Raw genomic sequence first — 71208 nt, forward strand, 5'->3', positions numbered from 1 at the left:
CTTGCCCAAGGCCACACAGCTAGGTAATTATTAAGTGTCTGAGGCTGGATTTGAACTAAGGTATTCCTGACTCCAGGGCCAGTGTTCTGTCCACTGCACCACCTAACCTAAAGCTAACATTTCTAATACAATATTGAATAAGTGATAATGTGCGTCCTTGTTTCACCCCTGATCTTAATGGGGATACTTCTAGCTTATTCCCATTTTATATATAATGTTTGTTGATGATTTTAGATTAAAGACTGCTTATTGTTTTCAGGGACATTCCATTTATTCCTATGCTCTCAAGTGTTTTTTTTTTTATTATGAATGGGTGCTGTATTTTGTCAAAAACTTTTTCAAGGGTGGCTAGGTGGCATAGCGGATAAGAGCACCGGCCCTGGAGTCAGGAATTCAAATTTGGCCTCGACACTTAATAATTACCTAGCTGTGTGGCCTTGGGCAAGCCACTGACCCCATTGCCTTACCAAAAAAAACCTTTAAAAACCCCAAACTTTTTCAAAATCTATTGAAATACATATAATTTCTGTTGTTTGTTAATGATATAGCCAATTATGTTGATAAGATTTCCTAATGCTGAGCCAATCCTGCATTCCTGGTAGAAATACTATTTGATTGTAATGTATTATCCTAATAATTTAATCACTTTGCTCATATTTTATTTGAAATTTTTGCATCAATATTCATTAGGAGCATTGGTCTATAATTTTCTTTCTGTTTCAACTCTTCCTGGTTTAGATATCAGCACCAGATTGATGTCATAGAAGGAATTTGGCAGAACTCTATCTTCACCTATTTTTTTTCAAAGTTTATTACAGAATTGGAACTAATTGTTCCTAGGTTTGGTAAAATTCACTTGTGAATCCACCTGGCCCTCGAGATTTTTTCCTTAGGGAGTTCATTTTTGATTTATTCCTCTTCCTTTAATCTGGGCAATTTATTTTTTTTGTAAATATTCATCCATTTCACTTAGATTGTCAAATTTTAATGGCATACAGTTGGGCAAAATAGCTCTAAATTATTACTTTAATTTTCTCCTTGTTGGTGATTAATTTACCTTTTCCATTTTTTATATTGGCAATTTGGTTTTCTTTTTTAAATCAAATTTCCTAAAGGTTTATTTTTTTTAGTTTTTTTCATAAAGTCAACTCAACTTTATTAGTTCAGTAGTTTTCTATTTAATCTTTCCTTTAATTTTCCAGAATTTCTAGATTGGTATTTAATTGGGGATTTTTAATTTGTCCTTTGTCTAGCAGCTTTTTTATTTGCACTCAATTCATTGATCTCTATCTCTATTTTATTGATGCAAACATTTAGAGATATAAAATTTCTAACTACTTTGGTGGTATCCGACAAGTTTTCTTATCTTCTATCAAATAGGAATAACTCTTGGAATACTTACCCCTACAGGCTGTTGGGAAATTCAATGACAATAGGTACAAGGCATTTTATTTCCTATGAAGTATTTTTATGTTAACTTTTCTAACAGAAAGCTATTATTTATATCAAGACAGTTGGGAGCAAAGGTGGTTCTAGAGCCAGAGGGGATCTCAGATGCCACCAAGGCCAATCCCTGTTTTTACAGAGAAGGAAACTGAGGCTAAAGAAACTGTGCCAAGGGACACAGGAAGGAGACATAGGATTTTGACCCAGACCCTCTGATTCCCTAGCCAGTCAGTGCCCTTACCACCCCTACTTCTAAAGATTTCTATATACACCTTCAAAATGAGGAGATTGGTCTAGAGGGCATCTAAGGTTTAGAAGTATAATTGAAGGGGTGGCTAGGTGGCACAGTGGATAGAGCACTGGCCCTGGAATCAAGAGTACCTGAGTTCAAATCCGGCCTCAGACACTTAATAATTACCTAGCTATGTGGCCTTGGGAAAGCCACTTAACCCCATTGCCTTGCAAAAACCTAAAGAAGAAGTATAATTGATATCTAATATTATATTTTATCATACAAATACAAAGACATGATTATATTAATTTTATTGTACATTAGTGATTATGTTAACAATTTTTCCATTTTCTTAAAAAAAATCACTTTATAAAAAATAGAAAATTATTCCAAAATGACTATCAAAGGCAAGTTATAAAAGTCACTTTATTTCCCTTTTTTCTTTTAATAGTGTTGTCTGTAGGGAGGGAGAGGCTAGGCAGTGTTTTGATGAGCTAGCTTCATCGTCTTCTTCCCCTTCATGAGGACGTTTTCTACTTGTGGAAAGCTGAAAAAAAAAAATCTTTAGCTAAAAAGTTTATCTTGGGGCGGCTAGGTGGCACAGTGGACAGAGCACTGGCCCTGGAGTCAGGAATACCTGAGTTCAAATACAGCCTCAGACACTTAATAATAACCTAGCTGTGTGGCCTTGGGCAAGTTACTTAACCCCATTGCCTTGCCAAAAAAGAATAAAATAAAAAGTTTATCTTAAAATATCTGATGAACACAAAAATACTTTGCAACCCTGATATAATGGGAAAGACACAGTTTCTGGGATCAGAAGACAGAGTTCAAATCTCACCTCTAACAATTACCATCTGTGTGACTGGACAAGTCAGTTCATATTTCTAGTCCTCAGTTCTCTCCTCTGTAAAACATGGGAGATGAACCCTTTTCTCTTCTGTAAAATAACAGGACTCAGATGTCAAAGGCCCTAGAGGCCTTCCCTCTTCCTTTACAGATAGAATATCATCTAAGGGCTGACCTGGTTATCTAATATGGACTGTGTGATCCTCTTTGGGGGCCAAGAACCTCCTCCCTGGCAGAGAAAGATGTCAGTCATTCTTAAAAAGTGTTGACAATGAACTGGGAACTATAAAGCATGTTACAGACAAAATAGATTCTAGACCCTTTGAGTTCAAGGAGTCATCTTTGTTTTCTCTGAATTTTCCCTCAATCTAGGTGCAGGACTTTCCACATAGCTGATGATGATGATTATAAATTGGTGGGATGCCAATTTTAAAGTTTAGAAAGAATTACAATGTCTTATCTTGAAAACAAAAGTTCTCTTCATGTTGATTTCAAAAAATGATCTTTAAACCACTAAATGAGCAATTGTGTAAATATTTTATGCTCTTTAATATACTACTAACTCCTCAAACTCAAGTTATTTCTTTTTTGTTGTTTTTTTGGGCAGGACAAATGGGGTTAAGTGACTTGCCCAAGGCCACACAGCTAGGTAAATATTAAGTGCCTGAGGCTGGATTTGAACTCAGGTCCTCCTGAATCCAGGGCTGGTGCTCTATCTACTGTGCTACCCAGCTGCCCCAAACTCAGTTATTTCTTTAATAAAATAGCATACCTGGGCTGGGTCCAAAGGTAGATTCAGTGACTTAGTTTCCTCCATAAGTAGAGCGTGGAATTTGCTTTTCATCTCTTCATCCTACAGCATTTAAAAACAAAAACAAAACAAAAAATAAATTTATACCTCCACATGAAGAATAGAAACCTAAAAGAAACCAACTCCATAATACTGTGCTTTAAAACATAGAGAAAAAGGAGACAGGTTTCTTATAACATCAAAATCCTTCCTGAAGCTTATTCCTAACTAAGCCAAGAGGACTCTACACATAACTGGTTGTAGCCAGTTGTAGTCAGATCAGTTGTAATCAGTTGTAGCCACTACAGAAGATTTTGCTATGACAGAAAATGTCTGGAGATTCAAGAATATTCCTTAACCCAGAACACCAAGAGCTGGCAGGCTACTGGCTCTTAGTATTTCTAGGGTTAATAATCCCAATATAACATTTTAGAGAACTGCTGCTAGGCTACTAGGGACTGCTCCAATAGAGGTTGGTTAAACATGTCATCCTTTAAAACAAATTTTCTAAACTCACAATCTAGCATCATGAGATTTTCAACTGCATTCATCTTTTACAGTCTCCTACATCTCCCACACCTAGTACTATGAGCCCATGAACCTTAGGAATGGCGATAACCCCAACCCATCAGACCTGCTTCCAGCCCAAACCCTACAGCTGTCACTGAGGGAAGAAATTATTCTAGAGGAGGAGCTAGCCTACCATCACGAGGAACAACTGTTGACAACTGCCATCAACAGGAAGAATCTTGGGAGAGGCAGCATCTTCCAGACTAGTTGTATTCCCACCAGTACTGTCTTCACAGCCATGATCTGGGGAAGTAGTTCCCATGGAGAAGGGGTCAATCCCACCAGAGGCCAAGCAACTGCCAGCCACAAAGCAGGCAGGACAGCCAAGCTCAGGGAAAGTCAGGAGGTAGCTCAAACCCCCACCACCCTTGTGACCACCATCTTCCGTTGAATCTAATAGAGACAAGCCAGGACCCTGAAGGCAAAAGCCTTGGGAATACCAAGCTTCAGTTCAATGCCCACAGCCATCAACCTAGGAAATCTACCCTGGGAAGATGCAGGCTAGACTTGCTCTGAAGATCCAGGACAGAAAGGTCTTGCCCCCAAAGTCTCTGAACAGTTAAATACTTCAACAAGAGGAACTGATTTATGATTTTACCAGTGAAATGATATTAAAGAGACATCATCATCTGCTGCCCCCTCCATGGACCCTTTCTGTAGGACTTGCAATTGCAGTCTTCCAGGAACTGTCTAGAATGTACGTTCCTCAAAGGCAGGAATTGTCTGACATCTTGATTTGTATCCCCGACATTGAGGAGCATGCTTGGCACATAGTTAATGGTTAAGAAATGCCTCAATCACCTATTTTAATAACAGTGCTGGGAAGATCAGATGAAAATGAGAAAAATCAATTCTTTCACCTTTATCTAGGATGGAGGACTTTATTCCTTTCACAAAATCCTCCAAAATAGAGACAGTAAGCAACCTTCCACTCTAGGGTTTTAGCAGTTTTATGATAAAGGAATTCTTCATGTCTAACATGAACACTGAAGATGAGACAACTAACAGATTTCTTTTTGTATTTATTCCTTCATATTCAGCATGGCAGCATAAGCATCCTTCTGACCCATACTGGTTGGGCAACCCTACATGAGTTTATGTTATCTCATGGTACTCTAAGTAATTTTAAGACTGTACCAGTGGAGAAGATGCCAACTTGCACTGGAAGAGGGATTTTTCTGCACCAAGGATTTCTCTCTACCAATGAAGGCATAGGTCTGATCCCTATTCCTTATGCCAGGTACAATCATTCCCAAATAATTTCTGATACAGCTAGTTAAAATACAGACAATTCTCAATTTACTCATATTAATAGGAGATACGAAATTAGAAAATCCAAAACTAGTCCTTAGACTAGTTATTTCCAACTTCCCGAAACCAAAAACTTACATCTGCTCAATGGCAGAAATGTCATCTGATTTCAATTCCAGTTCTTTCTTCCCACATCCTGGTGCTATCAATAATACTGAGAATATATTAAGTAGACAGATCTGGAGATGGTGTAACCAGTGAAGAGGAAAAAATGAAAAGGTCTTAGATAATTATCCCTTGCACTGTATTCTACAAATTTCTCCTAGAATCATCTTCATCCTCAAGCTACAGCCTCTAAGTCAATAAACAGCAGAATAGTTCCACCTAATTATTTGAATATGCCAAATTCTTGAATCGGTAAATCTGTCTCTCATCTATTTTCCAATATAGGGCCTGGCCCATGTAAAACATTCTTCAGTAAGTATTTACTGAAAACACTCCCTTTCTTCCAGATTCTTCTTACACCATTTACAATGATCAAAGAATGGCAGAGGTAGGCGGGTCCTTAGCAGGTATCGGATTGAGTTCCATCTGAAATGTTATCCCACTACAACTCGGCCATCTAGCCTTTGCTTGCCTCTAAGGAAGAAAACCCCACTAACTCTCCAAGAACATTATTCCCTTCAGACAGCTCCAATGGGTAGCAAGGATTTTTCTGACATAGAACCTAAACTTGTCACCTTACAATCTCCCCCCATTGGTCTTGATTCTGGTCCTTGGGGCCAAATAAAAAGAAGTCTCTCATGTGACAACCTTGTAAATATTTAAACAGTTATTATATGCTCTGTCTCTTCCCACCCCATTTTACCAAGTCAGTCTTTTATCTTTTTCAGACTAAACATACTCAGTTCTTTCAAATAATCTCATATAACAAAGCTGTTCACCATAGAGGTCTATATACTCTCTAGCTGGAACCTTACTGCAACATGGTACTTAGATCTGAACATAATATTCCAAATGTGGTGTAACCAGTGTACAAAGGCATTATTGATCAACTACTGATTTCTCAAATGTCTTCTATCCTAATGCAGTTCCAAATTACATTAGCTGTTTTTGGCTGCTGTGTCACATGGCTGACCCAGAATAAGTTCACATTCCAAAACCATCAGATCTTATATAGACAAATTATGAAGTTGATTTTCTTGAACACCTGAGTGTAACTGAGTTTATCTCTCATATATCATTGCATTAGATCTAGCCTATTAAGAGCATTTTGCATTTTCAACTCTGTAAAACAACACTTAGTTTTCTGTTATCTTTCCTCTCCTTATTGCCATTTCAGCAAATTTTCTTTTTTCATTTATTTAGAAATATCACCATATCCATATCAACAAGAAAATCATCTACAATCCTGCAAGGATTTTATTAACCGACCCACAATCTTCCTCTCCAAATCCTGCCCTTCTACTGGGGGGGTCTCTATTCCAACATACACATTGATAGTCCTTCAAACATTAACTCCTTCACTCTATCTCAGTCACACATCAAAGTGGCCAAACCTTTGATCTTGAAATCACTCACAATTATTCCACCTCCATGATCCAAGCCTCAAAATTTCTCTGACCGTAATGTGCTTTCTTTTTATTGCTCATGAGGCCTCATCTCTCCTAGGGAGCACAATACCTGGGACATAGTAGGGAATAAATGTTTAACATAAAACCCCACCTTTGGGGTTTTACTCCCACTATCTTCCATCTTTCCTTGCTCAAGGCTGCTAATCAGTGCAAGGGAAGGTTATACAAACACAATGCTAACTGAATTCATTCAAAGTTACATTAGCTTTTTTCTAACAGGCCCTCTCTGATAAGGGAAAAGTCCTATCCTTCCCTCTATCCCATTACCCAAATAGCCCTTTTTTGCCCCCTAAATTTTGTTTTTCCAATCAACAAAAATCTGCCTGTTCCCTTACATACCTTCCTTTAGCAGAGTAAGCGATATCTTTGCTTTTGATTTTCCATAGCTTTCCTTTCAAAAGAGTCTTAATTTCACGGCCAGTTATCGACTGCAGTGATCATTGAGTCCAAGAATAATTACTTTCATTTCTTCTATTTACTAGTCTGCCATGATCTTAATTTTTTTGATGTTAAGCTTCAAGACAACTTTTATACTCTCCCTTTTTATACTCAAGAGGCTTCTTAATTCTTCTTCACTTTCTGCCATCTGTGTGGTATCATCTTCCTATCGGAGATTGTTGCTATTCCTCTCTGCCACTTTCACTCTAGTTTTTAATTTGTCCAATCTGGCACATCATATAATGCACTCAGCATAAAAAAGCAAATAAATAAGGTGACAATATAGTTTTGTCATATTCTTTTCCCAATCTCAAACCAATCAGTTGCTCCATATTGATCATCTTGTGATATCCATAAGTAGAGCTGTCTTTTGGGTTGTTAAAGAAAAGTGGTTGTGGTGCGGCTGGGTGGTGCAGTGGATAGAGCACCGGCCCTGGAGTCAGGAGCACCTGAGTTCAAATGTGGCCTCAGACACTTAATAATTACCTAGCTGTGTGGCCTTGGGCAAGTCACTTAACCCCATTGCCTTGCAAAAACCTAAAAAAAAAAATAAAACAGAAAAGTGGTTGCGATGACCAGTGAATTATTGGGACAAAATTCAGTCTCTGCCCTGCTGCATTTTGTATTCCAAAGTAAACTTGGTTGTTACTTCACTTATTTTTTAATTTCTTACTTTAGCATTCCAATCCCATATGATGACTGTAATAACTTTTTCTGGTGTTATTTCTTAGATGTTGTAGATATTCATAAAACTGATCAACTTTAGCTTCTTCAGCATCAGTGGCTTTTGTTTCCTGCCTCTTTATACAGAAGAGTAGTAAAGTAGGTAGAGTATGCTCAGTTCCAGTGCTTTGGCTCCCCTTCCCATTTTCTTTCCTTCATCCAGATTTAGGCTTTGCTAAGGCCTTTCTTTTCTTTTAAGCCACAACTCCCCTCTGCCCCACACATCCACCTTTTAGAGTTAAGTTTGCTTCTTCATATTGATTTTTTAAAATTTTAAATCAAATTTATTTCTTAATTCCTTAGTATTAATTCCTCCCTTTCCCTATCCTTCCTTTTATTATACTCCCTCCCTTCTCATGTGTGTCTGTGTATGTGTATGTATATGTGTTTTCTTTCCTCCTTGAACAATTCAGATAAGGGTGAGTTCAAATTGTACCTACTTGTCCTCTTTTTTCCTCTGCAGATCCTTCTATTTTTATCCCTAAATTATTTTCCCTACCCTAGTATATCTTCTCTTCCTTTCCATTCAATTTCTACTTTAAGATCATCAAAACATAACAAAATTATTCTCAAACCCTTTGTCTTATTAGATTCCCCCCCCCGACCCCTCATGATAGGGTTTATCCTCATTTTATTGCTTATGATTACTCACATTTGCTTTTTTATATTTCCCTTGACTCTTATGTTGACATTTCAAAATTTCTATGCAACTCTGGTCTTCTCAACAGGAATGTTTCATCAGTAGGATTATGCCCAGTTTTGCTTAGTAGGTGATTCTTGTAAGCTATAAGTCCATATCCTTTGCCCTTTAGAATATCATATTCCAAACTCTCCATTCCTGACAAGTGGTGGCTGCTAAATCATGTATGATCCAGACTGTGATCCCTCAAAACTTGAATTCTTTCTTTTTGGCTACTTGTAGTGTCTTAGCTTTGACTTGGAAAATTTGGATTTTAGCTATCATGTTTCTGGGAGTTTTCATTTTTTTAGTTCAGTTGTTACCATAGGATTTTATTCTTACTTTGCCATTTAGTTCTATAAAAATCAGGCAGTTTTATGATTTCTTGTAATATGATGTCTGTGTTTGTTTTTGTCATGGCTTTCAGGTAGTCCAGTGATTTTTTAAAATTTTTCTTGCCCAAGGTCACACAGCTCAGCAATTATTGTCTGTGGTCAAATTTGAACTCAGGTCCTCCTGACTCCAGGGCCAGTGCTCAATCCACTGCACCACCTAGGTGCCTTCAGCAGTGAATCTTAAATTATCTCTCCACAATCTGTTCTCCAGATCAGTTGTTTTACTATGAGATGCCTTTTTATTGGCTTCATTTTTTTTTTTTACTAATTTGACTTTAATACTTCATATTTACCCATGAAGCATTGGTTTCTATTCCATCCAATCGAATTTTCAGTCAGTTTGTTACTTTGCATATAGTTCTATATTTCTTGTGCCAAGTTGTTAAGTCTCTTTCCAATTCTTTTGTCCATATTCTTTCTCTTTTCCAATTTTTTCATCAGATCCTTCCATTTTATTTATAAAACTTCTTCTACCTTTCCCCCCTCCCTTAACTATTTCTTTTAGGAATGCTAGTCACATTTGTGTCCGAGTTGTGTTCTGTTTGGAGGCTTTGTAGATATTTTGGAATCATTCTTTTCTTCTATGCATGCATCCCCAGCATCCCTTTCACCATACTGGCTCTTTATTGGGGCAGGGTGTGTGTGTGTGTGTGTGTATTCTTTTCTTGTTTGCTCACACTTTGGACTGCTTCCTGACTGGGATTTTATTTTAAGATCAGGTTCTATACATTTCTGGAGGGACTGTCTACTTGTGTCTTCTTGAGTTCTGCTACATTCTTGAGGTAATGATGATGTGTTATTCCAGGGTGTCAACTACATTGGAGTTTGGAGACCTACAAGATTTCAGTGTTCCCAAAGTGGTGTGATACAGGGCAAAGTCTTATGGCTCTCCCCTAGTCTAAGGCCTACAAGTTACTGATCTGGGTTTGGGCCTGAGCAGCAGACCTGTGGGCTCACCCCAGAGCTTCAGTAGATTCCTGTTGGACTCAGTCACTATCAGTCAGCTGGGAAGCTCCTTTAGAGAGACAGAAGTGCAGCCTTCCACCTTGGTTTGGGATTCCTCACCTGGATATTGTGCTGCAGGCTTCTGACTGTGCTGAAAGCTGAATTAAGATGAAGTTCTGCTCCTGGGCTCTGCCCCACATAGATGCTGCTTGCTTCTGAACTGGCGGCTTGTTCAGTACACAGTCTAGGTCTAGTCATTCACCCTGGAAATTATTCTGAAGATCAGGTCCACTCCTCAGGTCTGCCAGATCTCTGACCTAGAACTAGGTAATGAGTGACAAAGTCAACACCTGTTCCTACACCCTGCCCAAGTTGAGGCTCTTCCTTGTGGGTCTCAGGACTCTTCTAGCCCCGACACATCCTCAGTCCTTTTTCAGTCTCTAGGCCAGAATACCCTGTACAACATATCCTGCCTAGACTCACATCCCCAGCATCTTCAAAACTCTGTCTCTCTATGCTGACTTGGGCTGGAAAAAAAGACAGTGTTATTTTCTTTCTCCGATTTCTGAGACCTGGTGTGTGGAGGAATTATGGGGAAAGCTCTGCTGTCTTCCTTTCTGCTTATATGCTATTAGGGTTCCAAATGCCCAATATTCTCCTCAAGGCTGAAATAATCCTTCCACCTCCTCTGGTCTTCTTAAACACCCTCTCTAGGTCTTTGTGTTCCTGCTCTCTTGGTTCTCCTTGTCTGACAGCTTCTTCTTAGTCTCCTTTGCTGAATCATCAACCACATCATGACCCATACCAGTGGGGCCTCTGTGCTCTCTATAGTCTCTTGGTCACCTTTTTAGCTCAGAGGAGTTTATCATCTTATTGAAGATGACTCCCAGATCTATACATTCAACTCCTGTCTCTTTAGAACTCCAGTTCTGGATCACCAACTACCTATTAGACATCTCCAAAGAGAAATACTACAGGTATCTCATACTCAACAGTCACAACTTTCCTTGGGCCTCAGTTTCTTCATCTGAAAAAAAAGGGGAGTTGAATTAAACAGTCTCTGAGGCTTTTTTCAACTCTTAAGTCCATGATCCCATGTCTAAATCAAAGCTCTTTATCTTTCCCCAAGACCCCCTCCTTAATTATTTTCTTATTCCTAATTTTTATGAAATTCTGGAGACCAAAAGAGGACAAACTTATAATTCTGCATGACTTTAAGGTTAAAGTAGGCTAAGACTACCAAACATAGCAGGGAGTCCTTAGGAGGAATGGAGTGGGAATAGCAGTAGCAATGGTCATCTACTACTGAAGATTTGGACCTCTAAGGACCTTCTCATCACAAACACTGTCTTCCATTTACCTAAACACAATAAAACTTCTTGGATGCACTCTGGCAGTAAATACTGTCATGCAATAGGCTATGTGACTCTAAGGAGGAGACAGACAGGATGTGAGAGTGACAAAGGCAACGTGTGGTGAAGAGCATTAGACTGATCACAGATTCAGCCTCTCCAAACTAAATATTCACATTTAACTGAAGCAGCGGCCCCAAAGCAAAATGAATACTAGAAGAATTAATGTCAAGGGATTAGAATATCTCTCTGAGAGGGAACAGTTTGTTGCTAACTTGGAGAGAAAACTGAGCCAACACAAGGTTAACAACAGTGGTGCAGAAAAGGAGTGGGCAGTTTTCAGAGACCTGATGTATATTTGCTCATCTGGGTCAGAACACTCACAAACATCAAGACTGTGGTCTCATGAAAATGATGCAGAAGGGCATCTATGTGGCACAATGGATAGAGCACCGGCCTCAAGCTCGGAGTCAGGAGTTCATGAGTTCAAATCTGGTCTCAGACACTTAACACTTACTTAGCAGTGTTTCTTTAGGCAAGTCACTTAACCCCATTACCTTGCAAAAAAAAGAAAAAGAAAAAGAAAAATTGGAGAAATACAGAATCTTCTGAATGAGAAACAAGAAATTCATTCACTTCTAAGAAGGCAGCATTTAATTCCATCAAAAGTAAAGTACTGGGGCGGCTAGGTGGCACAGTGAATAAAGCACTGGCCCCTGGAGTCATGAGTAACTGGGTTCAAATCCGGTCTCAGACACTTAATAATGACCTAGCTGTGTGGCCTTGGGCAAGCCACTTAACCCCATTTGCCTCGCAAAAAAAAGTAAAGTACAAGTAAAGCTTAGAGTGATGCTCAAAGGCTATTTATGGGCCAAAGACCTTTGCTGTATCTCAACTATTCAGGCCTGATGGAGTCACATTGATTAGTGATCCTAGAGAGAGGTTGAACACTTTCAGTCTTCTTAACAGAACACTGTGTAGAAGCCATTACAATTTAACTCACTGCTCATCTAAAAGCTGACTGAAATTTTTCCCACAGGAGCTCAAGGATGATGCCTCCATGGTCCATCTCTATAAAGGTAAAGGGAATAGATCGTCTTCTGAAAATCACAGGGGTATTGCTCTTAGTCATTGCTGGTAAGATTCTTTTTTTCTTTGGCAAGGTAAGGTTAAGTGACTTGTCCAAGGTCACACAGCTGGGTAATTATTATATTAAGTGTCTGAGGTCGAATTTGAACTCAGGTCCTCTTGACTCCAGGGCGGGTGTTCTATCCACTGTGCCACCTAGCTGCCCCTGCTGGTAAGATTCTTGCCAGAGTCCCTCAATAGGCTGATCCCTCACCTGGAAGATGGTCACCTTTCTGAGAGCCAGTATGGCCCCTCAGAAAGGGTTGAGGAACAGTCAATATGGTGTTTGCTGCCTGACAACTCCAGGAGAAATGCCAGAAGCAGAAGAGACACCTGTATACAACATCTGAAGATCTGACCCAGATCTTTAACACTGTCAGTCATGAAGGTTTATGGGAAATTATGTCAGAATTTAGTTGCCCAGAGAAGTTCATCAGTATTGTACATCAGTCTCATGATGGCATGCTTGCCCAGGTTCTGGACAGTGGATGATGTGCTTGAGATTTCCAGTCACCAATGGTGTGAATAAGGCTGCATCCTTGCTCCCAGGCTTTTTAGCTTGATGTTTTCAGCCATATTATCAATCACCTTCATTTAGGATGAACACAGCATCAAGGTCAACTATCAAAAGGTTACAAGTCAAGACCAAAATGCAGGGAGTGTTGGAGCAAATGATTGTGCACTCAATGCAGCCTCTGAAGCTTAAATGCATCAAAGTATGGATAGATTCTCTCTGACTGATCAATTCACTTTGATCTAACAATTTACACCAAGAAAGCCCAGGTGCTCCATCGGCCAGCACCACACCATCCATATATGAAGCCATCAATGGAAGCAAATGGAGACGTTCTGAGTACTGTGGACAAGTTCACTTCCTTGGCAGTGTCCTTTCCAGGGAGGTTCACGTTGACAATGAGGTTGACAGTCACATTGCCAGAGCTAGCTCAGTATTTGGGAGACTCCAAAAGAAAGTGAGCGAGAGAAGAGGTATTAGACTGACCACCAAAACTGAAGTTCTACAGAGCCATTGTGCTGATCTCATTGCTGTATGACTGTGAAACCTGGAAAGTCTACCAGTGCCATGCCAGGAGCTGAATCACTACCATTTAAATTGTTGTGGGAAGATTCTGAAGATCACCTGGCAGGAGAAGATACCAGACACTGAGGTCCTTTCTAGAGATAAACTGCCAAGTAATCAAACATTACTACAGAGAACATAACTACTATGGACTGACTGTGTTGTTAGAATGCCAAATAGACTAGCTTATGGAGAGCTCGCACAGGTGTGGAGGGTCAGAGAAAGTGATTCAAGGATATTCTCAAGATCTCTTGGGAATTTTGGAATTGAATGTACAGCATGGAAGACACTGGCACCAGAATGCCCAGCATGGCATGACGTCATCAGTGAGGGGACTGGGCTCTACGAGAAGGGCAGAATGGAAGTAACTCAAAGGAAATGTGAGATATGTAAGTTTAGAGGATCCACTCCAGGTGTTCACATGGATTATTTGTGCTTGACCTGTGGTAGAGCATTCTGATCATATTGTTCTGATCAGACACCGTCAGAAACACTGTAACTTATCTTTAAAATATTAATTTTTTAAATTATTTAAAAATATTAATTTTTAAAAAATATTAATGTTTTGCTCCTCTTTAATAAGGAAGAACAAGAACCAACCAAACCAATTTCTATTACTAGTATCACCATCCTTTCAGTCCTTCTTGTGCCTTCCCTGTCTTTTACCTCCCATATCTAATCAGTTTATGAATCTGACTGACTTTATCTCTACAACATAACTCACATTTTCCCCCTTCTCTCCACCACCCAGATTCAGGTTCCCCTTTCCTCTCTCTCACTTGGACTATTAAAGTTTCCTAATGATCTCTCTGACTCCAGCCTCTTCTCCAACCCATTCTTCACACAGTTGCCAAATTAACATTCTAAAGCAGGGGTCTGATCACATGACTTCTTAGCTCCAAAAGCTCAAATACTCTCCAGAATGGCCTAGGATAAAATACACACTCTAAGCTGGCTCCAATGTATCTTGACAGTGATAACTGATCAGTTATCACTCCTGTCAAAGTTTCCAGACCTCTACAAATGCCTTCTCACCTCTCTACTTTCTCTGAGAAAGTCTAACTTCCTTCCAAGAATACTGTAATGCTACCTCCCTTGCAGAAGAGGCTTCTCCTCACTTTATACCCCCTAGCCCCATTCCTCTGGTACTACTTCAAATTACTTTCTACAAATTTGCCAATGAGTAGATCATTTTTCCTCCCATAAGAATGCAATCTCTATGAAAACAGTAAAGAAGGTGGGGACCATTTTATTTGTGTCGTGGAACCCCCAACATCTAATTCCACACTGGATCAGATGGTGTTTCTGAACATCTACCTTAAGATACTTTAGGAGACTAGTCACCAGAGGAGCTACAGGTTGATTATATTTTCAGCCAGTTACAGACTGGTTATATTTTCAGTTTCATTAAGAACATCTGAATTACAAAAGGGCAGTGAACTACAGCAAGTAATACCTACAGTAACAAAAATTCAGATGCCTGCAATAGCCAATAATTTCCTTATTTATTTATAATAGCTTTCCTCCAGATAAATATTACAAGTACAACACTGTACTACATTTAAAATATTGTTCATATCCATACTCCTAGTCATGACCCAAACTACTAACTCATAGAGAGAGGAATCCTGCCCCAATACAATTTTCCCCTATTAGAACATAGATTGGAATCCCTCGTGACAAAGGCCCCTTTCTGTTTCCAACTCACTTATTTCCAGAGCCCTCATGTTCCAAAGCAACATAACTTGGCAAGAGTTTGTACTGGGGAGTAGGGAGGGGAGGTGGGGAGAAGAATGATACTGTTGCCAAAGCAACACCAGAAGCCATTATTTGTAAACTAAAAAAGTTTTCAGGACCGGGGAAAGTAAACAAAATTGTCAAAAGGGCAGTTCTTCAACACAACTAGGTTTCCCAAAGCCTGGGACCTATCTCCTTCCCTTCTATCTAAATCTGTTCTCTGAAAAGATGTGATCAATAAATTACAAGCTGATGTGAAATTAGGCCAATTACTTCTAAAGCAGGGGTCTGATTACCCTCCAGGTAATGTTATGCCTTTACTTGACTAAAGAAGACAACTGCTTGGTTCTCTGGATGTCAGCCTTGAGTCTTTTCTCCCTCCCATGTTCAATCAGTGGTCAAGTTCTGGCACTAGTAATGCCCCCAGATAAGTGAACGCTCCCTTTCTCTCTTTTGACCCTGATACCACCCTGGGACAGGCCCTCATCACCTCATATCCTACTGCTATTGCCTCATGTCTCTTCTCTTCAGCTGTGCAGGTCCCTTTTCAGTTCACTCTCATAATGTTCTCATTTAAATTTAGTACCCCCTTGTATCTATTTATCAATGTTCCTAATGCTATTAAACAGCTTTGAGTCTACAACTGTGCTCTCTTGAAGAGGTGGTTCAAGCTCTCCCAATCCCACAGTAAACCATAAGGCCCCATTCAACACATTCTAGGTCAGCCCTGCTAAGGATTAGGGTGGTCAAATACTAGGGTCCACCAGGAGAATGAAGATGCAGCCTATATAGTCAACTTAGAATCTCAACAGTATAGTTAACACAGTTTTAGAAAAGGAAGGTTAATTCATTCTGAAAATCTAGGGAGCAGGGCTTATATTATCAGTAAAAAAATATTTTTGGATGTTCTCAGTTGTCCCCTAATGTGACAGAATGCCCTTCTTACCATGCTGAATAACACGGCTGTCAACTGATGGTTTCATCTGAACACAACTGGGGTCACAAACTTAAGAGTTCTGATATGTTAATGATTATCAAATCAGCACAGAAATTCTGATGGGCATTTTCTCGTCACCCCAGTACCTACCTGGAGCCATGGGTGTGCCAAGGCTTCTTCTGTTGTATATCGTTTCTCTGGATCCACTACCAGCAACTTCTTAACAAGATCTAAAGCTAAAACCAAATGATATGGCAGGTTACCCAAACATCAATCAACTTACCCATTAAGTAGACTATTAAAAGGTCCAGGCATTATTACAGTGATAGGTGACAACAGAATCCACTTGGCCGAATCTCTACCTTAAAAGGAGTCTCATTTAGAACCAAGTCCCCAGTTCAGAGAGGTCCTGAAGCCCTTAGTCTAAATAATTCCAGAAAGACTGAAGCCCATCCCATTTTTGGAAACACACATACATCTCCCTCTTTGCATCTTCCATCCACTATACCTGGTTCTGGCCTCAAAACAAGGCCACATGCCCTGGGTTCCCACTAGGTCTCTTCATGATAACATTCTCACTGCAGAATCACTATAGGAAAAGGACCTTACAGACCATCTTGTTCAGGGGGTCCTAACCTTTTTTGAAGCCTGGGACCCTTCTGGCAGCCTGGAAAAGTCTGTGGATTCCTTCTCAGAATCATGGAGAAGTTTTTTGCTTGTTTTTTAAATGTATAATTGAAGGAAATGTTAAATTTTAGACTGATATTGGTAAAAAGGAAGATATACTTTGTTTTTAGATTTTTTTTTCCAAGGCAATGGGGTTAAGCGGCTTGCCCAAGGCCACACAGCTAGGTAATTAGTAAGTGTCTGAGGCCGGATTTGAACTCAGGTACTCCTGCCTGACTCCAAGGCCGGTGCTCTATCCATTGTGCCACCTAGCTGCCCCCGAAGATACACTTTTTTACCCTCTAAGTTCATGGGTCCTTTGAAATCTTTCCATGGGGGAAAATTGTATCTTCATTTTTTACCATTTTGCTTTTTAAATGTAGTTTAAACTCATGACTTCCTCCCTTACAATCAATTCAACTTTCCCATTCATCTTCTCTTACCACATTCTTCAAAACAGACTGAAGATTCTTAAGGGGCTGCCTTTTCAAACTCTCTTCTCCTTTCTTGCTTCCCTTTTTGTCATAATTAAATCCTAACTTTTCTAGACTGTACTAAAAACATTTCCACCTCTTATGGCACAGATGATTCAGTTATCACATACACTAAGACTTAGGTAAAGAATCTTTCTCTTATCCTGTAAGATCATTAGAATAGGGTTTTAAGGAGTGGCTAGGTGGCGTAGTGGATAAAGCACTGGCCCTGGAGTCAGGAGTACCTGGGTTCAAATCCGGCGTCAGACACTTACTAATTACCTAGCTGTGTGGCCTTGGGCAAGCCACCTAACCCCATTTGCCTTGCAAAAACCTAAAAACAAACAAACAAATAAATAAATATGTAGGGTTTTAAACAGGCTTAATATAGAATGGAAGCAAACTGATCTAGGGATGGCTCAAACATATTTTAATAATGTCCCATACATTTCCAATGTTGATAATCATGTTATATCCTTTAGCTATAAAAGTTTTAGCTTCCTAATTTTTGCTTCTGCTTTTTATGCTGAATTACAAAAGTTGCATTTTTTAAATGATACGAAGTCAAGTTATTCCTTACCCTTTTTTTTAAGGTTTTTGCTTTATCCACTGCGCCACCTAGCTGCCCCTACCCTTCTTTTTAAAAAAAAATTATTTAAGGCAATGGGACTTGTCCAAAGTCACACAGCTAGGTAATTATTAAATGTCTGAGACAGAATTTGAACTCATATCCTCCTGACTCCAGGGCTGGTGCTCAATCCACTGTGCCACCTAACTGGTCCCTTCCCCTTCTTATCCTCCTTGTTACAATTGTAGTCTGCTTAATCAAAGAAAAATCTGCAAAACAACCCAAAACATGAACTGTTTCATTAACCCAGCAGCTAATGCCATGTGGAACTAAAAGGTTCAAAGCAAAGAGACAGTAGCCTCAGTCTCTTCTGGTCTTTGACCCTTTCAGTAGGCCCATCCATACCATTTTCTGAGACATGATTCCAGACTTCTGGGATGAGTATGTACTTCCCACTGACGATCTGGTCCTTCAAAGGGACTTGAGTCTTTTGCTCCGAGAAAGGTGGATATCCACTAAGGCTTAGTGGGCATGGAAAGGAAAAGGAACCGTCATGTTTTCAGAATCAGACAATAAATAGCCTGCACTTTCTCAATTAAAAGTCAAAATGCTATTTGACATAAGGTCAAATTTTGTACTTAAAACACTACTAAAACACTATTTCAATAGTGTTAAATAATGGAATATGAATTAAAACAAATCTATCCACATCTAACTAGCTCCATCCAAATTCTAAGGCCCAGAAGATCATCTTACCAAACAAAGAGGATGACGCCCAGACTCCAGCAGTCTATAGCCCGAGTATAGCCAGCAGATCCCATGGAAATCACAACCTCTGGAGCCAAGTAAGTGGGTGTGCCACATAAGGTCCTCATAAGAGAGGTTTCCCCAAGAATCTTTGATTGTCCAAAATCAGTGATCTAGAATTAAGGGCAAGAAGGATACATTTTATAGGATGTAATCCTAAATCTGCCAGAAACACGAGTGTTCAATTTACATGGTTTGAAGTTTCACTTAAACCAATTGCCCTAAATCCAAGATTTTTATAATTTCAGTTGCTTATTTAATACTATGAAAAATTAGTATTTGACCTTTACTTTTATCAAGCAGATATGATCATCTGTGGGAGGAATCTCCTGACTAAGGCAAACCACAACCGTGTAGCCTCCAGGACTCACCTCTGAGGACAATCAGAGGCTAGAGGTCTTGACCAGGCTCACTAGTCAGGATGAGCCAGGCCACCAGACAGGAACCAAAAGCTTCCTGTCTCCGAGGCCTGCTCTTTATCTGACCAGGTTCTGTAAGCTCTTGGCTAGAGAAAATTATGGGGAAAACAAATAAAGGACTTGAGAAGAATGTCCTTCTAAATACATAAAGGACTTCCAAGGATATGGTTCCTAGTTCAAGGTGACTGTACATTTCAATTCTGATAAATACCAATTTAAAGAAGGTTGCCAAAAAGCTCTCTTCTATGCAGTGAAGCCCAGAAGAAAAGATTCCTTACCTTTATAAGGCAGTCCTCCTTCTGAGAAGACAGAAGCACATTCTCAGGCTTTAAGTCCCTATGTATTATACCATTTTCATGAAGATACTACAGAGATAGAAACGAACGGAGATCAACTGTGCAACCAACTCAATTTCAAAAACCATTAATCTTTCAAAACAACTTTATATAATTTCAAGGTATGTTGTTCAGAACCAAATTCTAAAAACATACAAGTTTGCCAGAGATGATTTTACTTTTAAATTTCTTTTTGTAAGACTATTTCTAGTAAAATTCTATTTATAGATTGCTTCAAAAAGCAGAACACTAAAATAACCTCATGCTAATTTATCATTATCCAGTTTTTCCCCAAGCAAGTTCAACTTCCTAAAAGAGAATGACCAGTTTCCTATTAAAAAAAATAAGTTTCCCTTCCTAAATAAGGAGAAAATAAGATGCCAAGTTTCACAAAGTCCTAAAACTTCTTTTAAGAGAAAGCAAAAATCTCAACTGCTTAATTCCCACAATCCAGGTTTAAGACAATTCATAATAAATGTGATAATCCCTTTGTCCTAGTTAAAAGCTAGACCTAGCTCTAAAAAAGGATACCGTCCTTATATTTTTGTTTTGAGACAAAAATCAGTTGTTGGGTTTTTTGGAGGTTTTTTTGCTTTTTGATGATTCTACAAGTCACTCATCTCCCAGGAAACCCAGATCCCTTACCCAAAACTCCCACTCAGGGCAGATTGTCCCTGTTGGGACTCACATGGATCAATTCCAGGAAAAGGGGAGTAAAGGTACTTTTTAAGCCAGTCTCCAAATTTGGGGAGGTATTTGGCTGCTCCCAAAAGACTTTGGAATACTGGGACAAAATGTTTAAAAGGGGAAAAAAAAAAACAAGATGAGGGAAGGCTTACTTCTTTACTGAGCCCACTTCAAAAGTAAAAAGGTTTCTTTTACTAATAAGTAGTTCCCAGTATGCTGTCAATAAATTAATAAATTAACAAACAACCTAACTGAGTCCCAAATATAAGAGATGTTATAAAGGTCTGATATTTTTTAAGTGTAGAAAGGATTAAAGTGAAGAAAACAAGGACTAGATACAAAAAAGATTTCTGAGAACAGAAACAAGACAAATTGTTTTCATAAAATTCTTTTACTCATTTCAAAGAGAAAACATCACACTTCATTGGCTGATTCTTTTAATATAATGTTATTAAAGATAAAACCACAATTGGGAAGATTCTCATCTGAATTTCTCTAGGCTATAGGAGCCAGAGTTAGAAGGATCTTTAGAAATCACTCAGTTCAGCCCCGGGTTGAAATGATGGTTTTCCCCCCTAAACCCTCACTCTTATCACGCCAGATATATGGGGTGTGTGTGTGTGTGTGTGTGTGTGTGCGCGTGCGCACTCATTTATGTATAATGGATGACCCAAGTAGAACAAAAACTGAAATGTGACCACCTAGTTTATAAAATGATGTAATAATCAGCTAGTTAGCTAAGGAAAGCTATAATAGAGATATGGTTTTACTAAATACAAAACAAGAAATATTCAGAACTGCCTCTTTTTGGTTCTAAGCATCTCTTGGATTTCTCCCTCTCTGGGAGAAACAAGCATCTCTCAAGGGCCCTGTTTTCATCTCATGAAAACACAACAGCGAAACAGAAGAGTGAATTTTTTTTTTCAGAACTGAGTACTCATCTACCTTCACAGCAAGGAGCATCTGATAAAAATATAGCTTGCAGGTAGCTTCATTCAGTCTTTTATTCGCTACAACTCGCTCAAACAACTCTCCTCCTTCCATCCTGAAAAAAGAGAATTATAGGATCTCATAGTTGGAAAGGACCTCGTTCCCTCCCAATCCTGACGCAAAAATTCCCTCAATAATGAGTCCTGAGAAGAACCAAATATCACACCAAATATTAAAATTAAATCGAAAGCCACAGCATTTTTAGACGTTCTTATTCAAAATTTCTTAACACTTTAGATAAGAACATGGAATATTAGAGCTAGTCTAATCTCATTTTCCAAATGACAAAACAGAAACCCAAAAAAGGACACGAGTAAGCCAATGCCAATAGAACCCACATCTTCCAGGTTATGATTCAAAGCCTTTTTTTAAAAATTGTGATTTCAACAAACATCAACATTCATAAATTTTTTTTTAAATTTTTTTTTTTAGGCTTTTTGCAAGGCAAATGGGGTTAAAGTGACTTGCCCAAGGCCACACTGCTAGGTCATTATTAAGTGTCTGAGGCCGGATTTGAACTCAAGTACTCCTGACTCCAGGGCTGGCACTCTATACACTGTGCCACCAAGCCGTCCCCATAAATATTTTAAGACATGGAAAAATAGGAAAGGGGACTAGGTGGGAAACTACAAGGTATTTGGGAGAAGTTTGGGGGGGAGGAAGTAATGAATTCCGAACTGTGCAACCATTTGTCCCTTTCCTCTAGCCCCCCCGCAAATTCTCTAAGCCATGCTGCCTTTCTGAAAGATGTTGGCTCTGCAGAAGTTGCCGATCTGTTCTCAGTCACTGATGTTAACCATACTTGTTCTCAAGGAGAACCATATTCTCTATTAATAGCAAAAGTTGCTCGCCCCCCAGGACCTGGAATACTTTGTTCCAACCGCTACAAGAACCCCCAAATCTCTAGAAGCAAGGCCCTAAATACTGGAAGTTGACTGAAATGAGCATGTAATGTAGATAAGAACATCTTATAGAAAGTACAAACCCACCCCAAGGGCCCTCCTGTGAGCCTTGCAAGCTGCTGCTGAGTCTAAGATTATACTTGAAGAGAAATGGAGGGAAAAAAGATTTACTCACAGTTCTAAAACAATAAAGTAATCTTCGGCATCAAAAAAATTTTTAATCTTGATGATACAAGGCTTAAAAAAAGAAGAAAAGAAGACAACCATAAGAATCACTTAATCCACAAGCATTTAGTAAGATGCAACCATTTGCCAGGTACTGATGGTGCCGTTAGGCACTAGTTTGTTCCTGAACCCATGCTCTGAGCCCTTTGGGTGTAGTGAAAACGGCCACCCCCACACCATGAAGAGGCCTCACACAGGACTCTGGACATCAAAACCAAAGACAAACTACTGCAATGGCAGAATTCCACCAGAGACAATTTGCTGGGCACACCGTGTGGTCAGCATGCCCTGATCTACAAGGCAGGGGCATCAAGCCCCAGCATCTAAGGGACAGAGCTAAGAGGCAGCATTTCCACACACCCTGAAACAAAATACTGAAGGAAAAGAGAAAATCACCAAAAAACAAAAATAAGGTACTCCAATCAGAAGTCACTTGGTCATGGATCAGTAGTAAGACATTCAAGCAAGGTAATTTAGTGTGCTAAAGAGGGCTGGCCAGGAACCTAGCAAGTTGTGGAGGGAATTCTGGGACCAGGAGGATCAATCAACAAATATTTATTAAGCACCAACTTAGGTGCCCTCAGAAATACTGTGTTCTATCAGAGGAGACAACATGTAAATATGGGTACATACAGAACCAGGGATTCCAATAAGTCCAAATGAGGAGGAAGCACATTCCAGGTCTAAACAAGACTGGGAAAGAACAGGATCCAAACAAAAATGTAGAAGTCTGTGGCTTAAGGGAACCAGTGCAACCAACAACTAGAGGATACCTTGGTTAGAGTGAGCCTGGGGGCAGGCAGCACTGAGTTCAAATTCAGCTTCAGTGCTGGATAGCTGTGGCAAGTCATTTCAACTCTGGTTGTCTCAGTTTTCTCTACATCTCTACAATGGGGAGAACAACAGTGCCAACCTCCCCAGGTTGTTGTGAGGATCAAGGGGGAAATGTTTGCTAGCCTAAGCACTGAACTTGAAAGCTAGCTGTTGCTCAAGATCCTTTCCAGCTCCAACATTCTATATTTCGTACAGAACAATGCAAGTTGTCACGATGACCCCAGATTCCTGGGGCTACATCTCCAGTAGTTTACCAATATATAAATGCTGACAGTAGTTTGTTTTTTTAATTTAAGGCATTGTGTTTGAGTGACTTATCCAAGGTCACACAGCTAGGTAATTATTCAGTGTCTGAACTCAGGTCCTCCTGACTCCAGGGCCGGTGCTCTATCCACTGTACAACCTAGCTGCCCCTGACAGTTTTAAGACAAAAAGCACCCCACACCCAGTGATTCAGAGAATGAACGGCACATGCAGACGAAATGGAAAACTATTACACTGCAAAGGTGGTGGGTAGGTGGCGCAGTGGATAGAGTACTGACCCTGGAGTTCAAATCCAGCCTCAGATACTTAATAATTACTTAGCTGTTTGGCCTTGGGCAAGACATTAACCCCATTGCCTTGCAAAAAAAAAAAAAAAAGAATGCAAGGCAAACACAACAGTAGAAACAACAGAAAAACACAAATGAGGTCAACACAGAGAGTAAGCCAAATTTGGGGTTTCTTGGCAGAGATTCTGTGCCATTTTTTTTCTCCCACCCATTTTATAGATGAGAAAACTAAAGTCAATCGGATGTAATGACTTGCCCAGGATCACTCAGCTAGGAAGTGTCTGTGGCTGGATTAGAACTCATGAAGATGACTCTTCCTGACTCCAAATCTGGTGCCACCTCACTGCCTCTATACTGATTTTACCAAGTTTCAAAACAAATTTAATCCAGACTTACTTTTTTCCCCGGGTTAAAATCCCCAAAGGTCATCCTTGTTAGATACAAAACAAAGGGGTTTCCTCCAATCCTCTCCACAAATTCTACTGACCTTGATAGAAGCCTATGCAAATAAAGTGTCAGAGGAACCTGAGAGGAAAGTTAATTTTCTCCAGATTTTACTGGATGTTCTACAGGCAAGTTATACAACCCCATCCCAACAAATGAAGGAATTTAACTACTTAAAGAGAGCATCTATGTTATTTGGGGAAAAAACCAAAAACCAAAGAATCTAGGAGAATGGAGAAAGGCACAAGGAAACTCTTGTCCAGATGGGTACAAGGGAACAAGACTCTAGGAATAACCAGAGATTTATTTCCTTATAAGTTCTGAGTCCAGGAGAGAAAGAAGGGTCTCTAACAGTGTGGAGATCTTATTAGCTTTAGGATACATAGACTAGAAAGTTTTGTACCAGGGTTAAGTACAAATAGCTAGGTTATGCTTATATCAGAGTAAATGGAGAGAGGGAGGAAGGAAGGGGAAGGGGAAAGGGAACTGGTCATTAAAAGGATTACTCCAGTGGAGAATGGTACCAGGTCCCAGTCAAATCTCTCTCAGTAGACCTACAGGGAGTTATTTTTCAGCGAACAAAACACTCTAGTAGCCACAACATATAAAAATGTGAACTACCTTTAGGGAATAGAGCATAAAGATGCTAACTGTTCACCTAATACCATAGGAAAATTTTGCCACATTTGTTCAATTAAAATCTTCTAAAATTCCTTTCTGAAGCATCATGATACACACACACACACACACGTGTGTGTGTGTGTGTGTATGTGTATGGGGAGAGAGAGAGGAGGGAAGGACTCTGGCTTTTCTAAAGCTTTTATCAGCATACATATGTATGTAAATATACATGTATGTATGTATGGATTCATGGATGTACACTGTCCACTCTGGTGTGCTTAACACTTTTAGTTTGCTATGCCAATTATATAAACCATATTAAAACACTGATCTGTAAAGGTAGCCATTACTTTTAGGAATTGATCCAGGCAGGTGGTGATAAGAGCCAAAAATGCAATGCATACTGGGTTTTCTAAGGAAGTTTCTAAGGTTAAGAACTAAAAAAATAAATCTTAAAAGTTATACTTACATGATTTAATTTCTTCAGAATCTCAATTTCTGTTTCCACTTTGAAAGCTGGATCCTTGAGAAAGAAAAATGATGTTTTTAAATAATGTTTAAAGTTTTAATTCTAACTGAATGATACAAGTCTTCAATGAGGATGACAAAGTGATACATTAGTGTACAGAAACAATATTTCAAGGCAATCCACTAGAAAGAAAACTGTGACTCTACACGTTCCACCCTCCATTAAAATCAAGAATCTAGAATTATGAATCTCTGTCAAAATTCTATTTCTACAAATTTCAGTTTCATCTCAAATGACTTTCCTCTTTATAGAAACTGTAAAAATCATTGTCAATTAACTGTAACATGAGACTAAAAGAAGATCTGACATATATGGCAGAAGATAATTAAAATATAATCAAGTGTTTCCCTAAAGCAATAATTTTTCCATCCTTCAAAAATATGGCAGAGGGGGCGGCTAGGTGGCGCAGTGGATAGAGCACTAAACCTGGAGTCAGGAGGACCTGAGTTCAAATCCAACCTCAGACATTTAATAATTATCTAGCTGTGTGGCCTTGGGCAAGCCACTTAACCCCATTGCCTTGCAACCCCCCCCTCCCAAACAACAGAAACCTGTGGAGGAAAAATTATAAAACAAAGTGTGATCACAAAAAGGAAATTCTTTTAAATGGGAAAATGATATCATAAGAGAAAAACAAAATGATCTTTAAGGGACAATACCCAGAGACAGCTGGATAGAAAGCAAAATAAAACAAAATAAAATCTCCTCTGTTGGCTCATATGCATGAAGACTGTTATTTTTAATTGCTCCACTTATTAATTAAACATATATTAAAAGAAAAAAATTTAAGATGGCCACCTAAAGATTAGGAACTACAGAAAAACAAAAGCCTATAGAGAGCACAAATAGGAATAACTAAATAAAGAGTATAGACTTATAATGTACTTTACTACTATATTCTGGTAGTAAAAGCTTAAATCATTAAAATTCAGAGAGACACACACAATAATTTACATAACTATCTTTGGTAGCAGAAATTTTAGTCCAGTTTTGGAGTAAGAAGCCCTGGGTTCAGGATCTTTATCTGAGAGATAGTAGTTCTAAGACTTCACTGCCAAAATCACTCCCACTCCCCCAACCCCATCATCAATCCCACCCCAATGTTCTTTGGTAGAAGAAGAGAACTAAGGGGCAGTTGGGTGACATTGTCAATGAACTCCACTGGTCCTGAAGTTGGGAAGACCTGAGTTCAAATCTGCCCTCAGATACTTAATAATTACCCAGCTGTGTGACCTTGAACAAGTCACTTAATCCCATTGCCTTGCCAAAAAAAAAAACCCCCGAAAAAAGAAGAGAACTAAGAGTTCTGCCTGATGTCTATACAGTGCTTCACTTCATATGGTTCTTTCACTTCCTATAGGATTTCAGTTGATACTCTTGAGGGCAGATGGAAGAGATCCTCCCCTGCATCTTAGAGGCAGACTACAGTGAAGGTGTGTGATGTGCTCTGGGTCCCACAGCCACTAAGTGGCCCAGGCTGTCCTCACATTCAGGGTCTGTCCCAACAGTGGGCTCCTCCCCCTTTTCTGGGGCATGGGGTGACGCCTGGGAAGGGGTCTGTCTTAACACCATGATGTGAGTTAACTACAGGAAGTACTCAGTTCAGTTAGCAGGTAATGAAAACTAGGATGTCCCCCCCCACCCCAATCTCCCAGGGTTCAATCTCCCAACAACCCCAGGTTCAGAGGCCCTGCTCTAGGCAGATTCAGAGCCAGGTCAACCTCGATCCAACAGATTAGTACTTACCGCCTCTCTCATGGCACATATGGAAAATTTCCTCTTACTGATGATCTTTACGGCAACTTTCTTACACGTTTTCCGCTCAAAGGCCAGCTTCACCTCTCCACAAGCACCACTGGGGGACAAGAGGTCATTTTTATAGGTTACTTTAAAATCCATATGAGTGGACCACCACTTTCTGATCACCCCAATCACCACTACTATTCACCTTGTCTGATGGCAAGCAGAGACCCACCCATTACTAGTCTTTTGTGAGACCATCCCACAAACTGTCCAGGAGAGAACTACCTCATTCAACTGAAGTGTAGCGGTTGAGAATAAGGATTGTCCAGGAACAAGAGGACACCTCAATCTCGGCAGCTTCAAATTGCTCCTAAATTATGTTGAACTAACTAACCCATGGTGGTAACACCATGCCAACGCTTAAGAAGACTACGATAACTCAACTATAAAGACTCAAGAGTACAAGAAGTTAAAATTTCCCCCCCTAATCCTTGAGGAGAATTATGTGACTTACCCTCAGTGAATTCCCAAGCATTCATTAAGCACCTACTTTCTCTACCCTAGAAGGTTATTTGGGTGAGGGAACGCAGGCATCCAAGCACTGTTTAGCAGTGCAGATGGACATCCATCCTTAACTTGAAGTCTCCTAGAGAGGTTTCCGGTAGACTGAGAGGCAAGGGGATTTATTTAGTCACACAGACAAGTTCAAGAGGAGGACCTGAACCCAGGTCCTCTGAGGCTGTGGCTCAAACTCTGGGCTCCAGTCGATCCGAAGACAGAATGGAACAATCCCAGAGTGCAGCCTGGATGACTGGACTGTCTTCTGCCCGAGAGCAAATACGAGCACCCCAAGTATAGTCATGTTGTACAACTCACTCACATCTGTGACTCTTGGAGAATGGCAGGATTGGAAGGTCCCCCATTTGGTCTCCACAACATCTCATTTTATAGAGGCCCTCAAACATCACGTGATGTAGCCCCATCAAAGAACCCAAGTCCCCCAGTTGAAGACACACAAGGTCAGGGGCTTTTAGACTTTTAATATGAAAAGTCACCACAAGGATCTCGACTGATTGAATTTTCTTCTTGTTATGTGGCAGGATGAGATTGAGATCTGCTCTAAGGACCAAATGAAGGATCGTCATTATGCATAAATAAGGACACCTTTAAAGATCTCCATTTCCAATGAAAGCGTTCCCCAGAGAGAAGCCTATAAATTAAGGAATTCTTGGCAAAAGCAAAGTTCTTTGGGCCATGGGATCTTTCCACAGGATCAGACAGAGTTGCTTCCACTGCGTTTTGAAAGTATGTCTGCAGAAAGAAGTGAGAACACCTATCTGTCTGCCTTGATTCAGAAAAAACTTCAGGCTGTGCCCAGTTCAATGGAGAAGAGATTGGCATGAGCCTCCTTTCATATTAGGGAAACATAAATACACCCGTGTCTTATCTTCCCGAGGCAGAGGAAATCCAAGATGCTCCCATAAAGCAAACACTCAAAGAATAGAAGACTTTACCTTGGCCAGATGCCTCCCTCTCTGTTCTGAAGGAAAGAAAACAATGTCACCAGCATGTCTCCTCATCTATATTGCTGAAAGGCCTGTTTAGGAAAATAAGCCTCTGGCTAGCTTGTCTCTCTATGGGGGCAGCAGACTCACAGGGGGATGTGGCGTCACCCCTGGACTGCTTCCAAATCAGTACATGCAATTGGAGACATGCAAACATGCAAAGATTGGATGTTGCTGCTGAGAGAATGCCTTGGTCCAAATCCCCAGTGGAAGGAGGGGTGACTTTCCCATTCTGGGGTAATCTTTTTCAGTTAGTGAGTATTTATTAAGTGCCTACTATATACCAGTATATAGATATACTATATACCTACTATATACACTGTGCCAAACACTGAAGATACAAAGAAGCAAAAATCGAGACCCTCAAGGAACTTCCAATCTAACAGGAAAGACAAGCTGACAACTACATACAAACAAGATATAAACAGGAAAAATAGAAAATAATTCAAAGAGGGAAGGCACTAGAATTAAGAGGAGATGAGGAAGGCTTCCTGTAGAAGGCGACCTAGAGTTGATGCTGGTCCTATATCCAGCCCCTTTTCCCAGGGAAAACAACTTGTTACATCAGCTTATATAAGTTTGAACCTCAGGCTTAAGGGAAAGGTAACATCCAAAATTCTTTTTTTTCCTGTTTTTTTTTGCAAGGCAATGGGGTTAAGTGACTTGCCCAAGGTCACAGAGTTAATTACCCAAGATTCTTGACACCACCAGGTAGTCAGGCTCATGGAGGCGGCCAGTGGTACTGAAGAAGGTACCAATATAGCTGGTGCTATCAAAAAAAAAAAAAAGAAGAAAGCTAGGTCTCTATCCATTCATTAACAAGGTAAAAAACATTAAATGAGAGATGACCTTAATATCCTCCAAGGCTACTTCCTGCCTGGGTTCCAAGGTAAAGGAACCACATTTAAAGCCCAAAGAGGAAAGAGACCCTAATGATGTCAGTTTCCTATCATGCCTTAGGGTCTCAAAGCTTCATCTGTGTCTAATTTAGAATTTAAACAAGCCAATGTTTTATAGATGAGGAATCCGAGTATAAATAAAAGTCGGTATTTCTTTTCACCTTTTGGGAGTATAGTCAGAGCTGAGGAAGAACAGCAAGAGATGGGTGTCATGGATTCATATGCTTCTGACTTTTCCCACTCCCTTTTTCAAAGGTATTGCTACTATCACCTCCTCTGACCCTAACGGTTGCCTCCTAGAGTTCCCACACAACAATCTGGTTCTGCTAACTCTGCCATCAATCTATACTCCTCAGGCATCTCTCATTTAACACATATCTCAGAAGATCCTTCTTCATCTTCCCCCTTATTGAAAAAAACAAAAACCTGAAGTATAGAATGAAATCTCCCTAGATCTTTATAAACAAACTTTCACAATTAGTGACTGCAATATTTAATAGAAAAAGGTTATGGCAAATCTCAGTGCTTAAGAAATCACTCTGTGAACCCCAGAAACCAGCTGGCCTGTTGTACTCCACTAAAGTCCTAAGTAAACCAACCCCTGTCCCCAGCAAAATAGCTAAAAGAGCACCATTTAAAAGCTGAATTCTTCTTAATCCCAGGATCACATATTTGGAACTGGAAGGGACCATAAAGATTTTGCCCATCCTATGGGCCATTATCCTGGCTGGGGACTTGACTGCAAATGGGCCAAAAATTCAATAAAGCATTTTTATTCTTATCATTATTTATGTCCACAAAAATATTCCATGCTTCAATATAAGTAAACTATATTTAGCAGGAGACTAAACAGAGATTCCTGCACATAAGGTATTACACTTTCTCAAGTACATATAAGATGTTGTTGGGTTCAAGAAAAGGCACATTCATTTAAAAGAATGTGTATTTTAGTAGCCCTTCAAATTGTACTTTCTCAATCAAAATGTGAGTGGTCCTATTGTTACAATGTGCTAGGTCTGAGAATTGTTTTAGATGTTAAAAAAAGAATCTCCATATTCAAGAATGACTTTTTTTTCTCCTCATCTGGATCTAGAGCTGTTCAGTCTTGATTCAGTTTACCTTTTTTTTTTGGAAACAATCACAGTTAAGTGACTTGCCCAAGTTCACATAGCTACTAAGTGTCTGAAGCTAGAGTTGAATTCAGGTTTTCTTGATTCCAGGACCGGTACTCTATCTTTTAAGAGCAGCATTTTAAAAAATGAAAAGCATCTCACAGAGGAAGGACCTGAGGCCCAGAGAAGCGAAAGGTCAAATGGGTGACCATTGGAATCCTTTTATAAAGGAAAAAAAATCTTATCTGAAAGTAAATATATTTGATAAATTTTAATTTTCAGAAAATAAAACACAGTTCTTAGTCAAAAGTCACAGATAAAAAAGAAAAAATAAATATGGACAGAGGAGAATAGAAGAGACTAAAGAACAAACTTCCCAATGGTTTAAAAAAAAAAGAAAGCAAATTATTAGCAAATTATAACCTTGATTGCTGGCAAAATCCCGTAATATATTAAAGAGACAGCTCACGAACAAATCGAAAAGGCAACAGTTAACAGAACAGATTAGACCAAACTAACCTTATTTCCTTTTTTTTTAACACGGACAGATTGAGATAATGTTGCAGGTAAAGTTTCCCTAGATTTTCACTTTAGCAAAGTATCTGATCAAGTATTCCAAAGTCTTCTTTCAAACAAGAGAGATAGATAGATATGGTCTGGACAACTGGGTGGTTGTGGAATTGGTTCCATAGTTAGACCCAAAGAACTAGTCATGATTCTAAGTCGACTTGGCAGATCCTCTGGGGAGTCCAGGCAGAGGTTGGGGCATTTAACATATTTATTGACACAGATGGTACAAAGCTAGAAGAGACAACCAGTATTCAAGATGACCAAGAAAGAATCCCAAAGGACTATGACAAGCTGTAACATTGGGTTCAATCTAGTAAGACTAGGATAAACGTGGGGTCCAAAAAATATATTAACCTCAAAACCTTAAGGCGCTTCAGATGGTCTGGCAAAAAAGACTGTGGCTTTGACCTACATTAACACTAATGTCATCTTGTGCTATGTTGGAAATATAAGGAGATCAGGGTCCTATTTACACTGTGCACTACTCAGACCGGACTGCATCTGGAGTATTAGAATCACTTCTGAGCACCATATCCCAGGAAGAACATTGGTTAAAGTGAAAAATATTCAAGGGAGAGCAACCAAGACATTCATATGACTGAATTCAAGTCAGAAGAGGTCAGACTTGGGGTCAGGAAAAAGCCTAGAGTGGCTATGTTAGATCTCTTCAAAGGATGGATGAGATTACTTTGGGCTGACCTCAGATGGCAGAATTCAGAACAAAAGGCAGATTTAAGTTTAATATCAGTAAAAGCAATTAGTACAACCCCAAAGTATAATGAGGGCACTCAGAGTGAAGGCTTCCTCTACTTTGGGACCTCCTTTTTTTCAAGTATGTAGTAGAAAAGGCTCTTATATAAGGAAGGTGGGGTGGGAAATGAGACAAGATGGCCCCAGGAGCCCCTTCCAACTCAGAAATGTGATACTCCAACGAGCCATTTTTCTAACAGCTTTTCTGAAAAGAAGATAATGTATTGGAAAAAATCTCAAAATTTATAAAGCATTTAACTTAGACATAACCATTCACTGGGAAGTTGATTGGTCCCACAAATTAAAGTTTAAACTTCTCATTTACAAAGTTTAGCATTTCAATTCCATTAAAAAACCAAGAGGGACAACCCCTCAAACCTAGATTTACAATAAAATAAAAGAACAATGAGGAATTATTGAAATAAGAAAGAGTATTTACCTTCCAAGTGTTTTTGACATGATGTACTTTTCTCTTAATTCACTAGGATAAACAGATTGATCGTCTACAGTCAGATCAAAAAACACAAAAACTATGAAGGAAAAAGCACAGAAATTAGTCACATTAATTTTGTTTTGAATTCAAAAATAACCATTTCTAAATTTCAACAATCCAATAGATAAAATGTTAAGACACCCTGTAAAAAAAGATGACTTAAATATTTCCTAAAAGAATAAATATTTAAACTAATGAAAGTAATGTAATAAAATACTTGGACAAGAATGGAAGTCCACTTGTGTTTTGCAAAGTTAGCACAGTATTTCCACCTCAAGTCTAAGCAGCACAAAATGTGAGGCTAGTTCTTCAATTACAGAGGGTTCTACTGTGAGGCTTACTATTAAGAGAATCACAAAAATTAGCACCAGACTAAGATTAAAAATTTGATTAGGTTGAAACTAAGAGTCCAAAGAGATCCTGACCCTCTTTCTAAGTCTGGAGAAATCACACTTTCCAAACAAATCCCTTCTGTTTGTATTATTCAGCCTCAATCCAAACAGCTCACATTTAACTCAATATAGTAAACGGAGTCATGAATGAATTAACTTTTTCAAAATGTGTGTCAAAGTAGATAAAGCAACTCAAAAATGAAATGGTTCCAAAATAGATATGCACAGCAGTTTGGGAGGGAGGGAAGGCATTGGCCCCTGGAGTCAGCAGGAAAGGATTAATGTAGAAGACTGGACTCCCTTGAGCTAAAGGAGTTCTCTATAAGGCAGAGGTAAGAGAGAGGACACCACGGCAAAGGTCCTCCACTGAACAACTAGACAACTATACAACTACACAACAACTCTCTATGTACTCCCACAGAAGCATGGAAATTAAATTCAGAGTGTCACAAAAATCTAAAGTCCCAGGCATGAATTAGTTACAGAAACACTCCATTCTTCTCATCATAGAAAAGTTAGGGGGCTATGAGGGAAGAACACTGTTCAATAAAATCTTGGAACTGTACTTTCTGTTATTTTTTTTTTAATTAAAAGGAAAGGTTAAGTGATTGCAAGCAAATGATTATAATGGTAAAAAAAAAAAAAAGAAATCAAAGAACTTTTCCCTACAAAAATCAAACTTATAAAACACCTTCATCCAAAGATTTCAAAGACCATTTTGAAAATAGATGCATCTTGGCAAGGGTTATAATGAATTAACATTCATAACTCAATCTTACTTTTCGCCCATTTTCTGAAGTTTAGCTCAATTTTCTTATACGTCACCAGACCACAGGAAAGCCCCAAGACTACTTCCCCTTCCTCACTTCATGTCTCCCAATCCTCTCCACCAATAAGGAACAAGATGGTTCAATACCTACATTCTGTTTTTTTTACTCTCTTTAACTGTGTAAAAATGTGTAAACATCAAGGATGGAGGTCCTCATGCTGACCAATTGCCTTGGACCCAATTTGGTTTTGCAATCAAGGGACTTGCTACATAAATCATCATCTGGTTAGTCTCAGAATCTTTAGTTCTCCATAATAAAAGCAAATCCGTGTTCACATTTTTCCAAGTTCCAGCCACTATTACTTATTTTAGATTTTATACTCCTAGATATCTAGGAAGCAATACATTTTGTAAAGTAAAGGACACATTAACATACACATTTAAAAGTTTAAAACAATGTCATTTGACTTTGGAGAGACTTCTCAATTTGTACATAATGACCAAGGGCTGGTTAAGAAGGAAGAATTTTTGAGATGGTATGAGAAGAGAAGAAGGAACTTAGAAGATCTCGAGTCCAATCTCTTTATTTAACAGATGAGGAAACTGAGGCTAAGAGGGGTGAATTGACTTGCCCATGATCACCCAGGGAGTAAGATGATCTGATAAGATGATTTGAGGCTTCAACCCCAAAGGTTTTTCCACTGTCCCTCTCTACTTATCAGTGGTTTTATTACCCATACCCAAAAACTTAAACAGAAGTATAGAACTCCCTTTTGAGAACATTGAAGCAAATTGTAATAACCAATGTTGGTTTGGTCAACACTATTCTCTTGGCAGGGAAGCGAGACGCCAGGAAAACTACAGATAAAGACACTACCAATGCTGTCTACATGGTCAGATATGATCATGGGATCAGCTGGTTTACCATAACTGTTTTGTGATCAGAGGCCTGCGTTCATCTATTCCTATTTCAGATGAGGCAAGTATAGGTCAGAAAATAAAAGAGACCTGCCCAAGGTCATATGGTCAACTGCTGGAACTTACGTTGCTCAACTTCTCTTTACTGTCTGCTCAGCTCTCCTAATGGGAAACTAATGAGCCAAGTAGTTAATAACACTTTTCCTAGGCTGAAAATAAATTCACGTTAAATGACAACTGGAATTATTACAAATACTGTCTTTTGTTTGAAATAAAAAAAACATTCTGATGATGACTTATAACAACAATCCTAGCAAGTGGCCAGTTTTCTTTCCCAATTGCAACATGTAAGAGAATGAAATCACATCTTCACTACTTCCTTAAACTCTGAATTGTCACCTAGATATAAAAAACATCCAAACGGACAAAGGAGAGTCTCTGAAAGACGAACACACACACACACACACACACACACACACACACACGGAGTTTGGTGAAGAAATGAAGAAATATCAAACTCAAAAGGGAAATAAGCAGGGAGAGAAGAGAGAAGGGGAGAACAAGGGAGGAAAATATCAGAAGGAATAATCCTTAAGCAAAACAAACTTTCTATTCCAGAAGGGTAAATTTAAAAGGGCGGGGGAAAAAAGAACTCTTTTTCTAAGAGTGTGCCTCTGATTGATTCTTAGATAAACTGAAGTACAGAAATGATTTTCTAATTATTATTTTATTATTTTTAGATATTTCATTGAAAGAAATATAAAAGACAATTTCAGAAACTACTAAGTCTGGGTTATATGAATTAATGAGGAGGAAAAGGGGCAGAATCAGGAGCACATTTTATAAAAAGGACATTCAACACTGTAAAGAAAACCAGCTTTGAAGGACTTTAGAATTTTGGTCAGAAGTACCCCGTGAACACATACTCTCCCACCTTCTGACAGCATGAAGGAGGAGACACACATCTCTGGCATGGCCCTTGGAGGGAGATGCCTTGGCTGACTCTTCTTATTTTTACAAAGGATTTCCCCCACTTTTTTTTACTCTCAATTAATTGAGGGAAGGTTAGTTAGCGGTTGTGATAACAAAAAAAAGGCCATTGCACCATTTTTTCATATGCACAGAAGACAACAGAAAGTGTAGTAGGAAATGCTGGCAGGTAAGTCAGTTCTGAAAATCATGAGATTTAGAATTTCATGTGGAGTCCTCTTTTTTTTGTGTTCCATGGGTATGGAAATGCTCTTTTTTTGGGGGGGATGTCTGGATTCAGAAAAATAAAAGACAAAAACAAAAAAATCAAAAGCATAGGTATAAAAAACAGACTTTTCCATAATAAGGCAAACTATCTATCTAAAACCAGGAGCCAGCATTATTTCTAATGAAATAACACTTGCAAGTCTTTCCAATATCACTTTCATTTGAAATAGTTCTAGGAATGCTAAATAGTATAATAAGACAAGGAAAAATAAGTGAAGGAATAACACAGCCAAAAAAGAAAATAAAATGAGCACTTTTTGCAAGACATTATAGGAGAGAATGCTAGAGATTGAAGAAAAAGTGGACAATTATTGACTTCAGTAAAGTAGCAGAATATAAACTCAAAGGAAAAAAATCAGACCTTCTATATATCAGCAAAACCCACATGGAAGAAATAGAAGAAAATTCTATTTAAAATATCTACAGAATGGGGGCAGCTAGGTGGCACAATGGACAGAGCACCAGCCCTGGAGTCAGGAGTACTTGGGTTCAAATCCGGCCTCAGACACTTAATAATCACCTAGCTGTGTGGCCTTAGGCAAGTCACTTTAACCCCATTTGCCTTGCAAAATCCTAAAAAAAATAAAAAAATAAAAAAAATCTGCAGAATGTATAAAAGAGCTGGGAATCCAGCTACCAAGAAACACATGTGAATTATAGGAATTCAACTTAAAAAAAAACTCTTAACAGACATAGTTAACTTCATAGATTAACTTCATTCTCAGACCGTGCAAATAAAATTAAAATGAAATACTATTTAAATTAATTAGCGGATTTACTGCTATTCCAAACTACCAAAGGATTTCTTTATAGAAATTAAAAAAAAATTCTTTTGGAAAAAATAAAAGATCACAAATCTCATGGGAAATAAGGAAAAATGGGTGGGGGTAACAGCATTAAACTGAAACAAGGGGGCGGCTAGGTGTGCAGTGGATAAAGCACCAGCCCTGGAGTCAGGAGTACCTGGGTTCAAATCTGGTCTCAGACACTTAATAACCACCTAGCTGTGTGGCCTTGGGCAAGCCACTTAACCCCATTTGCCTTGAAAAATCCTAAAAAAAAAAAACAAAAAAAAAACTGAAACAAAACTATTGGGGGGGGGATTATATTTCAAGGAAAAAGAGGAATTGGTACAAACTGGTTCGTAACAGTATTATTTAGAACAGTAAAAATGTAGAAGCCATCTAGGACCAATAGGGCAATGGCTAAGGAAACAAAATGGGATACAAAAAATGCCAACTTTGCAGTTATTCAGAATCTTGAAGGATTGATGATGTTCATAGCGTACCATTTATAACTCAAATTTTTTTACCCCTGCAGCAATAAGCCTCTCTGGGCTCCTCTAGGCTTGCCTTCCAACAACACATCAACAAGCAAACAAATGCCTACTGTGGGTCAGGTACTGGGGTAGGACAAGAGGAGCGCTTGGCCATTCTTCCTGCCATATTTGACCTCCTGGTGCAGTTAGACAGATCCTGCTCTTCTTCACTGGCAGCTGTCAGAAAGCCTAGGTCATCTACATAGTAGCACTTGTCTCTTTGCCAGATCTTCAACCAGGTCATGTCTGCTAATTGTAGGTGTCCCCCAAGGCTTGGTTGTAGGGTCTCCCCTCTTTTCCATATTTCACTGAGTGATCTTTCACTTCCATAGGCTCCACCATCATCTCCATGCTGATTATTCTCAGATTTAATTATCCAGCCCTAACCTTTCTGCTTACCTCCTCACATTTCCAAATGCCTACTGGACATCTCAAATAGCCCAACCATCTTAAACTCATCATGTGCTGAACTGAACTCATTTTCTTCCCCCATAAGCCTTCCCCCTTCACTTCCCTATTATTATAGAGGACACCATCATCATCAACCCAGGTCCCTCAGGCTTAAAGACTAGGAATCAGGGCATCTAAGTGGTGCAGTAGATAGAGCACTGGCCCTGGAGTCAGGAGGACCTGAGTTCAAATCTGACCTCAGACATTTAATAATAACCTAGCTGTGTGACCTTGGGAAAGTCACTCAACCCTACCGCCTTGCAAAAAAACAAAAAACCAGGAGTCATCCTGGACCCCTTACTATCTCTCAGTCTTCCTCCCCGCCCTTCTCAGCCCCATCTCATTCAAGTTGTCCTAGGCCTGTGAATTTCATCTGTATAGCATCTCTCAAATACGACCCCTCCTCCCCTTTGTTCCTTGGTCCAGACCCTCATCACTGCTTACCTCTACTACTGCCACAGCTGCTGGGGGTTGGAGAAGGGGACTGTTGCCTGCCTCAAGTCTCTCCCCTCTCCAGTCCTCCATTCATTGAAAATGATTTTTTCTAAAAAAATCTCATGACTTCTCTCACCTTCCCTGTTCAATAAGCTCCAGTGGATCCCTATGACCTCCAGGAACAAAGCTCTTCATCATCCATCACTGCTCCCCACCCCACCCCCCACCTTTCCAGTCTTCCCTCTCCATCCCATAAGCCTGGTCTTTGTTGTTCCTCTGTATCTCAGTCCTGATCATTTTGCTGGGAATGCTCTCCCTCCTCATTGCCACCTCTGGCTTCACGTTCCATCTTCTAGAGGAAGTTAGTCATGATCCCCTTGAATCTGGGTGCCTTCCCCTGTTAATTCTCTCCAGTTTTCCCTACATCCTGTTTGCTCCTGGAAGTCTGCTCCACCATTAGATGGGGAGTTCCTCGGGGCAGGGACCATCTGTTGCCTACAGTAGGCACTTAATACATGTTTACTAACTATGATGAAAAATCATTGACTTTGATGGAAAGCTATATTAATACCATGTTTAATAAAAAAAAAAAAGCCAGACTAAAACAATCTGTGCACGCTGGCTCACAAATATTACAAAAAGAAAATCCATGACACATAACAAATCACAGGTTCTTTCTCCTCTACGCAAAACAAGCCCACAAGATCACAGAAATGCAGGCTGGTGCGCCAGGATTACCTTTGTTGGTAGGCACGGACAGGGCAATCTCACAGTTGTTACTTAGTGGCAGCTGCTTTTCTTTCCCAACTAGCTCTCGGTTTACAAAGGTCCCGTTCCCACTGTGATCTTCAATGTAGGCGATGTAAGAATTCTTGGGCCCTTTTTCCTAAAATGAAAGAGTGAAAGGAGAGTGGAGGGAATGGCACAGGTGACAAATCTAAGAATGGTGAATAAGTCGGTGGACTCAGGATCAAAGGCCCAGGCCAAGGGACCTACCCGAAAAATCCGAAAATGTTTCTTGCTGTAGGTTCGGTATTTGTCCGTTTTTTTAAGTCTGGGGTGGTCAAAGGTGTACTCACATCTTTTATCTCTGCCAAACCAGTATTCATTTTCCACACAATCTGGAACACAAAGAAAACACCATCTCCATCTCTTCCTTTTCACATCTTCGAAGCAGACTCTGAAGAATAGATCTGTCAAGAGCTATTTCCCCCCCCAATCATCCAGTTAAAGTATGTTTCAATTTACTTGGGAAAAAAAATGCCAGTTTCTCTACAAAGGACCAGATTTTAGGCCAGTCAGGGATACTTACCCTGGAGTCTATGAATTTTTTTTTTTGTATTTTGCTAACTGTGTTTCCAGATAATTGATTTCCTTTGCAACCCTAAATATTTTATATTAGCTCTTTTAAAACATTCTTTTCAGAAGTGACCCACACAAGTTTTACAAGTTCATACATCTGCCAAAGGAGCCCAGGGCACAATAAAAGGTTAAGAGCTCCTGTTTTACACCTAACTTGCCAATATTTTAAAGAAAGCAAAACATTATGAAGACTTTTTTAAGTCAAACCTATCTCTACCTTGGTCCATGCAATCTGTGTTTAACCTTGCTAGCTAACAGATGCACTTGAGGATGGCCTGCTCACGCACACAAAACCGCCAATCTCAAGGCCTTTTAAACTCAGCCTCCTGTCAATCAGCTCACTGGCCCTTCCCCTTCCCTCTTCTGCTACAGGTATATTTCTTTGCAAGAAATTCAATGTTCACATCCCAAATGTTTAGTTACAATGGGAGTATGTCAAAAGCCAGATGCCAAGGGCCTTTAATGGTTGCAAAATGGCAAATAAAAAAAGTGGTCCCTTTGCCAGTCACAATGGTGGAAGTTTTTATCACACAAGAAGAGCTGACAGGGGGTAAGGTGCTGTGAAATAAAATGATGCAAGTGGCATCAGTTTTCATAAATGGAGGTGAGAGGAAGGTAAACAGCAAACTGGGGGAGGGGGCCAGTGTGATGCTTGGAATTCAGCAGAAATGACCCAGCCCACTTTTCCTGGTCTGGACTTATTGTGGGATACTTGCTTTGGACAAACTGGAGATCACTGCTCCATACTCTTCTCCTTAAGCCCCACCCTGCCCCCAGTTCCACTGTCTCCAGCTCCCAAAGCGGAAGTCACTCCCCTGTTTGAAAGCTGCCCAGGCCCTCAATATTTATAGTGTCAGAGGCTCCTTTGTGGGGCACCTTCCGGCCTTCACAACTAGGCTGAGCCTGCTTTCCAAGGCCAAGCATATATTCTATTACTTCCCTTCCCACACTTGGGGGCAAGGGTCAATTGTTGGGTGTCCCCACAACACTGCCTCTCATCTCCTCGCTTTTGTACCAGTGCTCCTCTGCTTCACCTCCTCCTGAGGCCTTTCCTGCACCCCTACAATCTAGATCACCCCCACCTAAGGGTCAGGTTGCCATGTCCCTAATTCTTGATGACTTAAAGCACACACCATCACATCAAATAGGACCCCTCGTGAGTTCCTACCTTGAACTATACGAGGACATGCTGAGCTCCCATCCCATGTGCCCCCTCCTCAAGAGGCTGTTCTCACAATCCCATCAGCCTTGGGTACCCCTTCCCCACTTCCCTACCAGGGACCTTCTATCCAATGGGCAGCTCAGATAAGCTTTTAGAGTGGGTATTCCCTGAGGGCAGGACCTGTTTTTAACCTTGATGTGCATGGCCAGAAAATGTCCTGGACAAGGGCCCAGACTGAAGACAGGGATTGAGTCATTTTGGTTCTCTAGAATCTGACACATTGGCTGCTGCTTCCTGAAAGCTGTGGATTCATGATGGGCAGGGAAAGGAGTGTGGGACATGGAGCCAGAGGACCCTTCATGAGTCTCTTGGGTCTCTTCCCCTGCCATATCAGATTTGCATTTAAGAGCCAAGTCACTGATGGAAGCTAACTTGGCCCTGGGTCACCAGCCCCCCCCCCCAAGAGGGCCACAAAGGAACCCACCCTTACAGTCCTTGGGCCGAGGACATAAGGACACTCTCAGAACCAGCCAGCCCATTTTACACCTAAGGAAACTGAGGCTCAAAGTCCCCCCCCCAGGTCATCCATGGAACACAAGGATTGGAAGTTATCTCTCATTGTACTACAACAATACAGGGGCAATGACAGTGAACACTTGGTTAATATTATCTGCCCCAAATGTCCATTTTCTTATGCTAGAAAACTCCCCTCTCTAGAACAAGTATCTCCCTCAGGATAATACAAGGTATTATGGTTCAGTGGAAGAAGTAGCAAACCTGAAGTCAGAGAGAGCTGTGTTCAAGTCCCACAACTTCCATTAATGAGTAATAACTCCCAAGGATGTTTAACCTAGCGCCCCAGTTGGGGTGCAGTCCCCAGGGACAAATCCTCTGTCTTCAATGCACTGACATAAGCCAAGATATATGGAGGAGGGCAAAGGGCCCCAATGGACGTGAAAGGCGGCACAAATCCCTCATCTTAGTTTGGTCCCACCATCCCCATTAGCTCCTGTTCTCCTCCTCTCCTGATCAGTTCTATCATCATGTATCTAAGCAATGAGGATATCCTCCTCCTCATACATAACATTTATGTAGCATCTACTGTATAGCAGGTGCTGGGCCTATTATTTCCTTTGATCCTCACACCAACTCAGGGAGGGATTAATGTTATTCCCATTTTATAGATGAGGAAACTGAGGCAGACAGAGGTCATTAAGTGACTGGTCAGAGTCAGACAGCTTCTAAGTATCTGAGGTTGGACTTAAACCCAGGTCTTCTTGACTCCAGGTCCAGCACTCTCCTGCATGACCAGGCTGATGCAAGCACAACCTCTTGGACCCTATTAGAGGTGACTTCACCCTCTCCTCAGGTACAGCAACTCAGACTTCTTAGCAGCAATGATCACTACATCTCATCACCCTTCCTTCCTTCAAGCAGATTTCTCCTCCCTGGAGCCCATCAACCAAACCTTCAGTTCTCTTGGATGTCTATACTTTGTCTTTCAATCTCACAAAAGCAGCTGTTTCCTCCAAGGTTCCATAAAGCAACCCCTCCTCTCCCAGATTCGTTTCCCTCTTTTTTCCCCCTCCCCCCATACCTATTCCATTTTTATGGTGTCTTTTAGTTCCAGCTAATGTCCAAATCTCCACTGAGCTCCAGATACCAGGAAAAGTCACCTCCTCATCCCTACCCCACAGCAGCCTTTGGAGAGCCTCTGTCCACATCCAAGCTTTTCATTTCCCTTTTCTAAAACCTCAGTTTCTTCAAACAGAAAATGTTGTCTATCATAGGGGGAACTGTGGGAAATGCCCTATGCAACCATTCAAGAACAGACAGCAGTCTGGGTCAGGAGTCAAAGCAGAGAATGAGGAACTTGGGCATCCTTAAGGCCTGCGTATAAACTCCAGGGAGGACTCAACCTGGCAGAACGGGGACTCTCGATGGGGTGGGATCTAAATCACTGACCCTCTCCTCAGCAATGCCCCTTTAAAATCAACCTGTCTAAAAACAGAAACTATCCTTTACCTGCCCCATCCCCACCCCCACCAGGAAGGAAATGCTTCATTAAGTACCAAAGACCCAGGCACTTTGTATCTATTATCTCATTTGATCAGCACAACAATCATGGGAAGGAAGGTTATGGTGATCCCCATTTTATAGTTGAGGAAACCAGGGCAAACAGAGGTCAAGTGACTTGGCCAGGGTCACCAGGCTAGTCAGGTCTTGTTGTCAGGCTCAGCATTATACCCACTGCGCCACCAAGCTGCTCTCACAACAAAGACTCCAAGATGATGATGATTTTCATTTTTGATCTTCCTCCTTTTTCTCCTACACCTATACCTCAAGGTTTCTGTAGGATTCTTTCCTCTTCATCATGTGATACCCTTGGGCCACTGGTAGCTAACAGTTGTCCTCCCTGACTTAGTCTCTCCCCACTCTAATCTATCTGGCCCAACCCTATTGAACATGGTTCTCAACACATCTCTCTCCAGGTCAAAAACCTTCCATGGTTCCCTATTACTAAGAGGACAAAGTTAACAACTCCACACATGGTATCCCATCCTTTCCAGAACCTGTCTTTTGAATAAGGATCACAACTTGGCAGGCTGATGGAAGACCAATTGAGTCACTTATTATAATAATCTGTACTCTGTCCAAAAGTCCCTATATTGCTCCAAATGCACTAGGAAACTAAACACTTTTGAAATGGAAATTAAAAAAGATTTTTTATTAATAAACTAAACATTATGATCTGTTCCATAGTCAGACTTTCTAGCCTCACATCTTACCAAGGTTAGAGAATCCATCTTCGAGAGCCCACAGCCGGCCCCAGGGCTGAGGGAGTTCTTCTGGTTCTAGGTCCTCAGGAATGGAAGGAAGGTCCTGGGTAGGAACAGTATCTAAGGAACTGATAGTCCCTGAGCTGGAGTGGGAGGACTGACTGTGGGAGGCCCCAGAGGAAGAGCTGGAAGCATTCTGCGACTGGGACTGGGACTGCGACTGGGACTGGGACTGGGAGGTGCCTTGTGACTGCTGGGAGCTGCCTCCTGTCTCTCGGGACATCTTTGCTTCAAAAGAAAGTGAAAAGCAGCAAATATGAGTCTGGGCATCCAAGACTTGGACAATTACTGACATATCCAAATTCAGGCATAAAAAGCAATTACTGAAACAAGACAAGAAATGTAAAATTAAGTTCCTTAGGACTAGGAATTAGGATTAGTCATGTAAATCATGTAACTAAGGTTAGCACTAGCACCATAAGCACAAAAATTATAGTAATAACTAACATTTCTATAATGTTTTAAGATTTGCAAAGCACCTTACAGATATTTACCCTCAAAAAACAATTGTGGGCAGAGGATAAGATTATCATCCCCTGATCAACTTGGATGGACTTGCTCATCCCATCAGTGCAACAATCAGGGACAATTTGGGGTTCTCTGCAATGGAGAGTGCCATCTGTATCCAGAGAAAGAACCATGGAGTTTGAACAAAGTTCAAGAATTATTCCCTTTAATTTAGAATAAAACAACCTATCTTATTGTCTGATCTTGTTATCTCTTATACTTTTTGTCTCTTCCTTAAGGATATGATTTCTCTCTCATCACACTCAATTTAGATCAATGTATACCATGGAAACAAAGTAAAGACTGACAAATTGCCTTCTGTGGGGGGTGGGGGGGAGGGAAGTAAGATTGGGGGAAAAACTGTAAAATTCAAAATAAACAAAATCTTTAATAAAAAAAGAAAAAAATTATCCTCATTTTATAGATGAGAAAACTGAGGCAGACAGAGGTGAAGTGATCTGCCCAAGATCATACTGCTAATAGGTATTTAAGGCTGGATTTGAAAACTCAGGTCTTCCTGATATTCTGCTCTCTATGTCTCTATGGCATAGCCAATCTTTCCCCATCTTCGAGCTCTCACTTCTTATTTCTGGGCTTTGACCAGGCTACCGTCCATTCTGTGCTTCCTTAAATCCCTAGCTTCCTCTGGGAAGGTCCTTTCTGTGGCTTAACACACAGAGACAGACAGACAGACCCACTCCCTTGATTGAATGTGAACAACTGTTCAAGCTGGGAGCAGCTCCTTGAGGGCAGACTGTTCTTCTCATCACCCTAACCCCTAGCACTGCCCTCCATAAATGCTGGGAATCCCTCTGACACTGCCTTCAGACACTAGGGTCATGTAACATTTTAATGATGATGTAAACGCTTCTTTCAGCCTCTCCAAGTCCTTCAAAAACACCAAGGGACCTTTAGAGATGACTGAGTAGAAAGACTTTAAATCTTAAAGCACTAGTAAAATCTAAATTATTAATAGGCCCCGCCCCATTTGCCTGTCACCAATTAATCTGCCAGGAAAGCTTCTCAAATAATTCAGTTCCACTTGGTGTCCAATCATCTAGACCAGTTTGGGAAAACGAAAGGTTGAGGCTGGCCCTTCCTCACTGCCAGGAGACAGAATGGTCTCTCCTCTTGGCTGTCTTCACCCCACCCCAGCTAGCTCTCCCTCTCCCAGCTCCACCTGTTTTCCATCTCCCTGCTTCCTTCTCTCCCTTCCTTCTCTCGCCCTCTCTCTTTCCTTTCTCCCTCCTTCCTTCTCTTGCCCTCTCTCCCTCCTCTTGCCCTCTCTCTTTCCTCTCTCCCTCCTTCTCTTGCCCTCTCTCTTTCCTCTCTCCCTCCTTCTCTTGCCCTCTCTCTTTCCTCTCTCCCTCCTTCTCTTGCCCCCTCTTTCCTCTCTCCCTCCTTCTCTTGCCCTCTCTCTTTCCTCTCTCCTTCCTTTTCTCTCTCTCTCCTTCTCTTGCCCTCTCTCCTTCCTTCTCTTGCCCTCTCTCCCTCCTTCTCTTTCCCTCTTTCCCCTCTCCTTCTCTTTCCCTCTTTCCCCTCTCCTCCTTCCTTCTCTTTCCCTCTCTTTCCTCTCTCCTTCCTTCTCTCTCTCCCTCCTTCTCTTGCCCTTTCTCTTTCCCCTCTCCTCCTCCTTCCCTTTCCCTTTCTCTTTCCTCTCTCCTTCCTTCTCTCTCCCTCCTTCTCTTGCCCTTTCTCTTTCCCCTCTCCTCCTCCTTCCTTCTCTTTCCCTCTCTCTTTTCTCTCTCTCTCCCTTCTCTCTCCCTTCTCTTTCCCCTCTCCTCCTCCTTCTCTTTCCCTCTCTCCTTCCTTCTCTCTCTCTCCCTTCTCTTGCCCTCTCTCTTTCCCCTCTCCTCCTCCCTCCTTCTCTTGCCCTCTCTCTTTCCCCTCTCTTTCCCCTCCTTCTCTTTCCCTCTCTCCTTCCTTCTCTCTCTCTCCCTTCTCTCTCCCTTCTCTTGCCCTCTCTCTTTCCCCTCTCTCTTCCTTCTCTTGCCCTCTCTCCCTCCTTCTCTTTCCCTCTTTGCCCTCTCCTCCTCCTTCCTTCTCTTTCCCTCTCTTTCCTCTCTCCTTCCTTCTCTCTCTCCCTCCTTCTCTTGCCCTTTCTCTTTCCCCTCTCCTCCTCCCTCCTTCTCTTTCCCTCTTTCCTCTCTCCTTCCTTCTCTCTCTCTCCCTTCTCTCTCCCTTCTCTTTCCCCTCTCCTCCTCCTTCCTTCTCTTGCCCTCTCTCCCTCCTTCTCTTTCCCTCTTCTCTTGCCCTCTCTCTTTCCCCTCTCCTCCTCCTTCTCTTTCCCTCTCTCTTTCCTCTCTCCTTCCTTCTCTCGCCCTCTCTTTCCCCTCTCCTCCTCCCTCCTTCTCTTGCCCTCTCTCTTTGCCCTCTCCTCCTCCTTCCTTTTCTTCCCTTCTCTCTCCATCTTTCTCTCCTCCCCCTCCCCACTTCCTCCCCGAAGCCCCGCCCCTCGAGCCCCGGGCACGGGAGGGGCGGCTTCTCCGCAGCCCCGCCCCCAGCCCGGGCCTCCGGAGCCCCCGGGGCCGATTCCCGCCGCCCCGCGCGGGGCCGGGCCTCGGGCCGGGCCGGGGCCGCCTTCGGCAGAGCGCGCGGGGCCGGGCCCGGACCAGCCCATTTCCCAGACGGGCAGACCGAGGCCTCGCGCCGCGGGAGGGCACGTGGGGCCCCGCGGGCAGCCCCCCCCGCCTAGCGGGCGAGCCCACGGACGGAAGCCCGGGGCCCCGCGGGCTCACCGAGGGAGGGCGGGCCGGGCCCGGGCACCGGCCGCAGGATCCTGGCCCAACGCGGTCGCCGCGCCGCCGCACCCGCACTGCGCCGCCGAGCCTGAAGCCGAGGCTCGCGCGAAAGGCTCAGGTATGAACCCCGCCAATCAGAGCTCGGAAACAGACCCGACCGCGCCTTCGACCAATGGGAAGCTCGCCGGATACGGAAGGGTCAGGCCGCAAAGCTTCGTGGACCTTGTAGTCTGGGAAGGCTCGCCCGCGGGGGACCTCTGGACGCTCCGCTGGACTCCAAGTTCCGCCCCCGGGCACCGGCGACCAATCAGTCGGCTCCGTTTGGGGCGGAGCGCAGCCCCCCCACCCCACCCCCGCTGCCCAGAGCCTGCCGTGGGGCGCCCGGGGCAGGTGCCGCCGTGGGGCTGATGTGGCAGGGTGCAGCTCGGGCCCTCCGCGGGGCGTGCTGGGCGCCGCGGAGGCCCTTCGGCAGGGCAGGCTCGGCGCCGCGGGGCGCCCCCAGATGCTGGAGCTGTGGCGGCCCCGGGGCGCCCGCGGGCGGCGAGGCGCTCTTCTGTCCGGCCTGCCACGCGCTGCAACCGCCCGGCCCCGAGCTCGATTTCTTCCGCCTCCTGCACTGGTGAGTGTTCCCCGGGGAGGAGGGGACTGGAGGCCAGAGGGCTGGGGGGAGGGGAGCGACCGGCCGCGGTCCGGGGGCGGAGCCTGCCCCTGCGGGCCTAGGGGGCGGGGCCTGGAGGGGGAGGGGCCTGTCCCTACGGGCCTAGGAGGCGGGGCCTGGAGGGGGCGGGGCCTGTCCCTGAGGGCCTAGGAGAGAGGCCTGGGGGGAGGGGCCTGTCCCTACGGGCCTAGGGGACCAGGCCTGGAGGGGCGGGGCCTGTCCCTGAGGGCCTAGGAGACCAGGCCTGGAGGGGCGGGGCCTCGAGGGGAGGGGCCTATCCCTGAGGGCCTAGGAGACCAGGCCTGGAGGGGCGGGGCCTGTCCCTGAGGGCCTAGGAGACGGGGCCTGGAGAGGGCAGGGCCTGGAGGGGAGGGGCCTGTCCCTACGGGCCTAGGAGGCGGGGCCTGGAGGGGCGGGGCCTATCCCTACGGGCCTAGGAGACGGGGCCTGGAGGGGGCGGGGCCTGTCCCTGAGGGCCTAGGAGAGAGGCTTGGGGGGCGGGGCCTAGGGGACCAGGCCTGGAGGGGCGGGGCCTGTCCCTGAGGGCCTAGGAGACCATCCCTACGGGCCTAGGAGGCGGGGCCTGGAGGGGGCGGGGCCTGTCCCTGAGGGCCTAGGAGAGGGGCCTGGGGGCGGGGCCTAGGAGACCAGGCCTGGAGGGGCGGGGCCTGCCCCTGTGGGCCTAGGAGACGGGGCCTGGAGGGGCGGGGCCTGGATGAGGGGCGGAGCTTGCAGCCCTGGATGAAGTATAGGGGAGTGGTCCTGCGATAGCCCCGCCCCCGTGGGCTAAGCTTGGGGCTCATGCTGGGTCCCCCAAAGGAAAGCAGGTGCAGGAGAGACGCGGAATGAACCTCAAAAGAGGCCTGGGGCGGCCAGGCCTCCCCCCACCCGCGCCTTGTGATCCAGTAGCTGTCCAAGGTGGCCCAGAGCCCTGACCTCCCTAACTCTCAGGTTTCCCTACTTAAGCCAACCCTGGTGCTTCATGTCAATTCAGCCAGCATTTAAGCGCCATGCTGTGTCCAGGCAGAGTCTGTTTTTGTCCAAAGAGCTGGGGATGGCCTCCCCAGGGAGTGCTCCCCCTGCTCCCCATTCACTCCTGCCCTCTCCCACCCTCCTCTCCAGCAACCGGTCCTTCACAGTGGATGTCCTGAGTCTGAAGCGTCAGTACCAGCAGCTCCAGCGCCTGGTCCACCCTGATAACTTCAGCCAGAGGTCGCAGGTAGGGGGCTGGGCTTCCTCCTTGTCCAACACTCACTTTGGGGGACTCCTAGCATCATATCCCAGCTAGAAGGAGCTTGAGGGACCCTCCTGCTCAGGACAGGAAGTGATTGGTTCCCACTCGCCTAGCCAGTATGGACCAGACAACCTTGGCCTCATACAGATCATCAGTTCCAGGATCCAGGTACCCCCCAGTTGAGATCTCACCCCTTTACCAGTGAGCTTTCTCTTACATGGTTGAAGGTGACCCCAAAAAGCTGTTCTTCCCCCAAGTTTGGCTTTTGGACAGTAGTGTCAACTCACCTCCTATCACCAGTGCTCTCATTTAGTTTTGCACAATAATTCAAGGGATGGAGAGTGTGCAGCTATTGCTGGCCCTGATGGAGGGAGAATCAGTGTGGGGAGATACTCATCTCCATTGCGTATAGGCTCTGTATCTATGACTGTAACCACTGATAATAAGTTGATATTTCCTAAAACTTAGATTCTGGTGCAATGACCTACACAGGATCACACAACTGGTCTGCATCAGAGGCAGGATCTGAACTCAGATCTTCCCGACACTGACACTTGCTTCAGTAATAAGTGGCCCCAAGATTGAGATTGGGAATGGGAGATTTTCCCTTTTGGTTCTCTCAAAAGCACAGACCCCAGAGGTCATTCCCAGTAGATCTTTTGTTTCCTAAGACCAGGGATGGCATCTTACCCATCGTGGGCCCATAATCAGTTTGTTGAATTAGTCTGTTATCCTTGTCGAAGTTGTTAGTGCTATTGAGCTTCCTTCCTGTCCTGCTGACAGACTGAAAAGGACTTCTCAGAGCAGCATTCCACACTGGTGAACGAAGCCTACAAGACCCTGCTGGCCCCGCTGAGCCGAGGCTTGTATCTGGTAAGCTTCTTTCTAACCCAGCCCCAGGCTGGCATTTATAAGGCTCTTTCTAGAAAGGTTTTTGCAAAGAGCTCCAGATGCACCATTTCACTGAATGCTCGCAGCAACTCTGTTAACAACCTCCAAAAGTATTTCAATTCCCTTTATAGAGATAGGAAGGCAAAAGCACACTGACTGAGCTGTGTCTTCCTTCTGTCAAGTCTAACCCTCTTTGACCCATGGTCTCACCCCCAACCCCCTCCATGGTGTATTTGATTAGTTTTCCTGACTTTATCAGACAGCAAAGCCATCTCTTGTGTCCCTCCATTCACACACCAACATCAGAAGGTTAATGTTGACCCCGAAAGGTCAGAGATATAGCTGGACCCATGTTATCATTGGGGAATTTTAGAACTAGAAGGCCTTTGTGGGGGTCACCTCTGGCCAAGAATTCCATGGCTGGCAGACTGGATGAGGGTGTGTGAGCCTTTGTGGGAAGACCTCTGTGAGGGGGAGCGGGCACCTCTCTGGAGCTGTCCCCACATTCAGTTGCCTTTTCATGACTTGACCCCAAGGCCCCTGGGTCTGCCCTTTTCCACTTAAGACTCTTGAGAGTCTTAGAGAGAGATCTCATGTTCACCCACATCTTCTCTTAGGCACATTAACTGTCTCCAAAGCCTTCAGACTGTCTTCTTTGTATGTGCTCCTGCTTTTCAACAACTTTCTGGCACAGCAGAACTGTCTACTGCCAGTGGCAGGGTGGGGGGGGGGGGTAGCATCACAGTGCCCAGAGCCCCAGGCCTAGAGTCAGGAAGATCTGAGTTAAAATCCCAGACACGGATAGTTATTACCTATGTCACCCTAGGCAAATCATTTCACCTCTGTCTGCCTCAGTTTCCACATATGTTAAATGGGGGTACTAATAGCACTTGCCTATTACAAATTTTAAAAGCACTATCTCATAACAATGGTTGTAGTGGCTAGTTCAGGTAAAATATAAGGAGACTCTCATCTCTTTTTTTTTTTGCTCCTTGATGGATGCCTGGCTTCATACAGTCCAAGGTCAGGGGGAGTTTTCTTCACTACTGGATCTCACTGGTGACCCATAGGGCTTCCCTTCTGCTAAAACCCAAGGCCTTTTCCAGGCATTGGCATCTTGCCAGACTACTGCCACTTGTACTTTTTTTTTAACTCAATTGTAATTCATTGCATTTTTCTCTTTTAAATGTTGGACAGTCTGGCTTAATAGTTATTGGCCTGCACTTAAAGTCAGAGAGACCTGGGTTCAAATCCAGCCCCAAACTCCTCACTGTTGTGACCTGGATTAGCGTCTTAGCCTCTTTCAGGACAGCTCAGTGGTACAATGGATAAAGCACTGACCTTATAGTCAGGAAAGGAGTTTGAATCCAGTCTCAGACACTTACCACTACCAACAGTGTGACCTTGGGAAAGTCATTTCACCCTGATTGCCTCACATCCAGCCATCCTGATTCCTATCTGGCCACTGGTCCCAGATGGCTCTGGAAGGGAAAGTGAGCCTGGGGATACCCCCCCTCACTCAAATCCAATTCTTGTGCTTGTCATGGCATCACCTCTACAAACATCATTCTTCACCTCTTTAGGGCCAACTTTCTTATGTGTAAAATGAGACCCTTTTAAGCTCTGAGTCTATGAACTAATGACCCTCTTCATCTCCTTAGATTCAGCCCGGTACTGACAGCTTCCCCAGTTGTCTTGAAAACTGACATCAGGATAAAGCACCGGCCCTGGAGTCAGGAGTACCTGGGTTCAAATCTGGTCTCATACACTTAATAATTACCTAGCTGTGTGGCCTTGGGCAAGCCACTTAACCCCATTTGCCTTGCAAAAAAACTAAAAAAAGAAAACTGACATCATCCCCTGGGTTAACTCTCCCTCCCAGTTTTGTGCCCCCCAGCTGATGAGCATGCTCCAGATTGTTAAACTATAGAGGGCCCAGCACAAGTCTCTGGAGCATTCCATAGAGACTTGCCCAATTGCCTTGAACCCTTCACTTAGCTTTGAGGTACTGCCAGAAGGGGTCTTTTCCTCTGAAAAGGACACTTTACCCCAATTGGCTTTTTAAACAATTTCTGTTCATTTCATAGATGCTGAGGAGAGAAGGAATCCAACTAGCTAAATGGGAATGATATGGAATTTGATTGAATCAGAATTTGGACTGCTGGGCTTTCTCAATCCGGCCTTCAGACTCCAGACCCCAACCCCCATTTCCGAAGCCAGTCTGTGTCTTTATCTCACCTTTGGTTCCCCCACAGCTGAAGCTCCAGGGGGTGGAGATCTCTGAAGGCACAGACGCTGGCATGGACATGGAGTTTCTCGGAGAAATCATGGAGATCAATGAGAAACTCGCTGGAGCTCACAGTGAGGCTGAAACCAAAGAAATCGAAGCCTTTGTTCAAGGTAAGTGCACCTATGTGGGGTCTCAGGGTGTGGACCAGCAGGGGCCTCAATGGTCCTCCAAAGGAGATTAGGAAGGGCAGCCATAGTAACTCATTTAGCATCATTGGCAAAACAGGCCATACACGGTGCCCTCAGAACCTCCCAGAAACCCAGGGAGAAAGTGACCTGAGCCTGGTCCTCCCCAGCGTACAGGGGAGGAAACTTAGGCACAGAGTAGCAAAGTGACTTCCTTGGTGTTGCACAATGAGTAAGTCAGACCAGATTTGAATCTGGGTCTCCCGACTCCAGACACATGCTCTCTTCCAGATACCTTGTTTTCTTTTTTTTTTTTTCTGCAAAAAACAAAATCATACGTTCTTTTCTATTTAGAAAACCAATTTGGAAAAATAAAAACTGAAAAAAGGAGAGATTCAATTTAGAGGCATCACAAATTGTGTTTTCAGAAGAAATAGAGGGATATCCCTAACCCTAACCCTAACGCTAACCCTAACCCTAACTCTAACCCTCCCCCCCCCCAAAAAAGAAAGAAAGAAATAGAGGGACTAGGGTGCCCAGGATTGCATCTGAAGATCTTGTTTGAGACACATAAAGCTATGCACACAGGTACACGTGTATACTTAGGGGTCAGACCAGAAGCATTAGTGAAGGAAGATTTGAGGGGGCACATGTGGGCCTGTTCTGGGAGGTACGAGGGCCTGGGACAAGCCTGGGATCCCAACATTCAGTCTGGTGTGTAGATGGAAAATCACCCCCTGATGGATCAGATCATGAGATGATTTTCTCTGAGGTCAGACTTCTGATCTCACAAACCTATTTGAACATGGATGTGAAGGAGAACAGACTTAAGCACCAGGAATAGGGTTGCACCAGGGGAAATGCCATCCACCAATGCCGGGAGGCACCTTCTGGAGTTGTCTAGGGTCTTCCTTGCTCTTGGACCAGTTCTAAACACCAGGCCCAGGGGCACAAAGACCCTGCTGCAATAAAGCTCTGGGTGTTACTACACAGAAACTTTGCATTTTCAAGCAATTTGTTTCCTCCCTTGGGGGCTGGTGGCATGGCAGAGAGGGTGCCAGGCTTGGAAACAGACAAGTCAAGTTCACATCTGCCTTCAGTAACTGTCAGGGGCAACTGCATGGCACAGCAGATAGAGCACTGGTCTTGGAGTCAGGAGGACTGGAGTTTGAATTCAGCCTCAGACGTGTATGACCTTGGGCAAGTCACTTAATCCTGAATGCCTCACATCCATGACCATCTCAGTCATCTTGATTCATATCTGGCCCCTGGATCCAGATGGCTCTGGACCCAGAAGGTGAGGCCAGTGACATAGCACAGCCAGCTCCCTTCCCCCCCATACACAAACCTCAAATCCAGTTCATGTGCTTGTCATGGCCTCATCTCCCCAAGGTCATGGTCTTCTTCTAGAGTGAAGGACAAACATCAACTGTGTCACTCAACCTCTGCCTGCCTCACTCTTCCCATCTATAGAATGGAGATCATCACAGCTCCTCCCTCCCATGGTTGTGGCAAGGATCCTATGAGATCATCTGTGCAAAGTGCTGTGTAAATACTGACTATTGTCATCATCCCAGAGCCAGCGGGGGAGAACAGGACAAGTAGGGTACAAGACAGGAGACCCAGATTCCCTCCTGGGCATCCTTTGGCCAGGGGCTTTCTGATCTGGGCCTCAGCTTTTTCCCCATACCTGCCTTGGCTACCTCCTGAGGTTGGAGCAGGTGTTGGGCAAAGTCAGATGGAAATCTCAGAGCACTCAACAGATGTAAGGAGTCACAACTCCTCAACTATGCTTCTTCCATGAAGACGTGGTCTCCTCGAAATATCTGCTGTAGCCCTTGGGGTCATCCCTTGTGTCCACTCTCTAGAGCATGCTGTCCAGTGATGCAAGCCAAGTCTAGAGTATCACCAGATAGCCCATTGCCTCTAAAGTAGCGTTCAAATGAGAGAAAAGGCCAGGCTCACCTTTCCCAGGAAATCTGCCCTTCTCCCACCTCCCAACTCATCTGCCCTGAATGAACATGTTGGGGGGCTGACCCATGGACAGTCTAGGCTACGTTTTTTTTTAAATCCCCTTTGCTTTACTCCGTAGTCTATTAGGCCAATCTCTTTGGCTTTCATTTTGAGGGTAGGAAGTCTTCACCCCCAAATAGAGGCCTCAGGAAGGACTCCCCATCCAAGGGCCTCCCTTTTCCAGGTGACCTGGGGAATGTTTTTAGATGGCCCACATTCTCTCATTTCTCATAGGTAATCAGCAGGTGGTGGGACCCAATCAAGAGATCTCAGCCCAGGGCAGGATAGGATACATCTTACTGGGCTAGAGTCTCTCAGCCTGAGGCTGATCTCCCAAGTCAGGAGCTTATAGATAATTCATAAAACCTGCAGACTTTCAGCCACTGGGACTCTCCATCAGCCTGAGAGCCCAGAGGAACCGAGACCAGACAAAATAGGGCCTCATGACTGGAAAGGAGGGTGAGCATGGAAGAGAGAAAGAAATGTAAAGGAGGAACTAAGTGTGGAAAGTCCTTTATTGACCTGCCAGCTGCTGCAGAGGAAAGGTAGTACTGATTTCTAGGTTAAGTTTATAATCATTTTCAAGGGGATGAGAAAAAGTCAGAGAGTGGTGACATGGCAAAACAACCTGCCTCTAGATGCCACCTCCAACACTCCCTGGATGATGGTGGGAAAAGTTTACCTCACATCTCTGGGAGGCTGATGCTCTTTAGGGTTATCCATATCCATTATAAGTTTTTTGACATTTTCTGTTTCTTATAGTGTCGTAGTATCCCAAATATTCATCCCCTCCCATGTGACAAACGGCATTTTTAAGAGCTAGAAAAGTCAGTACAATTGATTAATATATTGGGAAAGTCCAAAAACCTGTGCCACATGTGACAGTTATGGACCTCTAATCTCCAAGAAGGGGCAGGATGGGGGGGGGGGATTCTCATCTCTCTTCATTCTATTTTATAATTGTGTCACTTTGATTTCTTATTTTTCAGTGCATCATCGTTCTTCCCATTTTTGTTATTGCAGTCATTGTATATAGTGTTTCTTTGGCTCTGCTGCCTTCACTCTGCATCAGTTCATATAGATTGTTCCAGGCTTCTTCACATTCATCACACTTATCATTTCTTACAGCTTATGTTCACATAGTTTGTTTTGCCATTTCCCCAATCAATGGGCATCTACTTCATTTCCAATTCTTGGCCATCTCAACATGCTGCTATCAATATTTTGGAATATATAGGGACCTTTCTTTTGTTTATCAATGACTTCATTGAGGTTATACATTATAGTCAGACTATAGTCTGCCCTGGAGTAGGCACTTCCCCTCTCCATGAAGGCTACAAAGTCCACCTAGATGTATCTCAATCACCTTCTTTGGTGCTTTTGTTGTCCTTAAAAGAATCATCCATAAGTTTCTCCAGTCATTTCATATCTGGCCCCTCTTCTGGATAATCTTGCAAACACTGCCCTCTGTGCTCTCAAAACTGCATTTTGATTTTTTTTTCTGACCAGATTAAAGAGACCCTGCATTGCCTCATCTCTTACCCAGCCTTAAACACTGAATGGTGTTGCCTCAGGCAAACTGAGACCCAAGAAAGAGTTTAACTTAAAAAGCCCAAGTTCTCTCTTTCTCTCTTCCATGCTCACCCCCTTTTCTGTCATGAGGCCCTGTTTTGTCTGGTCTCAGTTCCTCTGGGCTCTCAGCTCCATCTCCAGTGGTCCTAATCTATATCTTGCCATTGGACCAAATGGCTCCAGAGGAGAAAGTGAGTCTGGTGACTTTGCACAACCTACCTCATTTAAATCCAATTTATTTGTTTATCAGAACAGCACCTTCCTTATGTCTCTGGTCCTCTCTGAGAATGAAGGACAGGGGCAGCTAGATGGCTCAATGGATAGAGCACTGATCCTGGAGTCAGGAGGACCCAAATTCAAATGTGACCTCAGACACTTAATAATTACCCAGCTGTGTAACCTTGGGCAAGTCTAACCCCACTGCCTTTACTTAGGCCGAAATTCATCCTGCTGCTCCTTCCCCATCCTCCTCTACAACCAGTAATTCCTCCTTTGGGGCTGATGTGTTACAGTCTAAAAGGGCATGGTTCCATTGTCATTCATGATGAGAACAGGTCCTGCTAGAAACACTGCTGAATCTGTATACCATTTTTCCATTTATTTGTTCTCTTTCCAGGAATACCTTTTGTTATTATTGGGGAAATCCATTCACTACAAAACTCCTGTATTCCCAGGATGACAGTATGGATGCATGAGTCATTATAGAACCTTATTCTGCAGTTTGGTCTTCAAGGTCCACCTTTCTGAGGGTGTTGAATGAAGCCTGGTGGGGGTGGCTAGGTGGCACAGTGGATAGAGCACCGGCCCTGGAGTCAGAAGGACCTGAGTTCAAATCCAGCCTCTTGACACTTAATAATTACCTAGCTGTGTGGCCTTGGGCAAACCACTTAACCCCATTGCCTTGCAAAAACCTAAAAAAACAAAAAGAAGCCTGATGACATGGGAATCTAGCCCATGGGTAGAATCTTCGAGGTCCCTTGGCCCTGCTCCATCGCTCCAAATACTTCCCCTGACACAGCAGCATTGGGAAACTTTCCAACTCCCATTGTCTCTGAGCCCTCAGTGGGGAGACTAAGTTCTTTCTTTTATGAAGACCTAATCTGTTTTTCTCTTTCTTCTCTCTCCCCCTTAGTTCTGGTTCCCTACTTAGAAGCCAGAATGAAAGGATTAGACCACATAGCCCCTGCGGTTCTTAGCCGGTTGAGTCTATCTAATCTTGCATCTCTAACTGACTGCCTTTCAGACCTGGCCAACTGGATGTGCAGTAGATGGGCAACTGCCATAGCTTCTGGGGAGTCTCCCCTCGCTCCAGACCATCCTTCATTCAGTCTCCAAATGATTCTCCTAAAGTATAGGTCTGATCATAGGACCTCTATGGGGTCAATACAAAGCCTTTCCTACCAGCTCCCTCCTCCCCTTTCCTGCCTTCTTACACCTAAGGACCTGCTCTGTCCTCTTTGATTCAGGGTCATTAGCCTCCCTCCTGGTTGATCCATGAATAAGACCCTCCACCTCTCAGTTCAGGTATTTTCTCTGGCCTGCCTACTTGCCAGGATCACTTTCCCTCTTCCACCCACTTATTGACTGCCCCTGACATTCTTTAGATCCTTTAGAGCCCTACGTTCTTTTTTTAGTTTGTTTTTTTGCAAGGCAATGGGGTTAAGTGACTTGCCCAAGGCCACACAGCTAGGTAATTATTAAATGTCTGAGGCCGGATTTGAACTCAGGCACTCCTGACTCCAGGGCCGGTGCTCTATCCACTGCGCCACTTAGCCACCCCTTAGAGACCTACTTTCTAAAGGAAGCTTCCCCAGAGCTGTCTTAATTCCAGTGCCTTCTCTCAGTTATTTGTCCTATGATTATTGGCTTAGGGTGTCCCCCATTGATGGTGCGCTCCTTAAAACAAGGATGGACTTTTGCTTCTTTCATCCCCCACTGCTTAATACTACGGCTGGCACCTGGTAGGCACTTTGTAAATGTTTCTTGGTGGATGAGTCAAAACCAGGACATCCCAACCCCAAGGCCAGCTCTGCCCACTGTGTCACACTGCTTCCACTGACAATGTTCTCCCTGCCTGCCCTGACACCGCATTTCTGATTCTGCTCAGACTGACCCAATGACTACCTTCATTGATAGCCACATAGTTCAGTTGTTCACTCTGTCAAAGCACTTTTGTGTGTGTGTTCATACCAGGCCTTCGAAATGGGAAATCCAAAACTATGTGTTTTCTCTTCCAGCTAAGCAGAAAGAATTGACGGAAGATTTGAGTAAAGCTTTCGAACAAGGTACCTCCCTTTCCTTGTCCAAGTTCCTTGCCTTGGGAGCACGTTGCTAGTAATGGGATCTAATCAGTCATTCAGTAAAGTATCTAAGGACCAGATGGGTTCCCAGCCTAGTGCTGAGTAAGTTCTTCAAGAGAGACAGACCAGTGGATGTAGAGGGAGCCCTGGGTTGGGAACCAAAGACCTGAGGTCAAGTCCTGACCTAAGATCCGTGAACTAGTCTTTGAGCCATTACCCCCAGCTCTTTCAAGTGTGGACAAAAGATTTTGGATGACCTGGATCCATGGCCTTGTTGTGAAGACCATAGAATTCAATACCAGAAGGGACCTTAGAACTCTTCTGGTCCAACTCCTTCATTTTTCAGATAGAAAAACTGAGGCCCAGAGAGAGACAGGATTTGCCCTGAACCATTGACTTCAGTGATTAAATGAACCCATGATGCCAAACCCTTCTTTGCTTCCTCAAGCTAGGCACTCTTGCCCATGTCCTCCCATATGCCCTCCTCACTATGACAAGGTCTTTCTCTGGACCTTATTAACAGGAGGTCGGTGACCCAGCATCTCTTGGGGTGCCCATCTCTTTATTTTTCACTATTGCTAAGTCACAGGCACACATCCTTTTCTGATCATCTCCTGAGTGATCCTTCATCCCATCCACACCCATCCTTGTAAGATAGTCGCAACTAGTCATCTATTATAGCCTACCTGGACATTTCTGATCAGTCTTTGGGTCACCAAAGAACCCCCAAATTGTGATTCTTCAGAAAACTGATGGTCTATAATTCCCAACAACAGACTGTCAGGGAAATATTTGTATGAAGAAGATGGATTTGCTTCCGAAAGCAATTGGGGTTCATTGTTCATTTCCCAAATGGATTCCCCAATCCAATGCACTCTCTTCTTCCAGTTCAGTTCTAGGCCAGTTCATTGTCTGCTCAATGGCAAACTCTTTACCTATTTGGGTAAGTCACTTAACCTCATTGCCCTTGTAAAAACTGTAATCTCTATTCATATTCTTGAGAGTCATGGCAGCAGTCTTCAAGACATGGGAGCTCCAGGTGACCAGCACAGTGACCTTAGGGAGCAAAGCCAGCTTGTATCATTCTTTTTGACAGTCCTCTTGGTCATGATGCTAGGAGAGTCATCAAGCAAAGAGGTCTTGCTGATGACACCAACAAAACTTTTAGGATCTTGACATGCTCATGGGAAAAGTCTTGTTGGAGAAGGACAATGGGGAAGCTGCTTTTATACAATCAGCAAACCATAAGTGCAAAGGCAGAGAAATACCAGGATAGGACAGGCCCAAGCTCTGAATTCAAAAGGACCCAAGCCCAACCAGGGAGGGAAGGAGCCCTTTAGATGAGTCCAACTTGACATACCTTCTGCCCATACTTGGGCCCCTGACTCCTCTCCACTCTCCCCCACTGCAGAGAGCCCTGTTCCCTCGACCCATTAATTCCTTGGGCATCTACCCAACCTCCTCCCAGTGCTCTGCCCTGAAGTTGGATCCCGGCAAACAGAGAAGGGGTTGCTAGGGGTTGTCTCCAGAAGAGCAGGAAAGAGACCGGGCCTATGGCACTGGGACCCCAGGCCCCACCCTGGCTCCACTCCTTCATTTACCTGCCCAGGAACAACTGGTTAAAGTGAAGCCTTGCTCTCACCATCATGTGTCTCCTTCATTTCAGGTGATCTTCAGAAGGCCAAGGAACTTTTAGGAAAAATGAAATACTTTGTAAATTTAGAAGAAAAAGTGAAATTAAAGAAGACTCCATCCTAACTGAAGATGGAGAACAACTTTATATTGTCTTTGTTTCCATAAAACTCTTGTATAGATCCTTTTCTTTATGTGTTTTGTTGCATTGGAGAATGTATGCTTACCTGTTTTGGCATAAGTGCAGAACACTAGCCCAGAAACATAGAATATTAAAGGGACTTTAGAACAGGAGAGGTCAGAGCTGGGGAGGGGCCTCAGGGAATGGTAGAGCCGAGAGGAGCCTTGGAACAGATGTCAGGACTAGGGAAGGGCCTCAGGAACAGGGAATGTCTTCTGAAAGACAGTTTAGTGATCACCTCCCACTGAGACCCAGAGAGGTGGCCCTTAAACCCTAGAGCTGGTTGGTGGCTGCAGGGGGCCCAGGGCAGAGGCCTCACACCAGCTTGGTGTTCCCCACTCAGCTGCCTCGTGCAAAGTCTGGGTATCTGGTCCCAGAAGATGTGCAGTCAGACTACAAACACTCTAGTACCTTCCCTGCCAAACAGAGAGGCAGGGAACTGGTACAGTTTGGTCCACTAGGGCCATAAGCCACCAACCCACACCTCTGAGAGACCAGCTCATGTACTTAGTGTTCCAAAGACCAAGTGAATTCAGAATGAGGAACAGTGCATGGGCATTGAGGTCCCTTGTCCATCTACACCAGGGTGGGGTAGAAGACCCATTCATTTGTCTGGCACTGCCACTGCAACCATAAGATGACTTGAAATTCAATAAATAGAGAAGCTTCTTAAGGGTCAATTAATTAACTGACCAAATATAGCAGGCTAATTTTTAAGTTGATAATTTTGTATGGCCCCTGAATGATATAAATATCCTAATGGCCCTTGGCAGAAAAAAAGGTTCCCCTCCCCTGACCTACACAACCAAGCATTCATTTTGAGTATAAACTCATACCTCTAGAGCTGAAGGGAACTCACAAGTCATCCAGTCTGACCCCCTCGGTTTACAGAGAAGGAAACAGCCCCAGGGAGGAGAAGGGACTTGCCCAGAATCACATAACAAATGCCAGAGATGAAACTGGACCCTGGGCCCTCCATCTCTTAGAGAACCTGTGCCCTTTCCACCTTCATAGGCTACCTCCAAATGAATTTGTTTTGAATTGAATTCATTCTTTAAAAGTACAGTATAGGATGGCACAGTGTATAGAGCACTGGCCCTACAGTCAGTAGGACCTGAATTCAAATCTGCCCTCAGACATTTGATACTTATTAGACTTGTGACCTTGGGCAAGTCACTTAACCCCATTGCCCCATAAAAATCAAAAAATAAGTACAGTATAGTAAAATACTATAACATAATTGAAATCAACCAGCATTTAATCAGTATGAATTTATTAAGTACTTATTATATAATAGACATTGTACTATGCACTAGAGACACTAGAGAAAGGCAAAAACAAAACCAAACCCAAAACCCCACCAATCCTAGACCTCTAGGAATTTTATAATCTAGTTTGTTGTTGTTTGTCCTTTGTTCTGGAAAAGGACCTTGACATCTGGAAGTGATAGCATGGATTGCAAGTGGGTTGGATTGTAGGGGGCAGGGACTGCTCAGTCACCATCCTCACTTTCTCTTCCAGGGGCCTCTGGGTCCAGTGGCCAGAAATGGGTAAGAATGCCTGGAGATGGCCCTGGATGCCAGGGAGATCTGGGCCTTTTTAATAAAGCCAAGGTTTCCCCCAGATCTCAGTTCATCTAAGGCAACAGCCATTTGGTAGATAAGGCTGGAGAAGAAAGAAGCAAAGAATGACCTTCACAGGTTGTTGACTGACAATTCACATCTAGTAGGAGGGACTACATGCAAACTATGGACTGTACAGACCTGCAATAGGTAGGAAATATTCATAAATTCTTAGAACACTACTAAGGACCAGCTAGATTGTTATAAATGAACGAAAAGAAAAACCTGCTAGAGTGAGAGAAAATTGTACATTTTATTCATGGACCTTGCAAGATACACCTTACAAGACACAGGTACCTCACTCCTAGGCGTGAGACTCACCTTAGTCTCAGGACAGAGGTAATTTATTGTCCTCAGAAACTCTTTCCGCTCCCTCTTGGATGTTCAGAGGCTCTCAGAGTTTGAGCTACAATCTAAAAGGTCCGCCCATTCCATGATATGCCCCTAATATGATCCCCCCCCCACATCATCCAAAGCATGATATGCTAAAGAACCCCAGTCCTCACAGGGGGTGTGTGGGTTAATATTCAATTACCTAATTGCTCAGACTCAGTAGCATTAGGTCAAGCTCTCTAGGTCACTTGACCTTTGGGGTTTGGTATCCCTAGAATGGGATTAGGAAGACTTTTCCAGTCTTGTGATTGGCTGGGCCATTCCCCCTTTGTAATGGATTCCCTAAGGCTGCCCTCCACACCCTGTGAAGACCATCACCCTACATTTCTCCCAATGATGTTGTGGAGTGAATTTGCCTTGGTCCTGGGTTTAAAAAGACCAGAATTCAGATTCAGCCACAAATATTGATTATGTGAGACTGTGGACATTGCCCTGTTTGCCTCAGTTTCTTCATCTGTAAAATGAGCTGGAAGGAAATGGCCAACCACTCCAGTATTTTGGACCAAGAGAATTCAGATGGGATCTGGACACAACTAAAAATACTGCTAGTCTTAGGCAAGACCAGACAAAAGCAAACAAAAGGGAATCCCTGTCCTCAAAGGACTTATATTGTAATGGTGAAAGGCCACACCCAAAAGAAAGCTGAAAGGTGGCCTAAAGTAGGAAAAAGGAATATAAATGAAGCAGGGGGGGGGGGGGTGTAGCTAGGCACAGTGGATAGAGCACAGGCCTTGGAGTCAGGAGAACCTGAGTTCAAATTTGACCTCAGACACTTGCCTAGCTGTGTGACCTTGGGCAAGCCACTTAACCCCACTGCCTTGCAATAAATAAATAAATGAAGCACGGCCAGCCTTTATTCTCTAAAAATAAGGCTCTGGAAAGAACTCATGGCATGGTGGGGAGGGATGTTGCAAAACCTAGAGAGTCAGAGGTCCTTTCAGGGGACTGACCAGGAATGAATAGTGGGAAAGGCCTGGGGGAAAAGAAGGGGATGGAGATGAGAAGGGGCAGGCACAGTCAATGATTAGTCATGGCATCAGGAGACGGGGCGGCTTGTGGGCAAGTTTTTTCCAAGGATTTAAAGCAGGCATTTGAAATGGCAACACTTCAAAATGACTAATATGGAAACATTTTACATAATTTCATATGTATAACCTATATCTGATTCCTTCCTATCTCAGGGAGAGGGAGAAGAGGGAAGGGTGGATAGAATTTGGAACTCAAAACTTTAAAGAAAGATGTTGAAGAAAAAAGTGTCAAAGTATAATTTTATCAAAATTATATTCCTCCTCAAAGATTGATTTCTTAGCTATTGTGAGGAATGGAATGAGACTTTCTTTAGACTTGGAAAGGAGTACTGGCCCAGCCTTCTTTAATCCAGGAAAAAATGTGTCCTCTTTTAGATTTGGAAAAGAACACCTGTCCTGTCCTCCTTAGACTTTAACCAATGAAAAAATGTGCCCCTTAGACAAGATAACTTTTGATGAGATTTTGTTCAACCTAATAGAATGGCTTCCAACAAGGTTTAAAGTTTTGTACATTTTTGTTAAATATATCCTGGTTCCCCCCACCCCCACCCCTTGTTGCTATAAAATATTCAGATCTCCCTCTGCTAGGGATTGTCCTCTTTATAGATGGCCTTCACCTATAGGTTTACAATAAATACTAGAGAATAAAACTTTATGTCTAACCTATATGCTGTCATTTTTTAACTCTAAGATTTTTAAAAAATGTTATTTATGGCAATGGGGTTAAGTGACTTGCCCAAGGTCACACAGCTAGGCGATTATTAAGTGTCTGAGGCTGGATTTGAACTCAGGTCCTCCTGACTCAAAGGCCGGGGCTCTATTCATTGTGTCACCTAGCTACAGTTTACAAAAGAACAGACTTTCCTTTTCCAGCTCTCCCTGGACTCCATCATCCCAGGCATATTTCACAGGTGAGATGACCTTTTTTGAGATCTCTTTTCAACCTTCTTCTCTGAGTCTCCAAGCAAACATTGGCCCTGTTTCCTTATCCTCTGGGTGGTGATGGAAGGCTTTCTGTGGGACCTGCATTCAGGAGAGTCACCAACCCATCAGGATATATCAACCCCCTATAATTCAACATCTTGTCGTTTCCTCTCATTCTGTTCTGCTTCCTGTTCTTTGGTGCTTCTGAAACTTACTGTAATTTCTTGAGTGATTTCCAGAAAAGATTTATTCTGGAATCTGTAGGCTAATGAAGAAAATAAAGCAAGGCATGGTAGGGAGAACACCAGAAAGTAATAGAGGCCTAGTTCATCAGTACATGGCAGGGGAAGGGTCTTTAGGGGTTGCAGTGGACCTGAGATCTATGCTACTGCCAAGCTGTGAGACCCTGGGCAAGTCCCTTACCTTCTCCATTTCTTCATATGTCAAGTTAGTGAGTTAGCCTAGAGCAGGGGTGGGGAACCTCCAGTCTGCCAGAGGTACAAGGTCATCACAGATGAGACTTGAAATCCAATAAATCTAGGAGCTTTGTAGGGGTGAATCAATCAAATGTTTGACCAAATATAGCAGGTGAATGATTCTATAAATATCCAAATGGCCCTTGGCAGAAAAAAAGATTCCCCATCCCTGGCCTAGACAAAAAGGTTCTTAACCAAATGGACTCATTTGACCATCTGGTCAAAGTAATTTTTTTAATGCATAAAACAAAATTTTGAGGATTCTAAAAAAAACCAAATATATTGAAATAGCATGATTAAAATATTTGTTAAAAAAAATTCATGGAAGCTAGGCTAAGAACCCATGCCCAAGATGATTTCTTGGATCTCTTCCTATTCCAAAGTCTGTGATTCTGGACTTGGCCCATGGTATCAAGAGGTCATAATTTGAAGTCCTTTTTTTTTAGTCACTACATATCTGTGTATCTTTGGGCCAAACATTTCCCATCTGTGAACTTTGCTTTTGTGTGTTATATAAGTATATTTCAGTAATCCTGAACTTCATACTTCATCAGCAAAGGACTGGACATACACACACACACACACACACACACACACACCCACCCCTATCCTGAGGCCAGCACTCAAAATCTCAAAATCAGCCAGCCATTGGTACAATGGGTAGAATAATGGGCCTGGAATCAGGAAGATCCAAGTTCAAATCTGCCCCTCCCCCCCAAAATAGTAGATGCTTATTGCCTTGCTCCTTTTCCATCTTAGTAGGATCTACTGGAGTTTGTTTGGACTACTTTTCTGCTATAATATTCTTTTTTTTTTTTTGCTACTATTCAGGCATATCCAACTCTTCAGGATCCCATTTGGAGCTTTCTTAAGAAAGTTTCTTTGTTTCCTTCTCCCATTCATTTGAGAGATGACTTACCCAGGGTCACCCAGCTAGTCAATGTTTAAATCTGGATTTGAACTCAGAGTCCTGACTCTAGGTCCAGAGCTCTATCCATGACAACATCTAGCTACCCTAAAATATTCTACTTGGACTTCAGAAGGCAGAACTTGGTCCAAAAAAGTGGAAATTACACGGAGGTAGGCAGATCTTAACTCAGTTCAAGAAAAAACTAGGTGGTGCAGTGGACAGAGTACCTGAGGACAGAGGAACTGAGTTCAAATTTGACCTCAGACATTTAATAATTGCCCTGCTGGGTGACCTTGGGCAAGTCATTTAATCCAATTGCCTTAAATAAATAAAAATTTTTAAAAAAGAAAAAAGAAAACCTACCTAATGATTAGAGTTGTCTCATAACACTTCCAGAGGTTCCTAGTCCTTTCCTGGAAGCTTCACCTACAGACGTGGTGTCTACCAGTTTGGGATGCCGTAAGCATTCTAGGTAGAAGTTATACTAGACAAACATTCTGCGGACCCTTCAGACTGTGGACTTCTATGACTCTACCGCCATCTCCCAGGGTCAATGTGAGGATCCGTTGAGAATGTGTAGCAAATAGTAAGTCAAAGAGCATTTTTAAGTGATTACCTTATACTCGGCTCCCTCTGGGATTTAAAGTCTAGTGAGGGAGTCATGGATTCTTCTTCTAGCGCAATGAATTACTCAGAGCTACAGAATCCCTATAAAAGATCCTTTTGATTAAAATATCTCCAACAACTCGCAGGCAAAATCTCTAGTCTCAGAAGTTATTTTTCTTTCTTTCCCAGAGCCCACAGCTAGGACCAGATTAATCCACCAGGGGGCAGAGTCGACTGACTGTACCCCAAGTCACCCTCCATGTTACCTATCTCACAGAGGAGTAGGATTGAGCTAATGCATTTATACCTCAGAAATCAGCATACTCTTAATAACTGAGACTTGTTTTATTTTTTTGTGGATTGATTAGAGTTAAGAAAGGGGTGGAGAAAATGTTAATAATGCAGTTTAAATTTAAAAGTGTGTGCCTATATTTTGGGGATGAAGAGAAGCCATTATTTAACATTTACCAGCAAACCTCTTGGGTTAAATCAAGTTTTCCCAGTTTCACTAATATCTCAGCCCACAATAGCCTCTAAAATAAATATGATTCTTGTTGAAAAGTGATATGGTATTATAAATATAATAATTATATTGCAAGTAAAATGACTAATAATTGACATGAAAAAATCTAACTGAATGAAAAAATGTGGAGGCACAGGCTGAGGACATTTAAAATCAATTTGAAAAGAGACTGTTGAGTCTACCCAACACATTTTTTTAAATTAAAGGTTTTTTTGTTAGTTTTACATCACAATCATTTCCAAATATACTGACCCAACCTGACTCACTCACTTGGCTCACTCTTTCTTGTGACAAAAGAAAACAAGCAAAATGAACCAATAAAATACCCAAACCTGATAGTGTATGCAACATTCTACAGCTAGAAGCCCCCACCTTTCCAAAGAAAAGAGTAAGGCATATTTCCTCATTTCTTCTCAGAAGCCAAAATGGGTCCTTAATTTCATAGCCCTGACTTTGCTTTAGTTTGCTTTAGGTTTTGTTTTTGTTTTTTGTTTTTGCAAGGCAAATGGGGTTAAGTGGCTTGCCCAAGGCCATACAGCTAGGTAATTATTAAATGTCTAAGATCAGATTTGAAACCAGGTACTCCTGACTCCAGGGCCAGTGCTTTGGCTGGTGTTTTTATCCACTGTGCCACCTATCAGCCCCTGCTTTAGTTTGCTTTTAATTGATATTATTTTGGTTACTATACACATTGTTTCCCTGGTCCTGTTGACTCCATTCTGTCCATTCAATAGTCTTCTTGTGTTTCATTGAATTCCTCATAAACGATATGATTTCTTACATTGCAACAATATTGCATCACATTGATTTTCACCAGTCTGTTCAGCCATTCCCCAATCCATGGGCAGCTGCTCTGTTGTTCTGGTAGGACTTGTTCCTTCTCTCATACTCTTGACATGCTGGTCCTGGAAGTAAAGACAGAAGAAACTTTGTTCCCTATTTTCACTTCTGGACTCTCTCCTTGCCACACCACTCCTCCTTTGAGTTCCAAACTATTTCAATTTTGAAATAATGACTTAGTGACCTTTATGTATCAATCCCCAGATAATTTCCCTTCCTTTCTCAAGAAGTCCTCCTTACCACCCCCAGTCAATCATTATTAAGTGCCTGTTACGCAACAAAAACACCATGCTAAGAGACAAAAGACAGTCTGTGTCCTCAAAGAGTTTACAATCTAATGAAGGAGACAACATGCAAACACATATACAAAGCAAGTCCTATACAGGATAAATAGGAAATAAATAACAAGGGGAAAGCACTGGAATTAGGAAGGGTTGGGGAAGGCTTCCGGTAGAACTTTCTTTTTTTTTCTTTTTTTTAGATTTTTCAAGGCAGTGGGGATAAGTGGCTTGCCCAAGGCCACATGGCTAGGTAATTAAGTGTCTGAGGTCGGATTTGAAACCAGGTACTCCTGACTCCAAGGCTGGTGCTCTATTCACTGCCACCTAGCCGCCCCTTCCAGTAGAACTTAAAGGAGATGAGGAGGTCAGTAGTCAGAGCCCTCAAGGGAATTTATTCCAGGTCTTGAGGCAGGATCAGCCTACTTAAATCCATCCTCTGTTCAATCACTAAAATATAGGTCCAACCATATCATTCTACTATTCTACAAACTCCCTGGGTTCTCCATTGTTTCTATGAGCAAATACAAAATGTTATTTGTTATTTACAACCCTTCATATCTTGGTCTCCTCCTACCTTCCCAGTCTTCTTATATCTTCCTCCCCAAAATGTACTCTTTGATCCAGAGCCACTGGCCTACAAACAAGACCATTTCTCAGCTCCAGGCAGTTATCCCCCATGCCTGGAATACTTTCCTTTGTTAAAAAGGAGAAGGAGAAGGAGAAGGAGAAGGAGAAGGAGAAGGAGAAGGAGAAGGAGAAGGAGAAGGAGAAGGAGAAGGAGAAGGAGAAGGAGAAGGAGAAGGAGAAGGAGAAGGAGAAGGAGAAGGAGAAAAGGAGGAGGAGGAGGAGAAGGAGGAGGAGGAGGAGAAGGAGAAGGAGAAGGAGGAGGAGGAGTTGATCTTTTCAGTGTTGCTGTTAATGTGTGCAGTGTTCTCTTGGTTCTGCTCACATCCTTCAATATCAGTTTATGCAAGTTTTTCCAGGTTTTTCTAAAGTCTTGGCCACTCCTGATTTCTTACTGAACAATAGTACACCACCACCTTCCTATAACATAATTTATTCATCCATTCCACAATTGATGAGCAAGGGAATGCATTTTCAAGACATGATGCAAAGGTGAAATAATTAGGCCTTAGCACAATCTTGGATCTGGGGGAGTGAGAATAGTGAAGATTCCATGATGATGACACCTAGATTGTGAGCCAGAAGGACCATGAGTTAGTATTGTCCTCTATAGTAATAGGGAAGCTAGGAAGTGGAGACAGTTTAGTGGGAAAGATAAAGATTTCTGGTTTTGAGTTTAAGATGTTGACCAACTCTTGCCCTTGAATTCAAGGACTTCAATCTACACGTTGATGTTGTCTCAAAAAAACTCCTACCTCCCAGGTGCCCCTAGTCTACCATAATCTCATGACTTCCATATTACCACAGCTATAGTCATATTCAGGAATATGCTGATAAATACTGAACAACTGCCTTTCCAAAAACAAGAGTGTACAGAACATATTTTTCAGTTTAATTTGTGCATCATTAATATTTTCTTAAGTACAGATGATCAGTCAGTCCATAAACGAAGCCCTGGTTTGTAGCTTTTGCCAATATTTAATAATGAGCTCCATGAGCTGACTCTAGAACACCTCATAGCTTTGAATTGGTCATTACTCATAAGGTAACCCATCACCCATGATCCTGAGCCCCAAAAGACCTTAGGTCATAAACTCCCATCATCACTGCATTCTTCCCTATGCTTTATTCCTCCTAAACCTATCTTTGACCTCACTATGACCTCTGGACCCCTCCTCTCCACCATACTTTCCCAGCCTATCACTGCCTTTTCTGACTTCATTTTCCCCTCCCTTTCCCAATTTCATCCTTTTAATGACCCAATTCAACTCTATAGAAGCCTCTCTTCTCAAATCCTTTGTTCCCTCCCTTGTCCTATCATCACCCCAGAAAAGCTAATGTACTGACTGGATCCATTAGAGACTGAGAACGAATGATCAGACAGGAGGAGAGCCAGGAGAGAGCCACAGCTCAACAATTCAGAGAGGAGAGTTTCAAGAAGAGAGTGGTCAACAATGTTCAAAGCCTCAGAGAAGTCAAGAAGGAGGAGCTTTGAACAAAAAAGGACACTGGTAACTTTTGGAGGGTGGAATGATGAGATCAAAAGTCAGATTGTGGAACGTTTGGGAGAGAATAAGAGGAGAAGGGGTGGCTAGGTGGCACAGTGGATAGAGCACCAGCCCTGGGATCAGGAGTGCCTGAGTTCAAATCTGACCTCAGACATTTAATAATTGCCTAGTTGTGTGGCCATGGGCAAGTCACTTAACCCCATTGCCTTGCAAAAAAAAAGAGAGAGAATAAGAGGAGAAGAAATAGAGTCATTGATTCTCAAGGAGTTTAGTCATGAAGGGAAGGGGAGAGATGAGAAGATAGACTAGTGGTGATATCAAATCAAGTGAGATCTCTGGGATGGGGGGAGATGAGCATTTTTTTGGTAGGCAAAGGGGAAGGAAATAGTAGACAGGGAGAAACTGAAGATTAGGGACAGAATGGGGAGCAATTACTTAGGCAAGTCAGGATGGATAGGATCAAGGGTACAAGGAGAGGGGCTGACCTTGATAGAGGAAGGGTCACCCATGTATGTGATCCTGGGGTCCATCAGTAAGCATTTATTTGTTAAGCCAGGCACTAGACTAAATCCTGGGGATACAGATACAGAAAAGGGAAAGGGATTCTCAAGGAATTTGCAACCTGATGGAAGATGCAGCATAGAAAAGGAAGTTGAAAAGCAAATAATGACAGGGGAGAAAGAAAGTAACCAGTAAGGTGACATGATGGGAGACGTCAAAGATGGCCCAAAAGAATGTGGCAGGACAAGGAATAAGGAGTGAAAGAAGAAACAGGAGAGAGAAGGGAAAATCTGCATAAGGAGGAAAGAAGAAGGGGGAGCTCAGAGGGAATGGCCTCCATTTTTAGCTCACAATAAGCATGTAATGAATGATTCTGAATCATTTAAAATATTTTGCTACTATCAAAAGTGCTACTGTGAATATTATGTTATAGACACAAATTTCTTTCCAAATACATAGCAAAACTGGGATTTGAATCTAGCTCCTTTGACTCCAAATTCACTACTCTTTCCAATGTGCCACAATATGCTCAGAAGTGCCCCATATTGAGAACTCTGAATTCAAAGCCACAAACAACTGAGTAACTTTTCTTGCCTTAGTCCCAACTGCCTTCCAGTATGTTCAGACTAATTCACTGCTCTGCCGCTCTTGGCATAGTCTAGTTCCTGCCTTCCCCCAGAATAGTTTAATATTCGAATATTCTCTCCATCTTGTGGATTCTTTGTCTATTTGTTTCCAATGTCCTTACCTTGCAGACAAGGAAACTGAGACCAGAGGAGTTCTGTTTGGTATGACTGTTTAATGTCATAAGACAAGTTTGTAGTAAAGTGGAGGTCAATGTGTTTATATATCGGGATCTCTATCTGTCCCTGTCTCAGCATCTTTATCTATATCTGTTTCTACATCTATATCTTTATCTGTCTCCATGTATGTATCTGAATTTATAGCTATATCTGTATCTCTAAACCTATATTTATCTCTATATCTCTATCTATCTATCTATCTATCTATCTATTTATATATATATATATATTCTCTTGCCATATCAATCTATAGTGAGAAGGATAGATAATATGATGGGTAGATAGATAGGTAGACAGATAGAAAGACAGGCAGACAGACAGACAGACAGATAGATAGATAGATAGATAGATAGATAGATAGATAGACAGATAGAAAGACAGACAGATAGCTAGCTCTTGTCCCACCATCAGCCTATATCTTAGCCAGTATCTACCCAGGACATGACTTTGACTTGTTTAAATGATTTGAAACAAACAAAAACTTTAATCTACTATTATAAAGTGCAAAATTAGCCCTCTTCCATCCCTCACTTTGATCCTTAAAGAAGACTGTCACAATGGCCCAACTTTTCATGGTCAGAGATAAAAGACTCCAGAAGACCCTGCCAGGGGAAACCAGAGCACCTACCACTTGCTCATCTTCTCTGTTATATTCTTAACTGCTCTATCACTGGCTTAATGGTTGTTTTAGCTTGTCAACACAATCATCTCTTACTTCTGACATGAAGTCTAGAGACACAGCAGGAGACCTTTCA

General features: G+C 42.6%; 2 protein-coding genes across 9 annotated transcripts; one reads left to right on the top strand and one right to left on the bottom strand.

The window, feature by feature from the left end:
- Positions 1-2086: 2086 nt before the first annotated feature.
- CHEK2 (checkpoint kinase 2) lies at positions 2087-46597 on the bottom strand. 5 transcript variants are annotated; one of them, XM_074206226.1, is made up of 15 exons: positions 46516-46597; positions 43220-43498; positions 38903-39027; positions 38645-38792; positions 32314-32404; positions 26982-27090; positions 25176-25229; positions 22207-22268; positions 21085-21184; positions 19396-19482; positions 18648-18811; positions 18297-18412; positions 16335-16420; positions 3300-3380; positions 2087-2225 (listed from the first exon to the last, which is right to left on the bottom strand). In XM_074206226.1, exons 2-15 carry the CDS (start codon positions 43491-43493, stop codon positions 2100-2102), a joined length of 1623 nt encoding a protein of 540 aa, XP_074062327.1. In that variant the 5' UTR covers positions 43494-43498; positions 46516-46597; the 3' UTR covers positions 2087-2099. The 5 variants fall into 5 exon arrangements, 4 of the variants coding, with proteins under 4 accessions (XP_074062327.1, XP_074062329.1, XP_074062328.1 ...); XM_074206228.1 differs by having other exon boundaries at positions 43220-43493; positions 46516-46580; XM_074206227.1 differs by lacking the exon at positions 46516-46597 and adding an exon at positions 43765-44947.
- An 18-nt stretch (positions 46598-46615) lies between these two features.
- On the top strand, positions 46616-59427 carry HSCB (HscB mitochondrial iron-sulfur cluster cochaperone). 4 transcript variants are annotated; one of them, XR_012472321.1, is made up of 8 exons: positions 46726-47137; positions 48299-48395; positions 49194-49283; positions 51557-51701; positions 55918-55982; positions 57539-57586; positions 58490-58544; positions 59268-59427. XR_012472321.1 is itself a non-coding variant. In XM_074206229.1 (7 exons), exons 1-6 carry the CDS (start codon positions 46926-46928, stop codon positions 57554-57556), a joined length of 627 nt encoding a protein of 208 aa, XP_074062330.1. In that variant the 5' UTR covers positions 46726-46925; the 3' UTR covers positions 57557-57586; positions 59268-59427. The 4 variants fall into 4 exon arrangements, 3 of the variants coding, with proteins under 3 accessions (XP_074062332.1, XP_074062330.1, XP_074062331.1); XM_074206229.1 differs by lacking the exon at positions 58490-58544; XM_074206230.1 differs by lacking the exon at positions 55918-55982 and having other exon boundaries at positions 46734-47137.
- Positions 59428-71208: the final 11781 nt, after the last annotated feature.

This window comes from Macrotis lagotis, chromosome X, assembly GCF_037893015.1.
Source record: "Macrotis lagotis isolate mMagLag1 chromosome X, bilby.v1.9.chrom.fasta, whole genome shotgun sequence".
NCBI classification, from domain to species: Eukaryota; Metazoa; Chordata; class Mammalia; order Peramelemorphia; family Peramelidae; genus Macrotis; species Macrotis lagotis.

What these genes read in the sequence shown, in the direction of transcription:
- CHEK2 (XM_074206225.1), bottom strand. Translation starts at nt 43,565, where the DNA reads ATGTCAGTAATTGTCCAAGTCTTGGATGCCCAGACTCATATTTGCTGC. An exon ending in TATGTGCCATGAGAGAGGCG is followed by an intron (nt 25,230 to 26,981) that starts GTAAGTACTAAT and finishes TTCTTTCTCAAG; the next exon opens with GATCCAGCTTTCAAAGTGGA. An exon ending in GAATCATGTCTCAGAAAATG is followed by an intron (nt 16,421 to 18,296) that starts GTATGGATGGGC and finishes ATTTGGTTTTAG; the next exon opens with CTTTAGATCTTGTTAAGAAG.
- HSCB (XM_074206231.1), top strand. Translation starts at nt 46,926, where the DNA reads ATGTGGCAGGGTGCAGCTCGGGCCCTCCGCGGGGCGTGCTGGGCGCCG. An exon ending in TTCTTCCGCCTCCTGCACTG is followed by an intron (nt 47,138 to 48,298) that starts GTGAGTGTTCCC and finishes CCTCCTCTCCAG; the next exon opens with CAACCGGTCCTTCACAGTGG. An exon ending in ACTTCAGCCAGAGGTCGCAG is followed by an intron (nt 48,396 to 49,193) that starts GTAGGGGGCTGG and finishes TCCTGCTGACAG; the next exon opens with ACTGAAAAGGACTTCTCAGA.